Source organism: Cervus elaphus, chromosome 3 (genome assembly GCF_910594005.1).
Source record: "Cervus elaphus chromosome 3, mCerEla1.1, whole genome shotgun sequence".
NCBI classification, from domain to species: domain Eukaryota; kingdom Metazoa; phylum Chordata; class Mammalia; order Artiodactyla; family Cervidae; genus Cervus; species Cervus elaphus.
The window spans coordinates 55,230,086-55,299,344 of NC_057817.1; the positions used below are offsets into that span (position 1 = coordinate 55,230,086).

Sequence of the window (69,259 nt, forward strand, 5' to 3'; positions counted from 1 at the left end):
TTGTTGAAACTCAGCTCCACCTGCCTTTGGTAGAGATGGACACAGGCTGCATGCACAGTGGGAAAATGACTCTTGAAATCTGAAATCTCTTTCTGACCACCTCTACTTACACTTTCCCACCCAGATTATTTTTCCTCTTAGAATCAGTGAATGTGCCCCCATACTCCTTTTGCCCACTCATTTCTCTGTTCTTCTGAAGCCTCTCTTTCAGAGTTCGCTTTAATTAGCAAGCTTCTGGCTGACTGGCTGGGCCAAGCCTTAGGGCCGGAAGCTGCTGAGTTGTTAGGGATTGGGTGAGGACTGAGGCAGGACATGGTGTGAGTGGAGAAGGCTTCTCATACTGGGAAATCTGGCTGGGCTTCAAGAGGGGGCCGTTGGTGGTGTGGCTGGGTTCCAAATGTTGGCTTGGGGCCAGGACTCAGAGAAAAGGGGCCCGGTCTAAATGGCTCACCGTGGGAAGTGATCTCCCAGTCGTCCTTCTTCCCAAAACACAAGGGGTTTCCCTGGGATCCTCAAAGACCAGAGCAGTCAAGGCATTTCCCCACTGACTGCCCTCAATTACATGCATAGCCTCTCTCTCCCAGCCACTCCCATAGTTCGAACTTTGGCTACAAGCGGAATTCAGAGGCCAGCAGAAGGATTCCAGTGCTGCAGAGGTGGGTGGGGTGAGAAAGTCCTCCTGTTGTCTATGCTGTGGAGGAAGAGGCTGACCCCGGGACATATGGTCCAAGGCTCTGTTGCCAGATGAGGTGGAGGGAGATGTTAACCCTGCAGTGTGTGTTCTGGAAGTGTCTGCTGCTCATCTAGAGGGGGCAGCTGGGCAGTGTGTGGTCCGGGGGAGCTGAAAAATAGGGAGCCCAGATGGAGGGGAAGAGGGCTCTTAGAGGGGGGAGGGGCTGGCAGAAAAGGGCAAGAGTCTTTGCTGGGTCTGGACATTTATAAATTTTTAAAAATGTTTTGAAATTATTTTGAAATAGTTGCAGACTCAGAGGAAACTGCAAAAAACAGTACGTGAAATCCTGTGTATCCCTCACCCAGCTCCCATCTGAGGTGACACCTTATGTCACTGTAGCACAATACCCAAACCGAGGCTCGGACGTGGATATTATACAGTTAACTAGGCCATAAGCCTACTCAATTTTCCCCAGTTTTTTTTTAACATGCATTAATTTATAATTCTACGTAATTTTATCCCACAGATGGATTCAATAGCCACCACCAAAATCGAGTTACAGAGCTCTCCTCGCCATGAAGGGACCTCCTGGGCTGCCCTCTTATACTCCCACCTCCACGTCCCCGCCCCTGTCCCCTGGAAGCCACCAGTCTGTTCTTCATCTCCACGGTTTTTCGTTTTGAGAATGTCATGTGAGTGGAATCATACAGCATCAGCATTAGTTTTAATTTAATGAATTCCTGAACTCCGAATTCAAATACAAAGGTTCTCTGGCAGATTATTTATTTGACTATTAAGCTTCTTCTGTTCTCTGGATTCCTCCAGCTTCTTCATTCCCTCCTCCATCTGCAATGCTGCTCTCCATTCCAAATCTGGCCTCATTTCTCCTTTAGGGAAAATCTACACGTCTAAATTTACTAGGCTGGTCTGGGACTCTTGCATGTTCCCCGCCCTCCCTTGCCCCACTATTTATAGCCAGGCTAATTTTGGGTGGCCTCTCTCTTTTTCTTTCCTTCTCCTTCCTCCTGTGGCGGGTGAGGTGACTTCTCAAATATTTGGGCAGAGGAGGTCAGAAGCAGATTCTTGGCATCTGATCTCAACCTCGGATTTAGCAGGGATCAGCGGACTAGAGATGGAGGGAGGCAGGAGCTGCAGGTGGACAGAGGGAGGCATTTGGGGCTCTAAAGGCATTTTAAAAAAACTTCTATTTATTTTTAATCAATTTATTATTTTTTAAATCAATTTATTTTTAATTGAAGGATAAATGCTTTACAGAATTGTGTTGGTTTCTGCCAAACATCAGCCTGAATCAGCCGTAGGTATACCTATGTCCGCTTCCTCTGATCCTCCCTCCCTCCCTCTAGGTTGTTACAGAGCCCTGGTTTGAGTTCCCTCAGTCATACAACAAACTCCCACTGGCTATCTATTTTGCATATGGTAATGTAAGTTTCCCTGTTACTCTCTCTATATCCCACCCTCTCCTTCCCCCCACCCCCGCCCCTCTAAAGGCATTTTAACCCCAGTTGGATGATATTTGGGCTGAGAGTCAGGAGTCTGGGTTCCATCCTGATTTTACTCCTTTGCATTCTCACATCAGCTCTTCTCCAATGTCAGGGCTCTGAGATAGAAAAGGGATGCAGAGGGCATGTCTGGGGGATGATAAAAGTAGGATCTCAGGGCCAGCCTGCTGTGTTACCTGGAGAGCGCCTGTTTAGAGGTGTGCTACTTCCCTGGAGGGGATAGACACAAGTGAAGTGTTGCCAAAATGGAAGCACAAACTTTCAGATGTTTGGTAACTCACCCAGGGCAAGGACTCCTACTGGGCAGCAGAGTGAGAGCTTAGTAAACATTAATTTTTTTAAAGTATAATCCTGGAAAAAGAAGTAAGAGAGAAAATGGACACTTGGGAAGAGGAATTAGGGAGAACATGTGTTGGAGCTTTTAAGACAAAGAGGGAGAAGAGGGAATCTTGAGAATATGACAGTGTTTGAGGGGGCAGAGGAAACATTAGAGACACTGAGAAACAATCTAGTAGGATTCCAATGGACAGAGACAAGAAGGGTAAAGATAGAGTTTCGAATGAGACAAAACCAGAGCGTGAGAGAGGGAGGAGAGAAAGATGGACATATGGATGTACCCAAGACCAGCACCCCGTGAGAGAGACCTAGGGAGGGGAGGTGGGAGTCAGTGACGTTCCAGTTGTGCCAAATTATTTCCTATCTCTCTTCTTGGCCCCACTTCTGGATTGGAGTTATAAATAGCAGAGCTGGAAAATGTCCTCCCCCTTTGCCTTTGTCTCAGCTTGGGGGGAAGGGAGAGACAGAGGCACGGCTTGTGAGTCCTTGTGGACATCCCTGGGAAGCCCCACCTCGATCCTGGGAGGGCCAGTCCAGGACGCTGCCCCTCCAGCCCCTTCCTCTTTGGAGGGTAGGAAATGTACAGTTCTGGGAAGGATATGGAGGGTGGAGACATCGTTCCCATCCCTTTGCCTCTTGGGTCCAATCTCGCTCATCTGGGCCTTCTCTGACAGCCGATCCTTCCCCCCAGCTCACTGTCCTCTTCTTCTGCCACCTCGTTCCCCCCTGTTTTCTCCATGCCTTCCTTGCTGATCAAACTCTTACCCTTCTTTCCGCACTCTGTTTGCTGTTTACCGGCCTCCTTCGCTCCCCTCCCCCAGGCCTGCTGAGTTTTCTTTTCTTCTTGCCCGTCTTTACCTTATTTCCCCGAACGCTGACGATGTATGTGTCTAGCGGAGCCGTTGCCACTGCTGGGCTCGGAGGGATGAGATGATGGGATGTGGTGGGAATGTTGGTTTGATTCAGACAGCAGGAGAGGTGTTCTGTGTCCTTGGGGAAAGAAGGGAGCATTAAGGGACCACACCGGACTCATCTGCATCTCTTTCTCTCTGTGTCTCTCTCTTTCCAGACTGTCTTTTAGCCTCATCCACTTCTACTGTCTGGCTCATCCCCCTCGCCCCTTCTCTTTTCGACCCCTTTCTATCCGTAATTCTCCTACCCCATTCCCAGGCGCCGCCTCCATCACACGCTGGCTAGGGCAGGAGTTAGGGGGGAAGGGGAGAGCCCTGGCGGGGGCGGCGCCGGCGCTCGGGTGAAGCTGGGGGTACGCGGGGAGCAAGGCCTGTTCCTACCCGGAGCCGCCCTCCTGGGCATCCCTCCGCGACTCCCGGCGGCCTCCACCTGCCGCGGGTCGGGGGGGCGGGGCGAGGGCGGGGCCGGGGCGGCGCCCGCGGGAGCGGAGGCGGGACCGGGGGGGACTCGGGGCTGCGGCCGCTGCAGTCGTCCTGGCCGGTGCTGGGGCGGCGGGAGAGGGGTAGAGGGCAGCGAGGTGGAAGACTGGGAGGACCCCCTGAAGGGCCAGCGAGACTCGGAGACCAGAGACCCTCCTCGAGAAATCTGAGATTCGGGGCGCCAGCGTATTTCCTTGCCCTCGCGGGGAGCGCGAGCAGGGGTTGCCCCATGGCGGGAACTCCGGGCCGCGATCCTTGGGGGACCCCTGGGATTTGTTACCTTTTTGGCCCCCTGATCGCCGGACTGCTTTTCCCCGGGGCTGCCGCCTTCAACCTGGACGTGATGGGCGCCCTCCGCAAGGAGGGCGAGCCGGGGAGCCTCTTTGGCTTCTCGGTGGCCCTGCACCGGCAGCTGCAGCCCCGACCCCAGAGCTGGTGAGTCACCGCCCCCGCCCAGAGTCCCAGCGCCCGAGCCACAGATGCCCACCCCGCTCTTCCGCCCCATCTCTTAATCTTCCAACCGTATCAAGACTCAGGCTGCCCCCAGATACCCCACGTCCCAGCCTGAAGCCTTGTCTGCCTTGGATCTGAGACCCAGGCGATCTCGCTTTGGGGATGAGTTGGAGAGCAAGAGTCTTGGCTGGGAGCTATCCCCTGTCGCTTTTCACCCGCAACTTGCATCCTTGTTCCAGTCGCAGGGCCTGTGGCTCACCTCCTTCTTTAGGAGGCTGAACCCCCTCAGGGAGGGAGCAGTTCGCCTCTGCTTAGGACAGGTGAAGGAGAGGGCAGAGAGACTGAGGGTACCACGGGAGGGACGCAAGGTAGGCTCCAGAAATAACTTCCTGCCCGGGCATTGCCATGGGAGGGGATGCAAGCAGCAGGACTCTGGGAAGCCAGGAGAGACCTGAGCTTCTGTGGCTCAAGACTACAGGGAGGCCGGGAGGGCACCTGGGAGGATTTGGCACTCTGCACTAGGTAGTTTGCAGACAGAGGGTGGCAGAAATCAGAGCCCCCAGAGTTGCAGCAGCAGCAGCAGCAGTGAGGGATCTAGCGGGGATGCTGGCCAGGCTGTCCCCCTTCCTCCTCCTCAGGAAAGTTCCAGCTCCAGGAATCTCAGCAGTAGGGACGGACAGGGAGGGGTGAGGGGCAGAGGGCAATCCTGGTTATTTTCTCATCAGTTCAGGACCCGTGGGAGAAAGACAGACTCGTGTGTGGGGACTGTGACTGTCACGGTTCCTGTACTATTGGCCCCGTCTCTGTGTGCGATTTTAAAAAGACACGCAGGAAAGAGAAAGTGGCCCACCCCTTCCCGCCAGGGGACTTTTCTCTCCTCGGCCACTGCCTGAGCCACAGTCAGTGTCCATTACTGGGATCAGTGCCGTCCACTGGGACCATCTCCTCCCCTCTGCTATTGGCCTAGGGGCAGAGGGAAGGGACGAGAGCTCATTTCTCTTCTCTGGCTCAGGGACTAGGGGCTAGCTCTGATCTTCTTTTTCCATTATCTCTGTCATCAGGGAGCAGGGTCAGAGATCCCCCACACTTTGGGAGCAATGGAAAGCTACTGACTTCATCTCGTCTTCAATCTACTATCCTCTTCCTCCATCATTTCTGTCTCCCTTCCTCCCCCCTCCCCCCATCTGCCAGAGTTCCAGAGCTGGAGGCCTTTTTAGGACATGCTGAAGTCTCTGAGCTATTTCCAGGCAAATTCTAGGTTATTTTTAATGGCTTGGTCTCTTGTCATTTCCCCTTGTCTCTGAAGGTGGCCCCTGACTCTGTCTCCCAGAGCCAAGCTGGGGGCATTCCCAGAGGGGCCTGCTCACCCCCCCACCCCCCCTGCTCTTGCTCCAGCAGGGGATGCTCTGCTGTCTGGTGGCACGTGAGGGGTGGGATACCCTGGCTAAGTCCCTGGCTTTGGGGTTGCAGATTATTGTCCCCACCACTCTCTGATCGAAAAACCTCACCAGTTTGGATGTCTTTCAGTCTGGCCCAGGGATGAGACTTTGAAGTTCAGCCTTCTGTGGTTTCAGCCTCATTTGTTTCCATCCACTGTAACACCATCAGCGGTCCTACCGAATGCGTGTGTGTATGCTGAGTTGATCTGTCACATCTGACTCTTTGCGGCCCCATGGACTGTAGCTCACCAGATTCTCTGTCCATGAGATTTCCCGGGCAAGGATACTGGAGTGGGTTGCCATTTCCTCCTCCAGGGGATCTTCCTGACCCAGGCATCGAACCCATGTCTCTTGCATCTCCTGCGTTGGCAGACGGATTCTTTATCATTAACGCCATCAGGGAAGCCACCAGATAGAGTAATTGTGGATACTGAAAGGTGTGTTAACATATGTAAAATTCTGAGCATAGCGCAAGGCCCAGTGCGGGTGGTATGAAAGTGTCGGTACCTTTTTTCTTATATGGTGATCCACAGGGCTGGAGAATAGCTTTGTGCCTTACAGTGAGGCTGGATCCAAAGGCTTGGCCGGAGCACCCCCAGGGCTGAGCCAACCTTCCAGGCCAAGCACCCTCCCCAGAGGGCCACCCAGATTGAGAGAGTCAGAGAGGGCTGGACTTGGGTCAGAGCCTGGAGTGAATGGGAAATTAAGAGGTGCAGAGGTAGTGGGCTACTCCTTTGCCTCAACTTAGCCAGCCTCCCAAACAGTCCCTTGCTCCTAGCTGCCTTTCTCTCTACAGAGGCTGCATCTGTGGCTACTGTTTGTCCAGAGGTCTGGGATGGCTGGGGATCGTGGGATGAAGCCAAGAAAGAGTGTGTGGCTGGGGCGGAGGTGGAGGGAATGGAGAGGCTGTGTGTGGGAAATCTTGTTCCAGGCAGGATGGCCTGGTCTGTTCTCCATCAAGAGAGGGGCTGGGCATAGCTATGCACTCAGCTTCTTTTTTCCGTATGGACCCCTCCTCTTCTTTCAGCTCCCTACTTGTGACCTCCAGGGGAGATGTGAGCTTTGAACATGGACTGTTAGCCTCTCTTGGTACTTAGTTCTGCGCCGACCAACTGAGACTGTGTGTCTCTGTGAGTCTGCATGACATGTGGGTCCAGCAAAGACATCTTGATGCCTCCTATGGGGCAAATGCAAAGATGAATGAAGCAGCCTGGGTCCTCCAAGGGCTCACTGTCTTTGTGTTTACAGGTGGGGGCACCATGGACTTGTCTGGAGGTTAGCCAGGCCACCTAGTTTCTTTTTCTGCTTGGGGTACCCTCCTCTCCCCATCTCCCTCTTCCTTTTCTGAAGGTGGTCAGTCATAGTCATTGGGTGGGAAAGGCATGGATATTGGAATTAAGCACATGTGGGTTTGAATTCCATTGTGCCATCAATGTCTCTGAGTGAGTCTCCTCATCTGAAAGACAAGTGAAGAATCCTTCCATCGGACTGTTGTGAAGATTAAGTGAGATAATGCATGTAACATGCCTAGCCCGGTGCCTGGCACCTAGTAGGGTCATAGAGCTGAGTTCCTCACATCCCTGGCATCTAGCCTAGGACCTGATTCATACTAGGTGGTGAGTAAATATCACTTTCTTGTCTCACCAGTGCCTGACACAGGACTTGGCAGATGATGTGTGTGCTGTGCTAAGTCATTTCGTTTGTGTCCGACTCTTGCGACCCCGTGGACTGTAGCCCGTCACGCTCCTCTGTCCATGGGATTCTCCAGGCAAGAATACTGGAGTGGGTTGCCATGCCCTCCTCTTCAGATGATAGATTCTCAATAAGTAGTTGTTAACATATGCCCGGTGTACGCTGTCTCCCCTTCTACTCGCCACCCCCCTCTCGTGACATTGGCTCTGACGCGGGATGACAGCTGCTCGGAGACGAGGCGGAGTCGTGGGAAGGGAGAGTGGCCCTGTGCCCATCAGAACTGGCACAGTGCCCCACAGATGCCTGTCTGCCACACCGCCCTGTGCCCCAGCGGGGGAGATGGAGGAAACGAGTGGGGGAGAGAGGCCTCGAGATTCGTCTTGCTGACACTTTTGAGTCTCCTTCTGTGCAGAGAGGATCCTTGTAGCCAGCTGGGTGCCCAAAACCTTGCCTCTCCTTCACTCCTGGCCTGAGGGTCTGCCTCCCGGGGGACCCAGGCAGCCTCCATTCCCAGCATAGTCCTCCCTGGGGAAGAAGCCTTGGCTGTGATCATGGAAAATTGTCCTGCCAAGAACTTTGTAGCTGGGAAAGAGTCTGAGGGGGAGGTAGGAGAGAAGGCTGAGCGGGCCGGGGTGGGGAGGAGGGGGCAAAATCGTGGGCATGGGGAGCCGCAGGAAGGATGAAAGGGGATTCAGGATGTAGGGGGCGCACAGGGCTGGGATTGGAGACAAAATGAGAAACTGGCCTCCACCTCTGTGCCAGTTCAAGTGACTGACAGAATCTTGGGCTGCAGGGTTGCTGGGTTGTGGGTTTCTGATGGATCCCCTGTAGGGAGTGAGGGAGCAGGACCCATGTCTGGTCTCTGGCTTGGCCCTGGAAGCTGGTCTCTGGGCTACCTTGTGGTGCTGTTACTTTTGCTCCCAGCATTCTTGGCATTGCTGGGAAGGTTTCAACTGGACTGGGGTTGGGGAGGAGGGCAGAGCCCGGAGGTGGAGCCAGGGAGTGGGGTTGGGGGGTAGGAAGGCTTGGTCAGGAGCAGGTGCTGGGAACAGGCGGTTCTTTCAAAGCGGCACTGTGGGCCAGGCTGCTCAGGTGGCCGTGTGTGTGTATCTGCTATTACGCGGCCCCTCACCCAGAGAGTATGTGCATATGTAATATGATGATTGCGTGGCCAAGTGTATGAATTTGCCCGTGCCAGGACGCGGGAAAGCTGACTTTTGGCCCTTTGCCTTAGTCCTTCAACACTCTGCCTGGCACGGCGGACCCGGGCCTGGGCGGCTCTGGGAGGAGGGGGCGCTGGCCACTAGTTCCTGTCCCTCCTCCATCATGCAGGCTGCTGGTGGGCGCACCCCAGGCTTTGGCCCTGCCAGGGCAGCAGGCAAATCGCACTGGAGGTCTCTTCGCTTGCCCCCTGAGCCTGGAAGAGGCTGACTGCTACAGAGTGGACATCGACCGCGGAGGTGAGGGCTCTGTGCGGCTGGGTGGGGGGACGCGTGAGCAGGGGAGGGGAGGGCTCAGCCTCCTCTTTCCTCCCCTAATTCCCGGTGTCCTGCCACCAGCTGATGTGCAGAAGGAGAGCAAGGAGAACCAGTGGCTGGGAGTCAGTGTTCGGAGTCAGGGGCCTGGGGGCAAGATTGTTGTGAGTACCATATCTTTTTTTTGACTTTTGATATTTACCATTTTTATAGAAAAAGAGCAGGAAATTTTGTTTTTAAAAAGAGGGAAAAACAGTTTGTAACAGTAATATCATGGCGACGGGTACCACTTCTTGTGATGCTTTGCAAGGGTGTTGAGTGTGTGTTTGTGTGTATGTATGGTGTGTGCATACACACAGATGTGCTTACAGAACTCAGGTTGGCAGTATGAAATGATTGTCTGCTTCCGAGGACTTCTGAGAGATGTAAACAGGTGTGAGGCATGGTTCCATCCTTATAAACTTAAAAATATCTAACAGTTCATCCACCCATCCATGTGTTAAACTTACTGAGAACCTTTAAAGTATCAGGCATTGAACTGAGAGGACACGTAAGCATGGGGAAAAGTATGGTCCATGCCTCAGAGAGCCTCCTGCATAGTTGCAGAGGTTCTCATCACTGACACGCACAGACACGATAATACAGGTCCTTTTGGGGCAGAATATGGTTAAGGCTAGGTGAGTGGCGTGGTCCCCAGTCTATACCAGTTCAAGTGAGGAGTGGAGTGAGAAGACTACTGCAGGTGGGGGTGATTTGGGTCTGGATTTCCAGAATAAGCAATAGGTGGAGAGTGGAGAGGGAGGGAATTGTTTGCAGACGAGGTGATGGCTCTCAGGAACAAGACCGAGCTGGGCATGCTGTGGACAGTCCCATCTGGCAGGATCAAGGAGGCATGAGTTCTGTGGCCGGGTCATGCTGTGGGTGCCAGGGGAGAATGTGCAGCAAGGACTTCTTGCTGCCAGGGCGAAGAAGTGAGTGCAGAGAAGACAGGGATGGGGGTTATGTGTTCTATATACCTGGCTAATGCTGGGCTGGGAGGTGGTGCCCAGGTGATGCTGGCATAGGCGTGTGTGTGCGCGTGCATGCATGCGTGTGCATATGCACTCGATGCTGCATCTGCCGGATTCCTGCACGTGGGCAGCGTGGCTCTGGCCCTCATGGTGGAGTGACCCCTTCTGCTGTCCTCCTGCAGACCTGTGCGCACCGATACGAGTCGCGGCAGCGTGTAGACCAGATCCTGGAGACGAGGGATGTGATTGGCCGCTGCTTTGTGCTAAGCCAGGACCTGGCCATCCGAGACGAGCTGGACGGTGGGGAGTGGAAGTTCTGTGAGGGACGCCCCCAGGGCCATGAACAATTCGGCTTCTGCCAGCAGGGCACGGCGGCTGCCTTCTCCCCCGACAGCCACTATCTCCTCTTTGGGGCCCCAGGAACCTATAACTGGAAGGGTGAGTCACTGTCCGGAGAGGGGAGAAGGGAACCAACATGTCCCAGCACCTCAGAGACGGGGTTGGGGGCAGCATGAGGCCAAGCATGCCTGCGTGTTCACCGGCTCGGAGCCCCGGGGCCCCGCCACGCCTCCCACCGCGTCTCGCCGGCACGCACACGACTGGGGCCATCCATCTCCTGTCCTCCGCATGGCCGAGCGTTCTGCAACATGCTGGCATGAGCCCCCACATGCCCAGCCGGGGCCCGCATGCTCCAGCACACCAGCCCACACCTCATCACCCCCATTCCCATCTCCGCACGCTGCCGCTGGCCGGGCTGACACGTGGTGAGTGTGATGCCACATCCCGGGGTAGAGAGAGACCCCAGGCAGCTTGGACTGGGAAGGGGGTGGGGATGGGGCTTGAGAGGAGAGGAGGGGCTTCCCTGGGTGGTCTCCAGACCCCACCCGGGCGCTAACCGGTCTGTCCTTGCAGGCACGGCCAGGGTGGAGCTCTGCGTGCAGGGCTCGGCGGACCTGGCACACCTGGACGACGGGCCTTACGAGGCCGGGGGGGAGAAGGAGCAGGACCCCCGCCTCATCCCGGTCCCTGCCAACAGCTACCTTGGTAGGGAGCCTTCCCCGGCCTGGAGCCGCTCTAACCCTCTGCTCCTCTCTCTCACCCCCCCGCGCCCATCCTTCTGTCTCTGTCTCTGCACTCTGTGGCCTGTGCTCTGGATGTCCCCGCCCTCGTGTCTCCCCGCCCGCCCCCGCAGGGTTGCTCTTTGTGACCAACATTGATAGCTCAGACCCTGACCAGCTGGTGTATAAAACTTTGGACCCTGCTGACCGGCTCCCGGGACTGGCCGGCGACTTGGCCCTGAATAGCTACTTAGGTTTGTAAGCTCCCCTCCACGTCCCCCTGGGCCCTGGGGGCTTGGCCTGGCCTCTCTGCCTCTCCTGCCCTGCCCCCCAACACCTCCCCAGAGAAATACCCGTCGGACCCAAATTGCAGAGAAGAGCTGAGCGTGGGGGCCAGGCCCAAGGTGAAAAGGCCCCAGGGGTAATAGCCTAGAGGGCTGTGAACAGGGGTCTCCCCGGAGGAAGATCCAGGTGGGCTGAGGCTGTAGTGGGAAGGAAGGAGGCTGGACCTCGGAGGGGTGGGTGGTGGGCGTGTGCGGAGAGAGGTCGAGCTGTGCTGGTAAGTCCCTCTTCTTGTCTCATCCGCATTGTTCTGCCTGGGCGATGTTTGGTGACGGCAGCTCTTCCCCATTTCCCCCTCATCTCCTGTCCATGTGGACACTTCCTCTCCCTGCCAGGAGTGGCGTGCGTGGGAGGGATGGGGGCTCCCGGGCGTGCCGAGGGGAGAGCAGTTTCGGGGAATCCTATGGGGGGCACCCTGGCCCGCTCCTGCTGCTGCCCAGCCGCCTGGGCCTCCCGGGCATCGCCTTCCTCCTTCCTCTCCAGTCCCCAAGGCTACCCCATCCCACTTCTCATGCCCAGCTGCAGGCTCCAGATGGGAGGACCCCCGGGTGTCTGGAGGGGCAGAGGAGCGGTCCAGCTGCGACGGTGCTGCCTGGGGGGGCACCTCCACCTTCAGGCTCTAACCTGCGGGGTGGGGCGGCGTGGGGGAACTTATACCCACTCTGGCTGGGAGTCTGGTGGGGGAGAGCTCAGTGGTGAGTCCCCCCCATCCAGGTTTCTCCATCGACTCTGGGAAGGGGCTGCTGCGAGCTGAGGAGCTGAGCTTCGTGGCAGGGGCCCCCCGTGCCAACCACAAGGGTGCAGTGGTCATTCTACGCAAAGACAGCGCCAGCCGCCTGGTGCCGGAAGTGACGCTGTCCGGGGAGCGCCTGACCTCCGGCTTTGGCTACTCGCTGGCCGTGGCTGATCTCAACAATGATGGGTGAGAGGGAGGGAGGCGGGCGCAGCTGGGCAGGCTGGGGCTGTGAGGGGCCTCTGGCCTCTCCTCCCGACCTCCCTCCTGCCTCCCTGTCTCCATAGCTGGACAGACCTGGTCGTGGGTGCCCCCTACTTCTTCGAGCGCCAGGAAGAACTGGGGGGTGCCGTGTATGTGTACATGAATGAGGGGGGTCATTGGGCCGGGGTCGCCCCTCTCCGGCTCTGCGGCTCCCCTGACTCCATGTTCGGGATCAGCCTGGCAGTCCTGGGGGACCTCAATCAAGACGGCTTCCCAGGTGTGACTGGGAATGGGAAAGCCTGGGGGGCGTGGAGAGAGGGGCCAGGGAGGTAGGCGGGGAGAGGCCTCTGAGGTCAAGGGCAAGGTCCTCTGAGGACTCAGGGAGAGGAGTAACCTGGGCTTGTGTCTGAGCTTTACTATTCGCCAGCTTTGTGGCCCTGGGAAAGTACCCTTTCTGAGCTAGTGATACCTGCCGAGAGTAGTTGAGAGATTAATGATGACCCATGCAAGGTGTCCAGGACTTAGTAGCCTCTCAGTAAAACAGAAAACAGGGTTTGGAGCTGACTGACTGCAGGACAGCTGGGGCCTGGACCTCGCGCCTCGCCACCCCTTCCTCAGGCCTGATTGCTTTTTCCCACGTCTGCAGACCTTGCTGTGGGGGCTCCCTTCGATGGGGACGGGAAGGTCTTTATCTACCATGGGAGCAGCCTGGGGGTTGTCCCCAAGCCTTCCCAGGTGAGCGGAGGGGTTGGGGTGAGGGAATGGGGCCGGCGGCAGAGGGTGGGGATGATGGCTGGGGGGCTGACGGTCTGGTCCCGCAGGTGCTGGAAGGCGAGGCCGTGGGCATGAAGAGCTTTGGCTACTCGCTGTCGGGCGGCCTGGACGTGGACGGGAACCACTACCCGGACCTGCTGGTGGGCTCCCTGGACGACACCGCTGTGCTCTTCAGGTGGGTCCCCCCTCCCCGCCGCCCTCGCCCTCCCGAGGCCAGAGCCCCTCTGCAGAGCCAGATCTTCGGCCTTCTGCCTCTCCCAGCCTGGTGTTCTCATGTCTCCTGCGCCCTGCTCTCCCCGTTCTCCAGGGCCAGGCCTGTCCTCCACGTCTCCCACGAGGTCTCCATTCTCCCACGAGCCATCGACCTGGAGCAGCCCAACTGTGCGAGTGGCCGCTTGGTCTGGTGAGGCGGGATCCGAGGGGAGGCGGAGGGGAGCCTCCAGGGCCTAGTCCTCCCTGTCTGCCCAGTCTGGGGCTGGGGCAGGAGTGGGCAGGGTGCGGGAGGGGCCTTGACCTATCAACCTTACCTTTGCCCCCGCAGCATGGACCTGAGGGTCTGTTTCAGCTATATCGCATCGCCCGGCAGCTATAGCCCTACTGTGGGTGAGTGAGGCCCCTCCACGCCCACCGCATTGGGTTTCAGGGTGGGTCACTCCGGGGTGCAGAGAAGGGCCCATTGGAGCCGCCCCCACCCCAGCTCACTGGTTCCTCCTCTCCTGCCTGCCACAGCCCTGGATTACATGTTAGATGGGGACACAGACCGGAGGCTCCGGGGCCAGGTGCCCCGTGTGACCTTCTTGAGCCGTGGCCCCGATGACCCCAAGCACCAGTCCTCAGGCACCGTGTGGCTGAAACACCAGCATGACCGAGTCTGCGGAGACACCACGCTGCAGCTCCAGGTGGACGCTGACCCCTTGGGCTCTGAGGGTCATTGTCATCACATCATCTCTTTTTCTGGATTCCTCTCAACTTCTTCCCTAACGCACTCACACGTCAGTCTAAAGTCTCAACTTTTGGGATGGTTCCCTTCTGAGCTGACCTCTCCCTTACCTGCTGCCTTCTTGCGTCTCCTGTCAAGTTCTCTTCTCCCTGGAGATGGTGATGGCAAGTCCATCTTCTTGCGTGGTCCTCAAAGCCCTGAGTCCTGGCTCTTCTCCCTTCTCTAGCTTAGTTCTCCACCTCTCTCCTTCATCTCCCAGAGCCTCTTTCTAGGCTTCAGGACCTGTCCTAGGTTGGGCTGGGGCTTTGGGCGGAGCTGGGGCCTGGGAGGTGGTTCTTGCATCCACGTCTGTCTTTTCCCTCCCCAGGAGAATGTCAAAGACAAGCTTCGGGCCATTGTTGTGACCCTGTCCTATGGTCTCCAGACCCCTCGGCTCCGACGACAGGCTCCTGGTCAGGGGCTGCCCCCGGTGGCCCCCATCCTCAATGCCCACCAGCCCAGCACCCAGCGGACAGAGGTGAGCATGTGCTCTGGTTGAGCCCGGGAAAAGATGGGAGGAATAGATATCAGGGTCCCTTGCCAGTGACACTCATTCATAACCTGCAGAATTCTTTCCTGTGTTACCCTAGTTGTTCGTCATATCTCAAGACGCTGTGACAGGTGGACCCCAGATGTAAAATGGACTAGATGATCATGTGTTCCCAGTCAGGGGGGTCAGGCAGTCTCTCAGACGCCCATGGTGCTGGGGGTCTGCTGTGTTCAAATGTGGCCTCTGAGGTCCTTAGGTCATCTCTAACCTGGTCTGCTGGAGGAGGACAGGGGAGCTCCGTGCCTGCTTCTTATGGCCAGTCCAAAAGTGATGCTCTTCCCGTCTCTTGATGTTCTGAGTCTGGGACTTGGTTACACACAAGAAAGGCCGAGGAAATGTGGCCTTTCTGTGGACTGGCCTGCTGGCCTCTCCCATGGCCCCGTAATCACTTCCATCATCTTACTGATGAGGACACAGCTCCGAGTGGTTAAGAGACCAGCTCAATATCACACAGCTAGCAAGCAGAGGTTGTTTACTCCTCTGGTCCCCCACCCTGCCACATGCCTTGACGACACATTCATTCCCTGAGAAGGACCCCTCTTCAAATCTTCCCCCAGATCCACTTCCTGAAGCAAGGCTGTGGTGAAGACAAGATCTGCCAGAGCAATCTGCAGCTGGTCCACGCCCGGTTCTGCGCCCGCGTCAGTGACACGGAGTTTCAGCCTCTGCCCATGTGAGGGGGAGAGAGGGAGCAGGTGGGGTGGGAAGGCCAAAGTTCAAAGTATGCAAGGAAGTCCCCGGGGAGGGCTTGGAGGGGCCTGAACCTGCAGAGGGGAGGGTGGAAGGTGGGGAGGGCCCGCAGACAGCTTGGAAGTTTGCAGGTTGAGGGTGGTGACAGGCCCATAGCAGCTCACCTGGCAGGGAAGAACAATCCTTCATCATATTTTTGAAATTACATAGTTCACATACACCTCACTGTTCAGTCTTCACAACCCCATAAGGTAGGAATTACTATCAGTTCCACTTGGAAGCCTAGAGAGGTTTAGTTACCTGCCCAAGGTCAGTAAGCGGTGGACCAGGGACCAGGGACCAGGAGGGTGGTTCCCTGACTCCCAGTCTTTCTTTTTCTTTAATGTATTTAAAATTTTTTATTTTATATACTGAAGTGCTAACCACTCAGCGCTTTTTTTCTTTAAATCGTATTATCTATTTTTGACTGCTCTGGGTTGTCATTGCTGCACACAGACTATTTCTAGTTGGTGAGCTGGGGGCTGCTCTCTAGATGCGGTGCGCAGGCTTCTCATCGTGGAGGCTTCTCTTGTTGCAGATCATGGGCTCTAGGGCATGCAGGTTTCCGTAGCTGAGGCTTCCGGGCTCTAGAGCACAGGCTCAATAGTTGTGGCCCACCTGCTTAGGTGCTTTACAGCATGTGGGATCTTCCCAGATCAGGGATCGAACCCATGTCTCCGGCATTGGTGGGTGGATTCTTTACCACTGAGCCACTAGGGAAGCCCCCTAAATTTTTATTTATTTGGCTGTGCTGGATCTCAGTTGCAGCAAGTGGGATCTGGTTCTCTGACCAGGGATTAAACTCAGGCCCCCTGCATTGGGAGCTTGGAGTCTTAGCTGCTGGACCACGAGGAAAGTCCCTGACTTCAGTCTTGACTCTTCAGTCTGAGGCTGGGACCGGTGTGTGTGGAGATTAGGGAGGCCCAGGTGGAGGGAGAGGTTCCGAGGGTGGAGGCAAATCCCACGCATTGGGGGAGGGGGCGGGACGGAGAGGCTGGGCAGGTGTTCAGGTCTTAGAGCAACTGGGATCTTGTCCTGCAGGGATGCGGACGGGATGACAGCCTTGTTTGCTCTGAGTGGGCAGCCAGTCATCGGCCTGGAGCTGAAGGTCACCAATCTACCCTCGGACCCAGCCCAGCCCCAGGCTGATGGGGATGACGCTCATGAAGCCCAGCTCCTGGTCACCCTCCCTGCCGCTCTGCACTACTCAGGAGTCCGGGGCCTGGACCCTGTGGTGAGCACCGGGGGCAGGGTGGCAGTGATAGCTTACAGTGAACGATGTCAGATTCGTGATCTCTGAAAGAGATTTAGCTTTGGGACCAGGGATCAGGCTTGGTCACTCAGAGCTTTCGTGTGGCAGAAGTCTTATTACAGCGAGAAAGGACAGAGAAAGCTTCTGACACAGACGTTAGAAGGGGGATGGGACGGACTAATCCCATCTAATCAAGGCTTTTACCTGTATGTTTACTTCCCACAACATACATCTTAAATTAATAAGATTAGTCAGAAGGTTCTTGTTAAAGAAGAGAAAAAAGTCCTTGGACAAGGTAAATTGTTGTTATATGATCATTAGTACAGCGCTTAAGGAAAAACAGACCCTGGAGCAAGATGCATTGTTTTGTTGTGTAATCGTTAGCTCTGGGCTTAAAGAAAGTTAGGCTTAAAGATTGTTGTCATAACAACTCAAGAGTTTAAGTCTTCTGTGACTAAGACAAAGTGACCTAGAAAACAAAGTTTGTCTGGTTCACCTCCTTGAGGGCCTGGATACCTCTCTCCTCCTTCAGGGCCCCAAACTCCTTATCAACCTATCCAAGAGTTGACTCTCTCAGAAGTGGGGTCTTGGGGGCTTTGGTAACCCCAGCTGACCTCTCCTTTTCTCTCCACTCCAGGAGAAGCCGCTGTGCCTGTCTGATGAGAATGCCTCCCACGTCGAGTGTGAGCTGGGGAACCCCATGAAGAGAGGCGCCCAGGTTGCCACGGCCGCCCTTACCCCTGTCTAAGCCCTGCCCACCCCCCCAAGCCCCTCCCAGACTCTCATCGTGTTCCACTCTCGGTCCAGGTCGCCTTTTACCTCATCCTCAGCACCTCGGGGATCACCATTGAAACCGCGGAGCTGGAGGTGGAGCTGCTGCTGGCCACGTAAGGCTGGGGGCCCAGGGTGGGCGACAGTGGGGGGCATTGGCTAGAAGTCCACCTTGAAGGGGCTCTGCTGTCTGCCCGTGACCCCTTGGGGTGGTGCCTGGGCTCGCTGCCCACACCTGCCCCCGCCACTCGCCAGCATCAGCGAGCAGGAGCTGCATCCAGTCTTGGCCCGCGCCCGTGTCTTCATCGAGCTGCCGCTGTCCATCACGGGGTAAGCCCCGCCCGGGTGGGCACCTCCGCTGGAGGGGTGGGCACCTCCGCTGGAGGGGTGGGCACTGCCACTCCCAGACCCGGGCCTGGGCTCTGCCTCGCTGGCCGGACCTTCCTGACCCTCCGTCAAGCCCCAGCGCTCCGCAGCCCCTGTTTTGACCCCTCCTCGCCAGGGCGGCCATTCCCCAGCAGCTCTTCTTCTCCGGCGTGGTGCGGGGAGAGAGCGCGATGCGGTCCGAGCGGGACGTGGGCAGCAAGGTCAAGTACGAGGTCACGGTGAGTGTCTCGGTGAGGTCTCTCCCTTCTTGGCACCGAAGGGATGCTGAGACTGTTCCGGGGGCTGTGGCTCTCCTCCCGTCCGGCGCCTGCTGGTCCAGCAAGCCCGAGGCCTCCCCTCGCTCCTGGGCCATGGCTGCGGGCAGGCCTTTGTGTCGCAGCCTGAGGTGACCACTTCCTGCTCACTCCTGACCAAGCGTCTGTCTCACCGTGAGAGCAGAGGGCCATCTTCCGGGGGATGGCGCCGTGGGGGGAGGGCTAGTGCCTCCTCCAAGGACCCGGCCCTGCTAGCCCCGGGCCTGCGCACACCTCCCAGGGACGTCTCCAGGTTTTCCCAGATGTGGGGCGGGCGGGGAGTGGTGCGCGATCCAGGATCCTGAGTCTTTGTGGAAGGCATGCTTCCTGAGCCTTCCCTGCAGCCTTGTCCCTCCATCTCATGGGTTTAGAGCCCACCCTTGGATTCTCTTGATGTCAAAATTACCAGCTCCCAGTGGACCCTCCACCATTCTCTGCTTGTCTGTCCATTAGAATTCAAAGTTCTAAGTATTAGGATTATGTCATTCTGTCCTTTGAACTGTTCCATATATCTGTCTAGAATTTAGTAAAATATTAGATTAGAATAAAAATTTGCATTTACTTACATAAGTACATTCAGAATCTTATGTAATTCTGAAGCAAAACTTCAGAATTATGTTTCGCTTCCGCGTAAGGACAAGGAGATTCTACTACTTTCTAAGGAAATTTTAGGTGCTTAAAATATTTAAAGCAGGAATCCTAAACAATTCTAGATTGAATTTACCATGTCAATGAGTCCACTAAACCATGTATAAAACATTTTGGGTTTGTGGGTATGGAAATATTTAGGGGAAAGTATATAAAAACTGTGTTTCCTTAGTGGCTCAGCTGGTAAAGAATCCTCCTAAAAAAAAAAAAAAAAAAGAATCCTCCTGCAATGAGGGAGACCTGGGTTCGATCCCTGGGTTGGGAAGATCCCCCGGAGAAGGGAAAGGCTACTCACTCCAGTATTCTGGCCTAGAGAATTCCATGGGCTGTATAGTCCATGGAGTCTCAAAGAGTCAGATACCACTGAGCAACTTTCACTTTCACATGAAAACTGTGATCCAGGGTTTTCTAGGAGACTTCATGTTTAAGTACTTCAAGAGCATTTCAAGTCTCTACTGATCTGTGAACTCATGTTATTAAAGAATCACATTATATGAGAGTGTCCTTATTGATTTATTCACGATTTTTTCTATATATTATTTTATAAGGGAGCTATTTTCAAGCATTTTTAGGGTGTTCTACATTTTATATCATTTTCTAGTAAAATGTATATATGTTTAGTTCCTCAGTCATGTCCGACTCTTTGTGACCCCATGGATTATAGCCCTCCAGGCTCCTCTCTCCATTGGGATTCTCCAGGCAAGAATATAGGAGTGGGTTGCCGTGCCCTCCTCCAGGGGATCTTCCCAACCCAGAGACTGAACCCAGGTCTCCTTCATTGCAGGTGGATTCTTTACCATCTGAGCCATCAGGGAAGCCCAAACATGTATATATCTAACATAAATGAAAATTTTATAGAACACTCCTTCCTTACGGCATGTGATAAAACCAGGAGTTATTTTATTTTATTCTATTAATTTTTTTTCAAATGCTGATTGCAACCCATTAAATTGATTCCGCTAAATAATAAACTGCTAGTGGGTTGCAGTTTAGGAATCAGAGATCAAGTAAAGTTACACAATGCTCTGGATGCCCTTGCCCTCCAGGTTACCAACCTGAAATCTTCAGGGAAAGGTTAAATAGTCATGTCTGCGTCACTTCCAGTCTTCACAGTCACACAGAAGTGAAGTCAGTGGAGCAGTAAACAAAGAATATTCTTCCTCACTCGGTAATCCAACTGGCTTATAGTGGGATTTTAGTCTTAGATATTCTTAGAGGTGTGTGAAAATTGTAAGGCCATGTCATTACAAAATCATATAAAATGTATTGCCTTTTCTACAGTATCAAGGGACTTCCCTGTAGCTCAGATGGTAGAGAATCTGCCTGTGATGCAGGAGACCCCAGTTCGATCCCTGGGTCAGGAAGATCCTCTGGAGAAGGAAATGGCAATCCACTCTGGTATCCTTGCCTGGAGAATCCCTTGGACAGAGGAGCCTGGCAGGCTGCAGTCCGTGGGGTCTCAGAGAGTTGGACACGACTGAGCGACAAACACTGCTACTTCACACTCTTGTGCCCACAGGTTTCCAACCAAGGCCAGTCGCTCAACACCCTGGGCTCGGCCTTCCTCAACGTCATGTGGCCGCACGAGGTTGCCAACGGAAAGTGGCTGCTGTACCCCATGCGGGTGGAGCTGGAGGGCGGGCAGGGGCCCGGGCAGAGGGGGCTCTGCTCCCCCAGGCCCAACATCCTCCAACTGGTGAGGCTCAGGCGAGGTGGGGGGGCTGCTGGAGCAGGGTGGGGGCGTGGAGGTGGGGGGCGTGGGGTTCAGACTCTGCGAAGGCTGCCGTGGGGCGGGGGGCCTGTGGAGGAAGCTGCTGGGGAAGAGGTGCCATCTCTTCTTGCTGCGTTTGGAGGGACCCTCACTGGGCGCCCCCCCCCGCCTCAGGATGTGGACAGCAGGGACAGGAGGAGGCGGGAGCTGGGGCCGCCAGAGTCGCAGCAGCCTCGAGAGCAGCCGGAGCCCAGCACGTCCTGGTGGCCGGTGTCCTCCGCCGAGAAGAAGAAGAACTTCACTCTGGTGAGGGCAGGGCCCACGCGGTCCGGCCGGGACAGTGGGCGGGGGAGGTGGCATGACAGATGTGGGGGCAAGGGGAGCGCGTGGAGCTTCAGGGTGCGGGCAGCCTGTGACGAGGGGTGATGGCCAGGCCCCTGGGGCAAGCTGCCTGGACGCGTCACAGCTGGGGGGCAGCTGCCGCCGCCCCAGCTTCCCCAGCACCCACCAGGTGTTCACTCCAGACCAGGGCGCTTAGCTATAGCTAGTTCCCTGTGCCTTCCTATGGAAGGTCACATTTTAGAGGGGCTGGGGTGGTTTTAGCCACCTCTGAGGTCTCTTTGTAGTTCTTTTGAATTCTTTTAGGACAAAAAGTCAGTTTGCATAAGGAAATTTGACATGGTTTTCACCATGTTAAACATACCATGTCAAAAAGGTTTTTAGAAGTTCTAATAATTAACTTGATAGGGTATTTATGTGATTCATAGGTTTTTCCTTTTCAAGCAGTTTGGCCTCCCCTTTTGCTACCTGTTTCATGTGCTTACGTTACCGAATGGACTCACTGAGCAGGTTAGCACAGGCTCTGTGCTGCCTGTTCTAGGATGGCGCTGGCCGTGAGAGTTAGGGGGGCGCGGGGAACAGACCAGGGTGGTGCTTGGCTTGGTGGCAGAGAGGTGACTCCTACACATGGAAGGATGTGCAACAGAGGCAGAAACAGGCAAAGAGGGGAGGGCAGGGGGAGGGCAGCAGTTGGGCAACTCTGGTGGTGTGTCTGGGAGAAAGTTCCCCTGCCACAGTCCATCCTTCCTGGGGGCCCCTAGCTTCCCTGGCCCCCTTGAAAGCATGGCCAGAAGCTTCACAAGGATAGAATGTGTGTGCTCAGTCGTTCAGTCATGTCCGACTGCTTGTGACCACATGGACGATAGCCCGCCAGACTCCTCTGTCCATGGGATTCTTTAGGCAAGAATACTGGAGTGGGTTGCCATTCCCTTCTCCAAGGGATCTTCCAGACCCAGCGATCGACTCAAGTCTCCTGCGTTGCAGTGGCTTCTATTGTCTGAGCCACCAAGGAAGGCCCCAGGGGCAGCGTGAGCTCCTGTGATTGCTGTTCCCTTGTTACGTGGGTGGTCCTGCTTTCTCCAGCTGACTGATTTCTACTGAAAGGCCACCTTTGATCTTTTTTCTGGTTGTGCCCTGTGGCGTGTGAGATGTTAGTTTCCCAACCAGGGATCGAACCCATGTCCCCTGCCTTGGAAGCATGGAGTATTAACCACTGGGCCACCAGGGAAGTCCCAAGGCCACCCTTCTTGATAAGTACTTTGAAATGGGGGCTTCCCTGGCAGTCCAGGTGTTCTTTGCCTTCCAGTGCAGAAGGTGCGGGTTCAGTCAGTGGTCGAGGAGCTAAGATCCCACATGCCTCTTGGCCAAAAAACCAAAATATAAAGCAGAAACAGTATTGTAACAAATTCACTGAAGACTTCAAAAGTGGTCCACATCAAGAAAAAAAAAATCTTAAAAAAACATTTTGAAATGGATTCTTTTACTTAAAGTGACTTTTAGACAAATTGACAAAGGATTCTTGACTTACTCTACAGTGGCAAAATAAGGGATGACGCAGAGAATTCAAACACTCTCGAAGCCATTCTTCTGTACGGGAAGTGTGATGAATAGAACATTAGTTTTTGGGCAGATGGTCCGTTAGGTGAGATTGGACCAAATGGATTTAGGTCAGACCTGGAAGGAGCAGTGGCTCAGTGCCCTGTCCCCTGAGCAGCTCCCGGGGCAGCCACGTCTTCCTTCAGTGAGTTTGGGCCTTGCAGAGGAGTGCAGCTTTGCCCATTCTGGACCTGGGTTCAAGTGTCTGCTCCACCAGCCTTGCTAGCTGTGTGGCCTGAGACTGGCCACTGGATTCTTTAAACTTTAATTTCCTAGTTTGAAAAATGGGGATGATAATAATCTGCACCTTGCAGGACAGTTGTGAGTTTAAATGAGGTAAGTACCTTGCAGATAGTAGGTGCTCAATAAATGAGGTCATCGTTAGGTAGCATGTGCATCTCCTGGGGAAGCTACTCTGCCTGCCCGCTGTTGTCAAGAGATCTCCTCCCTGCTCCCCATGCATTTCAAAGCCAAATAGCCCAGATTTGGGGTAGGCCACTATTCTAGACCACAGGGCTAGTTTGGGAAGACTTCTTGGAGGAGGAGAGTTTAAAGTCAGGAAAGGAAAACAGGAAAGATTCTGAAGAGCTGGGGAAAAGGTGGCTCCTAGAGGAATGGAGGGGAGGCTCTGAGCAGAGGTGTCTGTGTGACCACATTCGTGAGGGTTGCTGGGCCCTGGGCAGCCTGGCGGGGCAGGGCCAAGCAGCTCAGAGCCCTGCCTGTCCCGTCCCCAGGACTGCACCCGGGGCACGGCCAACTGCGTGGTGTTCAGCTGCCCTCTCTACAGCTTTGACCGCGCGGCCGTGCTGCACGTCTGGGGCCGCCTCTGGAACAGCACCTTCCTGGAGGTGAGGACACAGCTGGGCTTCTCTTCCCCAGTAGCCCATCTGGGACCCACGTTTCCTTCTCCTTCCTCCCAGTCCAGAGGCAGCATGCTCTCAACCCGAGACAGGCAGAAACACCCTCTGTGTTGGGCGCCATTCCATTTACAGCTTCAGGAGCTGGGGGGAGGTGGAGGCATGGGGCATTAGGAGGAGGTTCTCCCCCGCTGCTCCCTTAGGAGTACTCCGCTGTGAAGTCTCTGGAAGTGATTGTTCGAGCCAACATCACCGTGAAGTCCTCCATCAAGAACTTGCTGCTCAGAGACGCTTCCACGGTGGTGAGCTGCCTGGCTCAGGCTCCCGGGGAGGTGCGGCCAGGGTAGCTTGTCTCTCCAGTTGCTCCAGCCTTTGCGCCCTTCGCCCCTCGCACCCAGATCCCGGTAATGGTGTACCTGGACCCCGCGGCTGTGCTGGCTGAAGGCGTCCCCTGGTGGGTCATCCTCTTGGCTGTACTAGCCGGGCTGCTGGTGTTGGCGCTGCTGGTGCTGCTCATGTGGAAGGTGAGGCTTGGGGAGGCTGGTGCCGGTGGTGGGGCTCGCCGTCAGGCTGTGGTTCTCACACTCGCTGGCCCATTTATTCAGCAAATCTGTGCTGAGCACTTACCCGCGTGCGCCAACGTCTCTATCAGGCCCTGGGTGTTTCGGGGATAAGTCAGATGTAGGTCTTGTTCTCAGGGCTTTTGTCGTCTAGCCGGGGAGGGGAGCCTTGTCATCCAGGAGTGAACTAGGTCAAGAAAGCGCAGTGGGAATTCAGGGGAGGGAAAGCCTGAGAGCAGGTGGCCCTGGAAGGGCCTTAGAAGGTGGAGTAGGAGGATCCGATGTGGGGAATGGAATGTGGGTCTGGGCCTCTCAGAAGCACCATGGGAGGGGAAAGTCATGGAGGCAGGGAAGTGTGGTCTGATTTAACTAGAGCATGTTGGCTAAGGCTGGGAAGAAAGCCAACCAGGGTGGAGAACTGCCTCCAGGGAACTGTCTCCAGGACTGAACTCCGAGCCGCCACATACCAGGGTCTACGTGGAACCATTCTCACACAGAGAGTGTAGCCAGAATCATGTGTGCATCCAGGGCTCCACATAAGAGTACACACATGTATATGTCAGTACCGAGAATCACGTCCATCATCAGCGGCCATGCCCCGAACCACATGCCACATCTGAGCCATGTGGAACCGCACATGCCCGGGCGGCCCTCCGGAGAGCTGCCCCCCTCCCCAGGACCAATCACAGGCCAGGCACAGACTCTGGCAAATGTGTATCATCAGGCCTCTGGGCATCCAGACTGTTGGGAACCTTGCCATTCTTAAGGGAGATTGAGGCCTTTGAGAAACTGGGTCCAAGGTCTCTGCTGCCCACTCCCACGGAAGTGGGACAGAGCAGAGATAGGGGCCCTCGTCCTTCCTCCGCCTCCCCATCCTCCACCTCCTCTGCCCCCTCCTCCCTACATCCCAGTGTGGCTTCTTCCGTCGGAGCAGCCAGAGCTCATCTTTTCCCACCAACTATCACCGGGCCCGGCTGGCCGTGCAGCCCTCAGCTGTGGAAGCTGGGGGTCCAGGGACTGTGGGGTAATTGTTGCGTGTGAGCATGTGTGTGTCCAGGTTTGTATGTGTTGGGTAGTATGTATGTGAGTGTAAGTTGAGCTCCTAGCATTCAGGAATATGTAAAGCGAAGAAAGGAGATTGCATGAGGGTGGTGTGAGTTCCAGGAACTGGGGTGGGAGGTGACTGTCAGGGTGAGGTTATAAGGGTGAGCATAACCCAGCCCAGGGCATGTGCAAAGGCTGGGTGGGCTCCTGGAGTGTGAGCATGTGGGGAGTGCTGGGAGGTGCCCTGCATGCCTTTTTTGTGGGCATGAGAGTGCAGAGACACAGTGCAAGGAGTTGCCATGCAGTCCAGCATGTCAGAGTCCTGGGAAGTCTTGAGTGTGAGTGTGCAAGGGGCACCCTTCCATCTTGGTATGTAAGGGCCAGCATGCTCATGATTGAGGGAGGGGCCACCCCAAGGGGGATGCTGCCCAGTAGGCAGGTAGTGTGTGTATGAGGCTCGAGAAGAATCATTCTGGAATTTGTAGGGGTCTAGGAAGCCATATTTTCCCTTAGATCTTGTGTTCTCAGGGATGCTGTTGCGTCTCTTAAAAAGCTTAGGGGTGTCAAAATCTTTGGGGCAGCGGTCCTGAAGTTCTCCCTTCAACCCCTCTTTCAGGCGCCAAGGGGGATGTCCTTGGTCCTGCAGCTCAGGCCCCTCCTGCCTTTCTCCTGCTGTGCATGAGAGCGGGGGAACCCAGCGCTGATGGAGGCGCCTGTGCGGGCTGCTTCTGGCACAGGCTGCCGTTGGTTCTTTCTGTCCCAGGGATGGCGGGACAGCACCTGGGCTGTGCTGGGCCTGTGCTCCAGGGACCCCAGCCCCGCAGGCTCCTCATGTCTGGCCTGTTATTCTTCCAGATGGGATTCTTCAAGCGAGCGCGGTACCCCGAAGCCACCGTACCCCAGTACCATGCGGTGAAGATCCCGCGGGAAGACCGGCAGCAGTTCAAGGAGGAGAAGACGGGCACCATCCTGAGGAACAACTGGGGCAGCCCCCGGCGGGAGGGCCCGGACGCCCACCCCATCCTGGCTGGGGATGGGCACCCGGAGCTGGGCTCCGAGGGGCACCCGGTGCCAGGCACAGCCTAGCCTTCTCCACCCTGGCCCGGCCTATGGGCCCCTTGCACCCCTTCCCCAGGGCTCCTGGGGATGACAAGGGTAGACTGGGCTGCTGGTGTCCCATCCAGATTTGGCAGGATCTCTTTCCTCTGGGGCACAGACCTCTGCCTGCCGTGAGGACCAGCTCCCCAGCCAAACTTCCCCTTATGATGCTGTGAGATGAGAGGGGGTAAATCAGGGATGGGTGGTGAGGGAGGGTGAGAAGGGCAGCGGTGTCCTGATTCAAAAGTGGGGAGAAGGGACCCTAGTCCCTCCCTCTCCCACTCAGTCTGTATAATGGGACCCCAAGGACCTGTCTCCCGAAAGTGCCTTAAGCCCAGAGGGTGGGGAGGAGGTTACGTCGCTGACTCAGGGGCTCTTCCCTCCCTAGCTTCCCCTCTTCTCTGACCTTAGTTTGCTGCATCAATGTAGTGGATTTTGTCTATTTATTGAAAAATATCTGAGGACAAAACCTCTGTCTTTTTTACTGAATCCTGCTTCCTCATGCACAGGGTCTCCAGAGAGGCCGGTTCTCTCTGCATCCCCACAGCTCAGGCGGTGGTGGGAGGGGGCGCAGGGGCCTGGCAGGGACTTTGGTGACTTTTGTGGTCACATCCAGGGGGCACTTGGGTGTGGTCTTTGAAGCAGGGAAGGGGGAACATGGGGAAGGGATGGGGAGGTGTCCTGAGGGTGGGTGGGAAAAAATTGGGAGACCCAGTGCATGACTTTGCAGTTGAGGAGACGACAGGGTTTGATTCTCTTCTCCCTGTGGTCAGGATGGGAATAGAGCTTTTTCACTGCAGAAGGGAGGGTTGAAGTTAGATGTTCCCCCGGCAGACATGGGGGGAGGAGGGATGGGGTGGCGGGGGACGGTTTCCGTCTGCCTGGATCCCTCTTAGGAGAAGGGAGACTTGGGTGGGTGGGATCGTCCGACTGACCGACCGGAGGCAGTATTTGGGGAAGGCTTATTTCACCGCCTTTCCCATGATGTGGGGCCCTACAGGTAACCACTTGATGGGAGGAGGGTGTTGTTCCACTTGGAGTTCAGAGAACTGGGCGTCCTCCAGGTCTCTCCAGGTCTCTCTGGTGAGGTGGCAGCCATCCCCAATGTGCCTCCAGGTGGGCTGTAAAACTTGTTGCCACAGGAAGGCCCAGCTTCCACATGGCTCTGCCACGTGCTCCCAGAAAAAGAGCACTCCTCCCTGTAAGAGAAGAGAGCGCGTCACCCACCTGCTCCACTTCCTTCCTCTGACCTCACACCATCCGCTGACCTAGCCCGATCAGAGCCTCCTGGTGGAGTGGGAGGTGCCAGTCTGCAAGTTTAGGGGGCAGAGAGCATCCTGCTCTTGACTTTCTCTGCATCCCCTGACTCCTTCCCATCCACTCAAAGCCAGTGTGAAAAGCCTCCGGTGACCCAGGGGGTTGCTGGTGAGAGATCTTTGAACAATGACCAGAAGGACAGCTTAGCTGTGGGCAGACAGATGGGGAGGTGGAGAACCAGGGGCACAGACCTTATTGCATACAAAGATGCTCCCCCAGAGCCCTCCCAGAGACCCAGATGCCTGCGTTCCGGACATCTCAGCCAGCATCCCAGGGACACCTTGTACTTGGGCTCCTTATTAAGCGAGAGCTCCTCCAACTCTTCCCTCCTCACTGCACCCTCCCTCGGTGATCTCATGCACCCCTATGCTTGGAATTTACCAGCTACAAGCTGGTGACTTCCAAATCTAAATCTCCAGGCTACATCCTTTGCTGACCTACAGATCTAGACATCCAGCTGCCTCTGTGTCTCTTGCCTGGCTGTCTCCATAGCACCTCAGACCTCACAAGTCCAGAACAGGTTTCTCCTTTCTTGCAGACGGCACTTCCGTCTACCCTCCTTCACTCCCTCCACTAGTCGTTTATGCCAGAAACCTGGAAACCATCCTGAACTCCTTTCTCTCCACGTCCAGTTCCCAATCTTATGGATTCTGTGTGTTAGTTGCTCTGTCGTGTCCGACTCTTTGTGGCCTCATGGACTGAAGCCCGCCAGGCTCCTCTGTCTATGGAATTCTCCAGGCAAGAATACCTGGGTGGGTAGCCATTCCCTCCTCCAGGGGGTCTTCCTGACTCAGAGATCGAACTCGGATCTTCTGGCAGTCAGGTAGATTCTTTACCATCTGAGCCACCACTGGAGTCCCATTATGGATTCCACTTCTGACATCTTTACCTAGAACACGCTTTTGTTTCCCACAGTCTCTCCACCGCCTGCCTAACCCCTCAGGTCTCCATTTAAACGCCACGTCCCTGGATGTCCTCCACTCATCTCCCCCCACTTTGTTCAGTGGCTCCGCTGTGTGCTTCCACAGCACCCTGTCCTGCCCAGCTGGGCCCTGGTCACATCTCCTGATCAAAAGCAGCTGGGGATGGGTGACTCATGCCCTAGCACAGGAGATACCCCATCCTGGGTGCCCTGGACACTGGGGCGGTCGATGCTACATTGCGGCTCACGCCCAGATCCTTCCCTTTCTGCTCACCGGCCTCAGAACTCTCCGGACTTCCTGCAGGACCCTCTTTGGACTCTGCACAGAGCACAGCACCAAGGTGCTGACCACCACGTCCATGGAGCCGTCGGCCAGCTGGCTCATGTCCTCTCCGAAAGCCACCACAAACCGTTCATACTCGAGATGCCTGTTCTCGGCCATGCTCCTTGTCAGGAACTTCTCGAAGTGAGGATTGGGGTCCAGGCAGGTGACCTTGCAGCCAGTGGGGTAGAACTGGAAGTTGGCACCGGTGCCACTGCCCAGCTCCAGCAGGGCCACCTTCCCCGAGGCACCTGCCAGCCCCTTGATCTGGCTGAAGAGTTCCCGTTTCTTGCTCTCCATCACTCGGTTGCTCTTGACCGCTAGCACGGCCATCAGGTAGGGGAAATAGGTCTTGCACAGGGGCTCCCACAAACCCAGTAGAGCCATGAGGTGCAGGGGGAGGGTCAGGAGAAACACCAGCAGCTGCAGGAGTCGGACCAGGGCGTCCATGGCAGCCTGGCCCCGAGTGGCGCTTCCGTGGGGAGACTGGCTGGTCTCTGCTCGGCTGCCGCTGACCTGCGCGCGAGTCTCCTTTCACCTTGCAAGAGGACTTTGCTCCCTGTTTCCTAATTGGCAGTTTCCTCTCTGCTGGGGTGCAGTGGATGTTTGAATTCCTCCAGAGAGCCGTAATCCCAAAGTCCCACAGGCTCTTTAACAAATTTTATTACATAGGGGCATAATAAAGTGGGGGAAGAGGGGGCGAAGAAACAGGTGGTGTCGGTGTGTCCTGAGTTCTGGAATGCTCTGCTGGGTTGAAGAGGTTGGTGTGTGTGGTCATCTCAGAGGGATGCGGGGAGGGGGAAGGGAGCTCCATCTCAGATCACAGCTTCGGGGGGACAAATGCCAAGGCAAGCTGACTCATAGGCACGTCCTGGCCTCAGGTTCTGCTCAGTTTATGTAAGCTGGGGATTCTGGTTGAGTGCCCCTGGAACACCCCCAGGGCTTTGTAAACTAACATGCCTCTGCCCCAGATAGAAGCACAGAAACGAAAGTGTCTTAACTTTGGGAGGAGGGGCGTGGCGGGGGTCACAAAACTTCTCTGCTGGGCTCTGGCCCAGGGGCTGTCCCAGCTCCAGCCCTGTGTAAGAGACACTTTCCTGAAATAGTTCAGCCCTGCTGGACTCAGGAGTTGTCCCCAGACCTTTCCCCTGAGCTCCCCTGCTGGACCAGGCAGTGGACTTTGACAGAGCCCCTGCCCCAGCCAGGGACCTTGTTTAAACTCATTCTCCCCCAGAGGCCGTCACTGGCCCTGGAAAAGGCTGTTTGTGAGATTTCAGGTGATTGCAATTTCTCTTGCATAGTGCCCATGCACAGGGGCAAAGGAAGTTTTCGTTTAGAGAAAAGAAAATCAACAACTTTTGATAATCAGCAAAACTGATTTGTGGTATTCTATTTTATGGAAAATAGTTGAGTGGCATTCCATTTTACAGGTTTACCACAAATTATTTATCCACTCAGTTGCTGATGAACATTTGGGTTGTGTCCAGTTTTTGTCTATTATGAACAGAACTGCCGTGAACATTTTTATACATGTGTTTGTGTGGATATATGCTCACATTTCCTGTGTGTAAATACCTGCATGTGGAATGGCTATGTATTCATTTATTTAAAATGTGTAGTTATTCTTGGACATGAACTTGGGCAAACTCTGGGAGCTGGTGAGGGACAGGGAAGCCTGGCGTGCTGTAATCCATGGGGTCGTCAAGAGTTGGGCTGAAGAGTTGGTGACTGAACAACAGCGTAATTTAATTGTTTTTGCTTGTGGTAAAATACACTTTACATAAAACTTACCATCTTCACCATTCTAAGTGTACAGTTCAATGGTGTTAAATCTATTAACACTGTTGTGTAGGCATCACCACATTCATCCCCATAACTCTTTTTTTTGGTGAAACTGAAACTCTGCATCCATTAAACAGTAACTTTCCATTCTCTCCTCGCCCTAGCCCCTGGCAAGCACCACTGCACTTTCTGTCTTTGTGATTCTATGTGACTGCTCTAAGTACCTCACATAAGTGAAGTTATATAGTGTTTATATTCCTGTGACTGGCTTATTTCACTGAGCATGATGTTCTCAAGATTATCCGTGTTGTAGCATATAGAATAACTTTTTTCCTTTTAAGGCTGAATAATCTCTCTCTCTTTTTTATGGCTGCATGCAACATGTGGGATCTTAGTTCTCCGACCAAAGATCGAACTGGTGCCTCCTGCAGTGAAAGTTCAGAGTCTTAACCCCTGGACCACCGGGGAAGTCTCTCATTTGGGCAATGGTTTATAGTTTCATTGTACGCCTTTCACCTCCTTGGTTAATTCTGAAATATTTTGTTTTTTTCTATTGTAAATGGATTTTTTCATATTGTTCATGTTCATGTATAGAGATGCAACTGATTTTTGTGTGTTGACTTTGTAACCTTCCATTTTGCTGAATTTATTTATTAGTTTTAAAAGCTTTGTGTGTGTGTGTGTGTGTGTGTGTGTGTAATCTTTAGGGTTTTCTACATAAAAGATCTTATCATACACAAACAAAGATAATTTTACTTCTTCTCAATTTGGTTGTTTTAAAATTTATTTTTCTTGCCTGATTGCTCTGGCTAGAACTTCAAGTGCTGTGTGGAACAGAAGTGGTGAAAGCAGCTGTCCTGTTGCTGTTCCTCACTTTCAGGGAGATTTCAGTCTTTCATGGCGAGTGTGCTGCGTGCTGCGGCCGCTTCCCTGGGCCTGTGCTGAGAACCGGCGGGTCTTGCTCAAGACTGTGTCCAGTGTTCTCGAGTCACATCTTCTTTGGTCCCCTCAGCAGTATTTCAGATATATTGAATGTTTCTTAAGTTTATTTCTAGTTATTTTACTTTTTGGTCAATATAAGACATCTGTTCTTCATTTCGGAGAAGGCAATGGCACCCCACTCCAGTACTCTTGCCTGGAAAATCCCATGGAGGGAGGGGCCTGGTGGGCTGCCGTCCATGGGGTCGCTAAGAGTCGGACACAACTGAGCGACTTCACTTTCATTTTTCACTTTCATGCATTGGAGAAGGAAATGGCAACCCACTCCAGTGTTCTTGCCTGGAGAATCCCACGGACGGGGGAGCCTGGTGGGCTGCCATCTATGGGGTCGCACAGAGTCGGACATGACTGACGTGACTTAGCAGTAGCAGTTCTTCATTTGTATCTTCTAACTTGTTTCCATTTGCATATATATATATATATAATTTTTTATTTCTGTTTATTTATTTTGTACCTAGTCATCTTACTAAATACTCTCATTGTTTATTGTATTTACTTATTTTTTTAAAGTCTTTATTGAATTTTTTACAATATTGCTTCTATTTTATACTTTGGGTTTTTGGCCACGAGGTATGTGGGATCTTAGCCCTCTCACCAGGGATTAAACCCACACTCCTTGCATTGGAAGGTGACGTTTTAACCACTGGACTGTCAGGGAAATCCCTTTCATTATTTATAACAATTGTTTCTATTTAATTATTTGGACTTTCTGGGTCTAAAATGATCTGTGTAAATGATGATGATTTTACTTCTTCCTTTCCAATTTTTACATCTTTTATTTTTTTCTTTTATTTACTTGCTTTAACTAATGCCTTCAGAATAATGTTAAATAGTAGTATATATACTAAATTCCTGAACTTGTTCTTTTTTTTTTCCTTCTATTTGTAGTTTTTAAAAAAAGATTTAATTGGAGGATAATTGCTTTACAATGTTGTGTTGGTTTCTGCCATACCTTTTTCCTGTTCCTGAAATTAATAGGAATAGTTCTAATACTTTCCCATAGGCTATACGTATTTTTCTCTCAGGCTTTCACCCACCCTTTTATACTTTGCTTTGTATTTCTGGAATTAAAAGTCCACAGGCTACATTTGCCTGGCTCCCTTGCTGTGAGCTCTGCTGACAGTAAGCATTCACGGAGATCAGCCTGTGGGGGAAGAGGGCACCTCCTGTTTCCTGCTGGACGGTGTGGCTGTTGTTGGCCGTGGCAGTTCTGCAGTCACGGTGGGGATGGGCGATTCACGGCTCCGTAAGCCTGAGCCAAAGGCTCTGCTTCTTTCAGCAACTCTAGCTCTGCCATCCTTGGCAAGTGGAGAGCATGTTGTGACATTATTGACAACAGAACACAGCCGGGATCTGTGGGATCCAGCCCAGGGGCGTTTGCAGCTTATGATCTCTGGGTATCATCCTTTCTTCCTTCTCCTTCTTCAACCTTCCCAACATCTCCGTTGAAACCAGTTCTGTACATTACATTGCTTCTGTTTGAAATTGCTAGAGTGAAACTGCCTGACTGGACCTTGACTAATGCATCCATTCAGAATGATGTGAACTTTGAGATTGAGGTAAAAGTACTTCGGAGTGTTAAGTAAGTATTGAGATGAATGTGTCATTCCAAGTCCTCTATCCTCAATCCTATTGTAACTTTTCTTCTATCCTTACTCCCAGTTGATGAATTTACCTCATACTTTATGGGAGAAATGATCAGATGTAAACTTTATTTTCTATCACAAGACCTACAGATTTTCTGCATCTTCTCCCATCCTTCCTCCTTTATTACAATGGAGGCTGTGTTATTCTGCCTGGGGTTAATCTCTCTGTTTAGGTCTCTATTATATCCCAACCTTTTTTTTTTATTACTTACACAACAACTTTATTGAGATAATTCACAATTCACATGCCATAAAATTTGCCCATTTAAATTATGCAATTCAATGGTTTTAGTATGTTTAGAATTGGGCAAACATGACAGCAGTCAATTTTAGAACATTTTCTTCACCCCCTAAAGAAACTCTAGGCTTGGTAGCGCTCACTCTGTTTTTTCCAGCTTTCCCATTACCACCAATCTGCCTTCCATTTCTATGGGTTTACCTGTTTTGGACACTTCATGTAAATGGAATCATTCTATTTGTAGCTTTTTGTGATGGGCTTCTTTCACATTGCATAATGTTTTCAATGTTCACTTATGTTGAAGCAGGTATCAATGTTTCAACCTATTTATGTCCAGACAACATTCCATTGTATGATATACTGTAATTTGTTTACGCATTCATAGGTGATGTTCATTTGGGTTGTTTAGACTTTTTCTGTGTTATGAACACAAGAATGCAATGCTACTATGAATTCTAATCTTAGTTTTATCTCCTCTTTCTCCTAAATCATTTATCTCTATCTCTTCATGGATCTTTCAACATACTGACATGTTCTAATATACACCAGGTTAATAAAAACTCCACTCTCCTGACTCTATACCTCCCTTGAGCTCCCACCTTGTTTTATAGATCGACTTCACAGTCATAATTCTTGAGTCACTGCTAATGTCATCTAAATCTCTTCACCTTTCATTCATTCTTCCACCCCCTCTCACCCATTGCTCCAATAAAAACTGTTCTTATCTTGGCTCTGGATGACCTTCACATTGCAAGATCCAGTGGCTATTCCCTGTTCTTATCTTATTTGACCCCTCACCAGCTTCAGTTGCCCACTACATCCTCCTTGGAATATTATCTTTTGTAGGCTGTACCAACAGTCTTATTCTTCCTTTTTTTTTTTTTTTTGGCTGCATTTATGTTGACCAAATCTTGGCTCTCTGTGCACCAAAGCCAAACAGAAATACAGAGACAGAGTTATGGAGGAGAAGAAAAGAGTGGCTTTATTAGTTGGCCAGGTTAAGGGGGAACACAGTAGGATAGCACCTCAAGAACTGTGCCCCTTGTCCCTGGTGAGTAGGGAAAGGTTATAAGGTCAGGCAGGGGTATGTGATAAGGACGTAACAGTCTTGTATTCTTTCTTCTGCAAAGTGTCAAAAAGGTGGGGTTGCTGACAAGATTAGGGTGTGTGCAGGGTCTTAGGTTACAGATATAGGAGACAGCAAGAGAGGCAGTTCTATCCCTGGGTCAGGAAGATCCTCTGGAGTAGGAAATGGCAACTCACTTCAGTATCCTGGCCTGAAAAATTCCATGGACAGGAGGGCCTGACAGGTTACAGTCCATGGGTTCCCAGAGTTGGACATGACTGAGCACGTATGCACCAGGGTCTCAGGTGGTTCAGTCTCCTAATCTTGATGAACATCTCTGGTGCTTTAATTTTGCCTCAGGTGGTTTCATTGCTGTTCCTCCTATGATTAGTAACTGTTCTGCTGTTGGGAACTGAGAAAAGGTCATGGAGGCTGAAAGAAAGTGAAGTCACTCAGTCGTGTCCGACTCTTTGCTACCCCGTGGAGTGTAGCCCACCAGGCTCCTCTGTCCATGGGATTTTCCAGGCAAGAATACTGGAGTGGGTTGCCATTTCCTTCTCCAGGGGATCTTCCCATCCCAGGGATCGAACCCAGGTCTCCTGCATTGCAGGCAGATGCTTTAACCTCTGAGCCACCAGGGAAGTCCTATGGAGGCTGAAGTCTTGCTTATAAGAAATGGGGGACAAAAAAGCCTCCCTGCCCAGGAGTCCCACAGGGCTCTGCTTGGCATCATTTTGGTCTTCATTTTGGTGCTGTGGTGGTCAGGCTTAGCTGCCTGGTGGCATGTGGAATCTGAATTCCCCGATCAGGGACTGGGGCTTCTCTTGTGACTCAGCTGGTAAGTAACCTGCCTGCAATGCGGGAGACCTGGATTTGATCCCCGGGTTGGGAAGATCCCCTGAAGAAGAGACAGGCTACCCACTCCAGTAGTTTGGCCTGGAGAATTCTATGGACTGTATAGTCCATGGGGTCGCAAGGAGTCGGTTCCGACTGTGCGACTTTCACTTTCATCAGGGATTGAATAGGTGTACCCTGCATTGGAAGATGGATTCTTAACCACTGGTTCACTAGGGAACTCCCCAGTCTTCTTGTTTCTATATCATCCCCCTAGGTATTACTTCTTAAACTCCCCTCACCCCTTTTAAGGTCTTTCTCATTTGCTCAGTCTTCTAAATTTGTTTCTTTGGGTTTGATCTTGGATCTCCCTTTGTCTACATTCTCTCATTAAGTAATACCATTCATTTTCATGACTTTAAATACCGTGTCTATGCTAATAATTCACATATTTATCTCTTTGGGGCAGTTTTTCCCTCTGAGTTTCATTCGACTTGCATATCCAGTTGTTTATATCTTCCTCAGCAAGTTTCTTGGATATGTCAAACTTGATGTGTCCAAAATGGGGCTTATGACACCCCTCAAACCTCTTGTTTAACTCTCTGCCCATTCTCTTCACCAGCTCAATAATGGCACAATCAGTTGCTCAACTGCTCAAGCAAAAACCTAGGACTTAATTTGCTCTCCTTTTTCCTTTCACTCTCCCCCTCCCCATCACTTCTTTCTCCTTCTTGTATCTTATCATTCTCTCTTTTTTAAAACTTTGTATAATGGAAAAATTTGAATTTTAACAAAAATTAATAAAATAGTATAATGCACCCATGTATACATCATCCAGTCCCAACAAATTTCAAACCATGGCCAGTCTTGCTTCATCTACATGCTCATCCGCTTTCCCTTCCCACCTCCACCGAATACTGTTTTGAGGCAAACTTGTCATTGTCAACTTAAAAAAGATGCACAACCTATAGAGTTGCAAGTTTTACTTGGGGCAAAATGAGGACTGCAACCTGGGAGATAGCACCTCAGGTAGGTCTGAGAAACTGTTCCAAAGAGGTAGAGGGGGAAGGTCAATATATATGATTGTGATGAAGGGGGAGTTCAATGCAACCCAGCACTTATCTTACAGAAGGTTTTCTGCTAGTCAAGAGGAGCTGATGTCACCTTGAAGGGATTTTAGTGCTTTTCTAGGTATGAGAGGGCTTCCCTGATAGCTCAGTTGGTAAAGAATCCACTTGCAATGCGGGAAACCCTGGTTCAATTCCTGGATCAGAAAGATTTGCTTGAGAAGGGATAGGCTACCCATTCCAGTATTCTTGGGCTTCCCTTGTGGCTCAGCTGGTAAAGAATCTGCCTGCAAAGCGGGAGACCTGGGTTTGATTCGTGGGTTGGGAAGATTCCCTGGAGAAAGGAAAGGCTACCTGGAGAATTCAGGCCAGAATACTGTCCATGGGGTCCATGGGGTCGCAAAGTCCATGGGGTTGCAAACAGTCGGACATAACTGAGCAACTTTCACTTCACTTAGGTATGAGAAAATGCAAGGACTGGAATCCTGAGATCAGTTCCTGAAAATGACTAGTTATCTGAAGATCTGTTCCACCAGTTTCTTTGGAGCACAGAGTGCCTCATTCTCCACCCTGAACTCCCTTTAGGGTGTGTTGAAGGTCAACAGCTGCAGCAGGATGAGATTCAATCTCTTCAGAGACAGATGGCAAATGCCCTTGGCAAGCACCAATTTGTAGCTGACATCATTTTGAGACAGGAGGGAAGGGGATAGGGCACAACATTTAAAAGAATGACATAGCCATAGGACATGACAAAAACTGGTTAGAACCAACTAGGTCCAAAATGGTGGAAGATTCCACTCCTAGTAGAACTTGAGCCTCATTATGCCTTCATTGTAATACGTCAGCTAAATGACACACCCATCAGTGCTGTGATAGTTCTGAGACCCTCCATCAGTCAGTTCAGCTCAGTTGCTCAATCGAGTCTGACTCTTTGCAACCCCATGGACCACAGCACGCCAGGCCTCCCTGTCCATCACCAACTCCTGGAGTTCACCCAAACTCATGTCCATCGAGTCGGTGATGCCATCCAACCATCTCATCCTCTGTTGTCCTCTTCTTCCACCTTCAATCTTTCCGAACATCAGGATCTTTTCAAATGAGTCAGCTCTTCACTTCAGGTGGCCAAATTACTGGAGTTTCCGCTTCAACATCAGTCCTTCCAATGAATATTCAAGACTGATTTTCTTTAGGATGGACTGGTTGGATCTCCTTGCAGTCCAAGGGACTCTTTAGTTCTTCTTTGCTTTCTGCCATAAGAGTGATGTCATCTGCATATCTGAGGTTATTGATATTTCTCCCAGCAATCTTGATTCCAGCTTGTGCTTCATCCAGTCCAGTGTTTCGCATGATGTACTCTACATAGAAGTTAAATCAGCAGGGTGACAATATACAGCCTTGACATACTTCTTTTCCTATTTGAAAATAGTCTGTTGTTCCATGTCCAGTTCTTCCTGACCTGCATACAGATTTCTCATGAGGCAGGTCAGGTGGTCTGGTATTCCCATCTCTTTCAGAATTTTCCAGTTATTGAGATCCACACAGTCAAAGGCTTTGGCATAGTCAATAAACCAGAAATAGATGTTTTTCTGGAACTCTGTTGCTTTTTTGATGATCCAGCAGATGTTGGCAATTTGATCTCTGGTTCCTCTGCATTTTCTAAAACCATCTTGAACATCTGGAAGTTCACAGTTCACGTACTGTTGAAGCCTGGTTTGGAGAATCTTGAGCATTACTTTACTAAGCGTGTGAGATGAGTGCAATTGTGTGGTAATTTGAGCATTCTTTGACATTGCCTTTCTTTGGGAGTGGAGAAGGAAATGGCAACCCACTCCAATATTCTTGCCTGGAGAATCCCATGGATGGAGGAGCCTGGTGGGCTACAGTCCATGGGGTCGCAAAGAGTTGGACACGACTGAGCGACTTCACTTTCTTTTCTTTGGGAGAGACCCTTCATAAAAGGCCAAAAAGTGGGAGGTGGCCCAATTCCTAGAAATTCACACCCTCCCTCTGAAATAATTTTCAATAATCCTCCCCCTCATTAGTCTATGAAATTACCCAGTCCATAAAAATTAACCACGCCATATTTCAAGGCTGCTTTTGTAACAGGAATGGACTTCCCTGGTGGCTCAGACGGTAAAGCGTCTGCCTACAATGCGGGAGACCTGGGTTCAGTCTCTGGGTTGGGAAGATCTCCTGGAGAAGGAAATAGCAACCCACCCCAGTATTCTTGCCTGGAAAATCCCATGGACGGAGGAACCTGGTAGGCTATAGTCCAAGAGATCACAAAGAGTTGGACACGACTGAGCAACTTCACTTTCTTGTAACAGGAGGGAAGCGGGCAGGGCACAACTTTTGAAAGAATGACATAGCCCAAGGACACAACATAAACTGATTAGAATCAAGTGGGACCAAGGTGGCAGACAAGACAGGAATTTGATCCTCAATCAGCAAGCTGAATGACACATCCATAAGTGCCATGACAGGTCCAAAGCCTTTTGTCAAAGGACCGAAGCGTGGGCGGCGGGCCAGTCACTGAAAATCTCAGCCCCTTTCCCAAAACAGATGGAATAATCCTCCCACTCATTGGGCTGGCTTAAAACTCAACATTCAGCAAACTAAGATCATGGCATCTGGTCCCATCACTTCATGGCAAATAGATGGGGAAACAATGGAAACAGTGAGAGATTTTATTTTCTTGGGCTCCAAAATCACTGCAGGTGGTGACTGCAGCCCTGAAATTAAAAGATGCTTGCTCCTTAGAGGAAAAGCTGTGACCAACTTAGACAGCATATTAAAAAGCAGAGACATTACTTTTTCAACAAAGGTCCATCTAGTCAAGGCTATGGTTTTTCCAGTGGTCATGTATGGATGTGAGAGTTGGACTATAAAGAAAGCTGAGAGCTGAAGAATTGATGCTTTTGAACTGTGGTGTAGGAGAAGACTCTTGAGAGTCCCTTGGAATGCAAGGGGATCCAACCAGTCCATCCAAAAGATCAGTCCTGGGGTGTTCACTGGAAGGACTGATACTGAAGCTGAAGCTCCAGTACTTTGGCCATGTGATGCAAGGAACTGACTCATTAGAAAAGACCCTGATGCTGGAAAAGATTGAAGGCAGGAGGAGAAGGAGACAACAGAGGATGAGATGGTTGGATGGTACCACCGACTTGATGGACATGAATTTGAGCAGGCTCCAGGAATTGGTGATGGAAGGGGAAGCCTGGTGTACTGCAGTCCATGGGGTCACAAAGAGTCAGACACGACTGAGCAACTGAATAGAACTGAACTGAATAAAAACTAACCACACCACATTTCACGGCCGTCAGACTCACCTTCTGTGATGGCCCACACTCAGCCTTTGGTGTTTGCTTCTCTCTGATCTGAGTAAATCCACTTCTTACCTAACACTTTGTCTCTCACTGAATTCTTTCTGTGATAAAACCTCAAGAACCTGAGCTTTGTTAGGTCCTGAAACCAGGTGTTTCTATACCATTTGGGTTCAAGGGCCAAGCAGGGTTTTGGCTGGATTCAAGTCTTGGCCATGTGGGTTTGAGTCCTAAACTGACAAAACATGGTCCACTGGAGAAGGGAATGGCAAACCATTCAGTATTCCTGCCTTGAGAACCCCATGAACAGTATGAAAAGACAAAAAGATAGGACACTGAAAGATGAACTCCCTAGGTTGGTAGATGCCCAATATGCTACTGGAGATCAGTGGAGAACTAACTCCAGAAAGAATGAAAAGACAGAGCTAAAGCAAAACAACACCCAGTTGTGGATGTGACTGGTGATGGAAGCAAGGTCTGATACTGTAAAGAGCAATGTTGCATAGGAACCTGAAATGTTAGGTGCATGAATCAAAGCAAATTGGAAGTGATCAAACAGGAGATGGCAAGAGAGAACATCAACATTTTAGGAATCAGCGATCTAAAATGAATTGGAATGGGTGAATTTAACTCAGATGACCATTATATCTACAACTGTGGGCATGAATCACTTAGAAGAAATAGAGTAGCCATCATGGTCAACTAAAGTGTTCGAGATGCAGTACTTGGATGCAATCTAAAAAATGACAGAATGATGTCTCTTTGTTTCCAAGGCAAACCATTCAATATCACAATAATCCAAGTCTATGCCCTGACCAGTAATGCTGAAGAAGCTGAACGGTTCTATGAAGACCTACAAGACCTTTTAGAATTAACACCCAAAAAAGATGTCCTTTTCATTATAGGGGAATGGAATGCAGAAGTAGGAAGTCAAGAAACACCTGGAGTAACAGGCAAATTTGGCCTTGGAGTACAGAATGAAGCAGGGCAAAGGCTAATAGAGTTCTGCCAAGAGAATGCACTGGTCATAGCAAATACCCTCTTCCAACAATGCAAGAGAAGACTCTACACATGGACATCACCAGATGGTCAACATCAAAATCAGATTGATTATATTCTTTGCAGCCAAAGATGGAGAAGCTCTATACAGTCAGAAAAAACAAGACCAGGAGTTGACTGTGGCTCAGATCATGAACTCCTTATTGCCAAATTCAGACTTAAATTGAAGAAAGTGGGGAAAGCCACTAGACCATTCAGGTATTACCTAAATCAAATCCCTAATGATTGAACAGTAGAAGTGAGAAATAGATTTAAGGAACTAGATCTGATAGACAGAGTGCCTGATGAACTATGGTCAGAGGTTCGTGACTTTGTATAGCAGACAAGGAGCAAGACCATCCCCAAGAAAAAGAAATGCAAAAAAGAAAATTGGCTGTCTGAGGTGGCCTTACAAATAGCTTGAAAAGAAGAGAAGCCAAAAGCAAAGGAGAAAAGGAAAGATATACCTATTTGAATGCAGAGTTCCAAAGTATAGCAAGGAGAGATAAGAAAGCCTTCCTCAGTGATCAATGCAAAGAAATAGAGGAAAACAATAGAATGGGAAAGACTGAGACATTACTTTGTCAACAAAGTTCCATCTAGTCAAGGCTATGGTTTTTCCAGTAGTCATGTATGGATGTGAGAGTTGGAGTATGAAGAAAGCTGAGCCCCTGAGAATTGATGCTTTTGAACTGTGGTGTTGGAGAAGACTCTTGAGAGTCCCTTGGACTGCAAGGAGATCCAACCAGTCCATCCTAAAGGAAATCAGTCCTGAGTATTCATTGGAAGGGCTGATGCTGAAGCTGAAACTCCAATACTTTGGCCACCTGATGCAAAGAACTGACTCATTTGAAAAGACCCTGATGCTGGGAAAGATTGAAGGCAGGAGGAGAAGGGGACAACAGAGGATGAGATGGATGGATGTCATCACTGACTCAAAGGACATGAGTTTGAATAAGCTCTGGGAGTTGGTGATGGAGAGGGAAGCCTGGGGTGCTGCAGTCCATGGGGTCGCAACGAGTCAGAGTGACTGAACTGAACTGAGCTCTGCATATAAGTTAAATAAGCGGGGTGACAATATACAGCCTTGACATATTCCTTTCCCAATTATGAACCAGTCCATTGTTCCATGTCTGGTTCTAACTGTTGCTTCTTGACTTGCATACAGGTTTTGCAGGAGGCAGGTAAGGTGGTCTGATATTCCCATCTCTTTAAGAATTTGCCACAGTTTGTTATGATCCACATAGTCAAAGGCTTTAGCATAGTCAATGAGGCAGAAGTAAAAATTTTTCTGGAATTCCCTTGCTTTTTCTATGATCCATCAGATGTTATCAATTTGATCTCTGGTTCCTCTGCTTTTTCTTTTTTTTTTGTATATGGAACGCTTCACGAATTTGCGTGTCATCCTTGCGCAGGGGCCATGCTAATCTTCTCTGTATCGTTCCAATTTTAGTATATGTGCTGCCGAAGCGAGCACCCTCTGCTTTTTCTAAATCCAACTTGTACATCTGAAAGTTCTCTGTTCACACTGGAAGTTCACTGTTGAAGTCTAGCTTGAAGAATTTTGAGCATTACCTTGCTAGCATGTGAAATAAGCATAATTGTGCTGTAGTTTGAACACTCTTTGGTATTGCTTTTCTTTGGGATTGAAATGAAAACTGACTATTTCCAGTCCTGTGACCATTGCTGAGTTTTCCAAATTTGCTGGCATATTGAGTGCAGCACTTTAACAGCATCATCTTTTAGAATTTGAAATAACTCCGCTGAAATTTTGTCACTTTCACTAGCTTTGTTCACAGTGACGCTTCCTAAGGCCCACTTGGCTTTGCACTCCAGGATGTGTGGCTCTAGGTAAGTGACCACACCATCGTGGTTATCTGGGTCAATAAAACCTCTTCTCTCTAGTTTTCTGTGTATTCTTACCACTATCCAATTAGTCTATGTTAATACATTCCATAAGAACAGGAAGTGTGTCTTTTTTTTCCTCATCACATTTCCAGTACCTAGCACAGTGCCTGGCAAGTAGTAAATACTGAAAACATGTATGCCAAAAAACGACCAATAGGGAATTCCCTGGTGGTCCAGTGGTTAAGAACCTGCCCTCCAATGCAGGGGACATGGATTCAGTCCCGGTCCTGGAAAAATCCCACATGCCGCGGGGCCACTAAGTCCATATGCTACAACCTCTGAGCCCCTGTGCAGCAAGAGAAGTCACCCCACTGACAAGCACAGGCCTCGCAACTAGAGAAAAGTCTGAGGCAGCGACGAAGATCCAGTGCAGCCAAACATAAATAATATAAAAAAAAAATTTATAGCAAAAAAGAATCTGCTGTTTTCTCTGTTGAGATAACTCTACAGAGTCAGAGAGAGTATCTTCCTCTTCATGGCTATGTCCTTGGGCCATTTCCAGTGCCAATCTCAGGGACCACTCAACATATATCTATCATATGGATGAATAAAAGGTCTATATCATTGAGAAAAGGTCCATGCCATTGAAAGCTTTCTCTGCCAACCTAAGGGGTTTGGATCTTATTCTATAGGTCATGGGAATTAGTCATACAATCTCATTGACTTGTTGTTGGAAACATCTCTGATTTAAGGGAAAAAGATTGGAGGCAGGGAGACCAGTTCAGAGAGGATTTGCTATGGTCTAGTGAAGGGATAATATTTGGAACAACAGTGGTGGGGGCAGAGAGAGAGGAGGAGATTTATAAGAAGGTATTTAATCCCCTTTTTCATTTTAAAAGTTTTGGTAAACTAAGTACAACACAAAAGTAACTGTTTAAACCATTTTTCAGTGTGTGGTTCAGTGGCGTTAAATTCATTTCCATTACTGTGCAACTATCACCTAACACTCCAGAACTTTTTGATCTTCCCAACTGAAACTCTGTACCTATTAAACATTAACTCTCCAAGAGCCCTTGGCAGCCACTAAGCATTTATAATTCTTAGCAGATTACTTTGAGGCTTCTGGCTCGGGTCACTGGATTCAATTTATCAGAATAAGGAGATGTTGTCTTTTGAAGATGGTGAATTTGGTTTTAGCATGCTGACTTAAAATATATGAATCTAGAACTTTGAAGAACATTTTAGGCTGGAGATAAATATTTGAAACCCATTAGCCTAGTATGGCTCTCCTGATGAGTCCCTGCCCTGATGTGGTTCTAGGCCTCTTTTTCCTCATACTCTGCACAGATGTTAACACTGTTGCTATACTCATCACACTGCACTGGAGATACCGGTTCACAGATCTGTCCACCTGCAAAGCCTGCTGGTCACAAGGGCGGTCTTCCAATCTCTGTAGCACCAACACGGTTTGCAGAATGGATGAGTGCTGTAAAGGAACGGATGCATCAGTAGGAAACAAAACGCAGTTGCAGGAAACTTTTAAGTGAAAGATAAAGCAGCGCTGCAGGTGATTAGAGCAAAAACAAAATATGCAGTGACACACTCCGGACTCTGTGGACTGTTGGTTTTTGTTGTTGCTGTTGCTATGGTTGTTGTTTGCTTTTAATTTTGCAATACCACCGTAATCAGTATTCTAGAGCCCTGGACTTTCTGGTGGCTCAGTGGTAAAAAGTCTGCCTCCAAGGCAGGAGACCTGGGTTCGATCCCTAGGTCAGGAAGAGCCCTTGGAGAAGGAAATGGCTACCCACTCCAGTGGGTTCTGCTATATATTCTTGCCTGGGAAACCCCAAGGACAGAGGAGTCTGGCGGGTTACAGACCATGGGGTCCGAAAAGAATTGGACACAACTTAGTGACTAAACCTAACCCTGGTCCTCAAAGTGCCCCTCGCTCTGAAAGCCAACATTATTGGTTTCACTGGGGCACTTGTTAGAAATGAAGAGTTTTGGGTTCCGCCCCAGACCTACTGAATCATGCAGAACAAGATCCCCAGGTCATTCACTTATGTATCTGTGTCCGCATGTACATTGAGAAGCTCTGTCTTAAGAAACCACTTTATTGGCTGAAAAGGGAGATGGAGCTTGTGAGTTCAGGGTCCTTGGTCCCCTCGTTTCCTCCAAGAGGCAGTGCTCTCTGGGGAGGCCTGGACATTCCAGAGCTTGATTTCAGGAAGGAGTGGCAGCGAGGCCTCCATTGAAGGGGTGCCTAGATGGGCAGAGGTACAGACTTAGCACCTCACAGCAGGGTCAAACAGGAGCTGCCTGGGGCCTGGGGCTGGGCATGGATAATTAAGCCCAAATGGAGTCCAGCAAGGATCAAACCGAGTCAGTGAGGCAGGAGGTGAACCTGGATGGAACTGGTAGGCGAGACAGACAGAGGCCTGGTCAGTGAGCATGAGTCAAGGCCAGAGGATCAGATGAGATAATTCCTGGTGTTAGGGCAGGGACTGGGGCTGGGCCCTTAGCTTCAGGAGTGAGGCGAGGCTCAGAGTTGGAGTAGGGGTTAGAATGTCTAGTGCAAACATCATTCTTGGCAATTCTGAGCAGTATTTTCACCTTTAGAAGGTGTGGCTCTGCTAGAATGCCCAGCTCTATAGTGCAGTTGGCAGACTTTCACGTAGACGTCCTCTGGTCACAAGGAACTCTCAGGAAGCACGGGGAGAGTGACAAGAAGAGTGTGGGCCCTCCAGCGGCCCCGTGTGCTCTTCTCACCACACATATTTGTTGCCCAACTTCTATGTGCACCCTCTCACGTTCCAGTATGATGCTTCGGTTCAGTTCAGTTCCGTCGCTCAGTCGTGTCCGACTCTTTGTGACCCCATGATCCACAGCGCACCAGGCCTCCCTGTCCATCACCAACTCCCGGAGTCCACCCAAACCCATGTCCATCGGGTCAGTGATGCCATCCAACCATCTCATCCTCTGTCGTCCCCTTCTCCTCCTGCCCTCAATCTTTCCCAGCATCAGGCTCTTTTCAAATGAGTCAGCTCTTTGCATCAGGTGGCCAAAGTATTGGAGTTTCAGCTTTAACATCAGTAGTATTTCACAGCAAAAATACTGGAAGCCATCAGATATGAGTTAGCGTGCCAACTATATTTGTTAAGAAGTACTGAGCTCTCCTTTTTTTCCCCTTTGCTGTTGTCCTCATCTTGAGATAATATCGTTTATTTATTTATTTTAAATTAAATTTAATTTTTCTGGCCACACCTTGTGGCATGCAGGATCTTAGTTTCACAACCAGGGATTGATCCCTCGACCCCCACGTTGGAAGTGCAGTGTCTTAACCCCTGGACCACCAGGGAAGTCCCAAGATAGTAACATATATTCTTATTTTTTACAACTTGCATAAGGAGATGAAGGCACACATCCAAAACAGGTACAACAATATTAAGGAAGTAACACTCTAAAATCAACAACATGTTATACAAAATGCACTGAACTGTGAGGCTGAAATTCTGCATTTAGTTACCATTCTACCATGTGTAGGCCACACAGCCTGTCATTTATCTGAGCCTTAGTTTCTTCGTTTGTTCCATGGGAAAAATATGTCATGCCTACCTCTCAGATGAGGCTCAAATGAAGAAATGCAAGCGAAAGCGCTTTGTAAACCACTTGCATCACCCCGAGGTAAGATATCATTGTGTGGCTGTTGTTATTCTGCCAAGTAAATATCAAGATGTGGAAGATCAGAGTAAAGCTTCAGTCAAAGCCAGACTGTTTGTTTGTTTTCGACCGTGCTGCGAGCATGCAGGATCCTAGTTCTCTGAGGAGGGACTGACTAGCGGCCCTGCACGGTCAGCTCAGGGACCTCACCACTGAACCGCCAGGGAATTTCCAGGAGCTCTTTTTACCGAGCTCCCCTTTTCTTCTCTCAGGGGAGAGTGTTGAGAATGGGAACTTGAAGCTGGCACCTGACCTAGGAGGGCTGTGTGACCCAGCAGAGCTCACTAAGGCTTGGTAAGAAGTCAGCATTTTGCTAGGAATAGAATCCAAATCTGAACCTTTAGGGGGAATATATGCCTTCTTAATATGAAATCAGATTTTATTGACTTGAGAGAAAAATTAATCCTTGTTACAGTGAGGTGTACTTACTTTTTAGGTAACTTGTGAAAAAATTGCCTACAGCATACTCCATTCATCAAATCAGAGAACTCCTCCCCACTGTGGATCTGGTAAAATCTGGTAGAGGAAAACTTTTATTAACATTTGGCTAAAAGGCTAAAATCTGAAGCTTGAACATGGGTGGAGAAAGAGGAAATCTCCACAAGAAACCTTTTTCTTCTCAAGTCTTGGGTTTTAAGGGCTCCTTCGCTTGTGTGATACAAGGAATGAGTTAAGGCAGCACATGGAGTCTTTTTATTCTATAATGCTCTGTGCAGAGTGCCCAGGTCAGACAGAGAAGGAATGGCGTGAATCTCCATCACAGCAATAGGAGTGACTTCTTTCCCCTCGGGAAGCCTGGAGAGGCAGGAGAATGCTGGCAGGGGCTGAGCCATGGCCGTGGATGGGGGAGGATGACCTTCTTCTGACCTCCTTGGATTTGTTTGGAGGAGGCACCACTCTGATCAATGGAGATGCTGCTGCTTTCCTGGTCAGAGAGAACTTGAGGTTGACTTATCTGAATTTTCACTCCCTTCCTCCCGTAGGGAGCAGAGAAATCCACAGTAGGACAGAAAGGAGGGGTCTTATTATCATTCAGGGAACCAGGGAAGTTACATGGCCTGGGCCTTGTATTCATGAAAGACCTCCCGTATAGGACTTTGCTATTATTGCTGAATAAGGTCACATTATCTTGGCATTTATTGATGATATTCAAAATTTAGGTTGGTTAAAAAGAAACATAAAAAATGCACCAATGTTTTAGTAACTCTGTTCTGGCATTTCTTCATTTTCCGATACCCCCACAGTCTGAGAAATGGAAGACTAGTCCCCTCTCACCCTCTGGGTGGCCTTGCCTGGCACTGGTGGGTTGTAGATAGGGTGTGCAGTCAGTTATGACATTTCTACGAAGCTCATTCATGGTTCCGAATGTTTCGAAACTGTGAAAACCACATTTCCCCTTTCAAGAAAGGCACTGAAAGCAATGGGGAATCATGAATGTCAGTCTAATGGGCCATTTACTAATATCACAAAAACCTGTGACCTCACTCCTCACCCAAGCAACTCCAGTCCTGCCAGGCTCCTGAAGTACTCCCCAGAGAGCAGGTCCCCAGAGAGCTGTCATTATTTGACCTTTCTGGAAGATCCCGGAGAAGCCCCGCTCACCAGGCTTGTCTTTATTGTCAGTGAGGAAAGCCCTATCATCAGGGAATTGATCAAATAATCAGAGACAATATTTTAAGATTGTAGCTGCCCAACATGGATGGACCCTGGAGACCATCATACTAAGTGAAGTAAGTCAGAGAAAGGCAAATGTCATGTTATCACTTATACATAGGATCTAAAAAAATGAATATAAACAAATACATCTTCCTTTTTAAAATAACAGCAATAACAAAACAACATAGAGCTCCATATCAACAATTCATTCCTATGTATATACCAAAGAGAAATGGAAACGTATATCTTCTCGAAACGTTGTGCACCAGGGAACTATACTCAGCATTTTACAATAACATAAAAGGGAAAAGAATCTGAAAAAAATAGGTATATGTGTACGTATAACTGAACCACTTTGTTGTACACCTGAACTTAACCATGTCAATCAGCTATAACTAAGCAAAGCTTTTTATATGTGAGAGTTTGTAGCAAAGTTATTCATAGTAGCCCCAAAGTGTAAAGAATCCAAGTACTTACTTAAACTGGTGCATGGATAAATAAAATATGACATATCCATACAATGGAATATTATTTGGCCACAAAAAGATATCAGTGTTGATTCATGCTACAATGTGGATGAACCTTGAAAACATGCTAAGTGAAAGGGGCCAGACACAAGACACCGCTTGCTCCAAGGTTCTACTTACATGAAATAGCTAAAAGAGGCAAATCTGTCCAAGAGATACTGGGAGGAGGGAAGAAAGGGAAGCGATGGCTAAGGGGTGCACAGTAACTTTTTGAAGTGATGTGTGTGGTGGTTAAACAATGCTGTGAACATACTAAAACCCATTGGATTGTGTACTTTATTTTTTTAAACTACATATTTAAAATTATTTATTTATTTATTTTATTTGGCTGGGCTGCTTGTCATTCGGGCTCTTACTTCCCTGACCAGGGATCAAACTTGGGCCCTCTGAATTGGGCAGGCCCCCAGCATTGGGAAGTTCCCCCATCAGGGAAGTCCCAGAACTTTGTATTTTAAATGAGTGGACTTTATGGTCCATAAATTAGACCTCAATAAAACTGTAAAAAATAATAAAAATAAAAGCAGTTTCCTCTTGATGTCCCTTATATACGGCATCTAAAAAGATATGATACACATGAACTTACAAAACAGAAACGGACTGACTCACAGACTTAGAATGAAGTTATGGTTGCTGGGGGGGAGGAAGAGGGGAAGGAAGGGATGGTTAGGGAGTTTGTGATGGATATGTACACACTGCTATATTTAAAATGGATAACCAACAAAGACCTACTGTATAGCACAGGGAACTCTGCTCAATGTCATGTGGCAGCCAGGATGGGAGGGGAGTTTGGGGGAGAATGGATACGTGTATATGTATGGCTGAGTCCCTTGGTTGTTCACCTGAAACTGTCATAACATTGTTAATCGGCTATACTCCAACACAAAATAAAAAGTTTTAAAAGAGAGAGATATATATATATGTATATATGTATGTATATACTTGGCATATATATTACAAGAATAATGTGATTAAATCAACTTAAGCATCTCATAAGTTTGGTTTACACCCAATGTAAAAATATTTAATTCAAAAATTAAAAAGCCCAAAGATTATCTAGGTAAGAAATTACCTCCAATGGAAAAAAAAATAAAAACAGGGGAAGAAAAAACCAGGTTCCTCTTTGCTCCCCCACATTAAAAGGAAAATAGAAGGGACTTCTCTGGTGGCCCAGTGGTTAAGAATCTGCCTTGCAATGCAGGGGTCCACAGGTTCAATCCCTGGTTGGGGAACTAAGATCCCATATGCTGTGGAATGATTAAACCCATGCCACAACTAGAGTCCAAGTGCCACAGTGGAAGATCCTGTGTGTTGCAACTAAGACACAGAAAAATAAACAAATTAAAAAGAAAGAAAGAAAGAAAGAAAGAAAGAAAACAGACGCAGTGATTTCTACCCATGGATCAGTGGTTCTCAGCTGGGGCCAGTCGATATTTGCCTACCTCTGGAGACACTGTTTGTCACAGCTGGGGGGAGGGTGCTACTGGTATCTAGCGGACGGAGGCCAAGGATGCTGCCAACCATCCTATACGGCAGTGACAGCCATTCACAGCAAAGACTGGCCTGGCCCCAAATGTCAGGCACGTCAAGATTGAGCTCCACGAGGACAGAGCAGGGTGCGTGGTGCACCCAGGCCCTCCTACCGTGGCCAGCGTCCTTTGGAGCCACGGTATTCCCTGCATGGAGCTGTTAGAAGCCACACCAACAAACTCACTTTTAAAGCAACTGTAGGGACATGAGCCACAGTCGTCTCTCTGGGGGTATCCGGAGAAACTTCTGTCTTGTCTTAGCTCCAGGAATAGTTGTGGTGCCCCAAGCAGTCTGTCTCTGTTTTATCTCATGGACATTGTAGACTCTGGAACTAACCAGACTTTCCTTTTTGGGTTGACTGCTGAACAGTTTTGAGCCAAACTTGTGACCCACCCTTAGGAAGGGCATGAGTCTTATAGCCTGCATTTTTTAGTTTCATTCCTGACTCTATTTTATATCCCTACCTCTCTTTTTCTGTTTTAAAATTTTATTTTTTTTCTCTTTATTTACATTGCTCCTACTTTTAATTTTAGCTCTTTTTTTGGGGGGGGGTTGTTTGATATGTCTCGGTAAGCTATTTATGCTGTGCAACAAGAAATAAAATACTGAATTAATAAATGTAAACAGCAAGTCTCCCCTTAGCTCTGGAAGTTCTTAGGCAGAGTGGCAGATGAAGTTATAGAAGCATAATAAGGACTGTGGGCAGGGACTAATGCCCCCTTCCAAGGGTGCCTGTGTTCTTGTCCCAGATGCCAGCTGGGTGGTGAGGGGGCAGGATGTGAGAAGATAGGGGGATTCTTAGAGGAACTCAGCTATTCCTTGACTGCTGTGTAGGACACTGTGGCCTCTTCATGTTGGAAGGAGCTGGACTTTCAGAGGACAACTCACAGATGTGGGGACAGAGCTGGTGGGGGGGTGGTCTCTGAGATAGGCATGACTGGGTGGTATATTAGGATGTCCTGGACTGGGAACCTGGGGTATAACTCCTAGGTTTCAAGTCTCAGCTCCACCCTTGTTGCCCAAGTGACTTTGCAGTCACTTGGCTCCAGAGTTTTCCTGTCATTAAAACACAGCAGTAATACCTGCGAGGCCTATCTCTAGTTTTGAGGTGAGGACCAAATGAGATCATGAAATTGCTGAAGTGCTCTGTTCATTTCTAGGCTGCAAACTATTAATTTTCTTTTTACTTATTTATTTTAAAAATTGAAGTATAGTTGATTTACAATATCATGTTAGCTTCAGGTGCACAACACAGTGATGCAATTATATATATAGGTGCTCAGTCACGTCTGACTCTTTGTGACCCCGTGGACTGTAGCCCTCAGGCTCCTCTGTGCACAGAATTCTCCAGGCAAGAATACTGGAGTGGGTAGCCATTCCTTTCTCCAGAGGATCTCCCCTACCAGGGTTTGAACCCAGGTCTCCTGCATTGTAGGTGGATTCTTTACACCTGAGCCACCAGGGAAGCCCAAATATATATATACACACACACATATATCTTTTCCAGATTCTCTTCCCTTAAAGGGTATTACAAAATACTGGGTATAGTTCCCTGTATTCTTTCTTTTTTCAATGTTGAGGGACAAAAACAATTGTGGCATTATTGCGGGTATGATTACCATTGTTCTTGTGGAGAAGTTCTCATTTTCTCATTTAAGGTCATTATTGTTGCTGAGGCTCTGGGGGTTGCGGGACTGAGGACTCAGCCTGAGGGAGCTTTGGCTGACCCTGGGGAACTAGTTAAAACTTACACAGCAACCCAGAGGAGAAAGTACCTATTAATCATTAAGCTGCATGTGGATGTGTGCAAGACACTGCTTAGACTTGTGGAGCTGAAGAGGATCTCAGGGGGTTGAAGAGCCATCTCCTGCCCCAAGCTCTCTCTCAGGAGCTCTTAGTTCTGTGAGATCTTCCCTTCCTCATTTTTCCCACAAAGTCAAAGTTCAGCCCCAGAAATTCAGGAAGGTCTGGGCTTCAGGGTACATGGATTTCCTAGACTTAGGTGTTTTTTCATGATCTCTAGGGTGGAGGCCACTATAGTTCTAGTTTCCTGGGTCTAGACCAGTGTGTTAAGTTGCTCAGTCATGTCTGACTTTTTGCGACCCCATGGACTGTAGCCTACCAGGCTTCTCTATCCATGGGATTCTCCAGGCAAGAATCCTGGAGTGGGTTGTCATTCCCTTCTCCAGGGGATCTTCTCTACCCAGGGATTGAACTGGGGTCTCCTGCATTGCAGGCAGCTTCTTTACCTTCTGACACAGCAGGGAAGCCTCTTCCTGGGTCTAACCTAATGGTTTCAGCTGCAACGTGAGACCAGTTTCATCTTCTGATCTTTGTGGTGTTGACTGACAGTCATGGATCCCATTTCTCTTTTTCATATTATTCTTCAGTTCTTTTTCTCTCTCCTTGACTTGCCTCATGTCCTTCCATCCACACACATTCCAGACACTTCAACCAACCTGTTTCCGTTTTCACCTGAATAAAAAAATGCTGTTTTGAGAAAGGTGATGAAGAAAGCCTGCTTCCTGCCTTCCAGGCTGGAGCAGAGGACCTTCCACACCTCTCTACTCAAAGTGGTAACTTCCAAGGCACTTTTCCTTCAGTCCCATCTTTCTTCCATCTCGGTATCTTTTGGGCAGCTTTTTTTGTTTTGATTTTATTGTCTTTCCAGAGTAGGGTGGAAATGGAGGTGGTGAACTCACTCACTTTCTCTATCTCTCCTGATTCATGTGGCCAAATGCTGATTTGTATTCTACACCAGACACTGTGTATTGTTATTTAATTCTCATGACAATCCTGTGAGGTAGGGACTGTCTTTGTTTTACAGATGAGAAAACCTAGTCTCTGGGAGGTCAGAGTCACACAACTTGAGAGTGCTGAAGCCAAGAGTCTGACTCGGAGAGTGGTCAGGGCAGGCAGCTAAGGTAGAAAAGACATTGCACTTGGGGTCAGAGGCCTGGGTTTGGATCCTGGCTCCATCACTGACTAATGGGACCTTGGCAAGTCATACCTACTGCTGTGTCTCAGCCTCAGCCTTCTCAAGTGCAAAGAATTAATCATGGTGCCTGGTTCACTAGGCAGATGACGGGATTTGAGCAAAGTGATTCCTTAACCCAGGGCTGGACTCCGCATTGCTCCGGCAATGTCCGCTGTAGCAGCGCAGCATGTGAAAGGCTGCCCTGCAGCTCGCTCCCAGCCACCCCGCCTCCGGGCGCCCAGGCCCTGCGTCTGCATTTCCCCTCCTCTTGAGTAAATGGACGCATCAGGCCCTTGCTACATGGGGCTCACAACAGGGCAGATGAGTGAGGGGGGAGCGTGTCAGCAAGATCACTGTCACAGTCTTTCTTTTCTTTTTTTTAATTTATTTTTATTAGTTGGAGGCTAATTACTTTACAATATTGTAGTGGTTTTTGCCATACATTGACATGAATCAGCCATGGATTTACATGTATTCCCCATCCCGATCCCCCCTCCCACCTCCCTGTCACAGTCTTTCTGTAACCTTGACGTGTTAGAGCTAAAATTAAGGGCTCAACTTCTAACTGATTGTGCACGGCAAAAGTAATCGGCTGCCACTTTCGAGATTAGATTACAAACAGCCTCTGACTTCCATCTGTTCACTCTCTCACCCTCTCCATCACTGCCTGACTCAGTCCCTCAGAGGGGAGGTAGCTCCCGTGGAGTGAGCTGGCATCGATGGTGAGGAGCTGGTGTCCCAGCCAGCGGGCGCCTGACACTTGCCAGCAGCCCAGGCGTGAGCTGGGAGCAGCCCCTCTCCCGGGGCAGCCCTGGGACGAGGGGAGCCTGGGTGCCACCTTGACTGCAGTTTTGTGAGAGCCACAGACACCGAGCTAAGTCGCACTCGGGTTTCTGACTCAGAAACCATGAGTTATAAAACGCTTCTTGTTTCAAGTTCCCAAGTTCTGAGATGACACAGCACGGAAGGCTGTTGAGGGGTGTAGTTTTTCTGGGAGAAGCAGCAGAGACTTCTCAGAGGTGTGTCTGTGCTTGGTTTGGAAGGGCGGACTGGACATACACTGGAGAAATGGAGAAATGTTCTCAGACGGGGGAACAGCAGGCAGGCGTATTCCGGAAGTGGGAATCTGCTTTGGCAGAAATCACCTGACCTCCCCGTGGGCCTAGATGGAAACGCCCACCGGAGGCGTCGGGTGTGCTCAGCTCTGCGCTCAACTGAGCGATCTTGGGTGAACTAAACGAGCTTTTCTAGACTGTTTCCTCCTCTGGGGACTGCAGTTTGAACAAGATCTTCAAGGCACCTTCCTTCTACCATCTCGTCACCCAATACAGCTCAGAGAGGGGACCATGTATAATGTGGCTATTTGGAGATTGACCACACGGGGGCGATGTGATCTCATTTGAACAGCTTCCATATTTAAACTGCTACTCAAGAGAAAAATCTGCCTTTTGGGGTCCATTGATGGGTCTCTATAACATCTCCTTTCTGTTTTTTATTGGTAACTTTTTAAAATTGGAAATTGCAGACATGCTCACTATCATAAATCTGAAAACAACCTAAGTGTTCTATTCACAGCCTTTCTATGACCCATGTTTGAAAAATGTGCACTGACAATCAGAAACTCTCATTTGTTGACTAAAAAACTAAACTATTGATAAAAAGAAACATTTCCAAAGGCATAAGTAGGCATAAATGCTTGAAAATAAATCAGATACTTAATAATACCAAAATATGTTAAAACAAATTCCATCTTTTTCTTCTAATGTTTCATATATGGTTTTTATTATTGTGTCATCAGTGGGTCAAAAACACACTTAAAAAAAATCACAAGCAAAAGTTATGTAAGTTATGCACTCCAAGTGCATTTCATCCAAAGCGTATTATTCTAATATTTTGGTGTATGTCTACCTTAACTATCTCTCTCTCTATTTATTTACCTGAATATGTATTTTATATGGACAATTTGCTGTTTTTTACTTTGCTTTTTATCAGGTAATAATACATTGTGAATATTTTTCCATGTCAATAAATCAACTTTTGAAAACAAAAATTTTCTTTTAGAATAGTTTTAGGTTGACAGAAAAATACAAAGATAATTGACAGAAAAATTGCAAAGTTTTAGATTGACAGAAAAATTGCAATCTCATACACCCCACTTCTGGTTTCCAGTATTAGTAACATCTTAAATTAGTATGATACATTTGTCACATAGTTGATAAACTAACTATGATACATTATTATTACCTAAGATCCATGTTTTATTTAGATGTCTTTAGTTTTTGCCTAATGTCCTTTTGTCTCTTCCAGGATACCACAGTGCACTTAGCTGTTATGTCCCCTTTGTTTCTCAGAGGCCCCTTGTTTTGGATGACCTCAGAGGTTTTGGATGACCTTGACAGCTTTGAGGAGCACTGGTGAGATATTTTGTAGCCTGTTCCTGTATTGAAATTTTCTGATGAGGAGACTGGAATTATCGGTTTTAGGAGGAAAGCCAAGAGGTGACGCGCCTTTCACATCACATCAGATCAAAGGTGCACACTATCACCTGATTTCCACTACTGATGTTGACCTTTATCATGAAGTGGTGTTTTTCAGGCTACTCGGTAAAGTTACTGTTTTTACTGCTTCTTTCCAGAAAGCTCTATGTACAGCCCACACTTAAAGATATGCTTCCCTTCCTTGAGGGTGGACTATCTATTAAGTTGTTTGAATTTTAAAAAAAAAATATATTTTGGTCTCACTGCATGGCACTGGGACCTTAGTTCCCCTACCAGAGATTGAGTTTTCAGCATTGCAAGGCAGACTCTTAGCCCTGGGACCACCAAGGAAGTCTTGAGCTTTTTTTAAAAAATAAATTATTATTATTATTTTTTTTTACAAAAATTATTTTTAATTTTTTTTTTTTGGCTGTCCTGGGTCTTTGTTGGTTTGCTCAGCTTTCTCTAGTTGCGGTGACAGGGGCTACTCTTTTTGGTGTGAGGGCTTCTCTTTGCAGTGGCTTCTCTTGTTGAGGAGCACAGGCTCTCGGCACATGGACTTCAGGAGCTGGAATACACTCAGGCTCAGTATTTGTGGGGCACAGGCTTAGTTGCTCCACAGCATGTGGGATCTTCCCAGACCAGGGATTGAACCTATGTCCCCTGCATTGGCAGGCCATTCTTATCTTCTATGGCACTAGGGAAACCCCGAATTCTTAATAAATAAACGTATTGCAACCTAAAATAGAAAAAAAAAAAAAAAACCAAATAAGACTGCCTTGGATTAGGAGGATTTCATAGAACTCTGCTGTGCTGTGCTGAGTCTCTCAGTCTTGTCCGATTCTTTGTGACCCCATGGACTGCAGCCCACCAGGCTCCTGTGTCCATGGGGATTCTCCGGGCAAGAAGACTAGAGTGGGTTGCCATTTCCTTTTCCAGGGGATCTTCCTGACCTAGGAATCGAACTGGGGTCTCCTGCATTGCAGGGGGATTCTTTACCAGCTGAGCTACCACTGAGAGAATCAATTCTTAGGTAGGTTGATGAGAAGTCCGGGGTCCCGGAGGAGGAGAAAGGGGTCTGGGGCTCTTGAGGAGGAGGAAAGGATGAAAAATTTTTTCTGCATTCCTTAGTCTTAGTCACATAAAATGTTTTTTTTTTTTTCTTCTTCTTTAAGCCTAGAGTTAAAGATTACACAACAAAACAACTCAGTTTAAACTCTGTACTAAGGATTATATAACAGCAATGTATCCTGCTTGAGGACATGTTTCTCCTTGAGAACCTTCTGACCAATCCTGTTACCTTAAAATGTATATTGTGGGAGTGGGTCTGGTAAGACCTTTATAAACTTGAGACATTCTTCTGATTTACTGTAATAACCAATTGAAAAACTATATAGCTCCCTTGCTAAGACTAGCAAGAGGGGTGCTCTCCATCCCCCTTCTGATGTCTGTCAGAAGCTTTCTCTGTCCCTTTTTATACTTTAATAAAACTCTGCTACACAAAAGCTCTTGAGTGATCAAGTCTGGTCCCTGGTCCCGAAGCTAAATCTTCTTCGGAGATCACCAGTCCAACATTGTTCATTGTAAGCTATCACCATGGAGTAGGAGATCACAACCCAGTCCAGTATTCTTGCCTGGAAAATACCCTGGACAGAGAAGGCTGGAAGTCCATAGTCCATGGAGATATAAAAGTCAGTCATGACTGAATAACTGAGTGCGCGTGTGTGTGTGTGTGCGCGCGCGCACACACACACACACACACACAACTCTAAACAGGAGATGAACCAGTGGCAAAGAAAGCTTCTTTCTTGGTTGTGTGATACATGTCTTTCCAAGGACTGGAATTTCTCTCTGGTCCTTATTCTTTGAGCCGTTAGAGTTTGAGGCATCCTCTCTGGTCACTGTGTTACCTCCCTCCCCCACTGTTGGTGACATAATTTATTCCAGCTGAGATCTGTTTCCTCTTTCTAACATCTTCCTCAGTAGCTGGGGAGCAAGTTGATGCCTGGGGTGGGTTGGGAAGTTCCTCCAGAAGTCAGACCTGTTTCTATTTTAGCAGTTTCCTTTCTTTGAGGATTAGCACAGTCTTACAAAAGGATTTTGAGAAAGTGCTGTCCCGGTTTCTAGGCACTGGAAAGAAGAAGCTTAGGGACTCACTGTGGGAGTGGGCAGAGGGCAGCCCCTGGGGCAGTGAGCTGGGCAGTTCAGCAGACAGACCCTGGTGGGGAGCTGGAACACGAGATTTCTGAACCCGGCTTCGTTCAGGCCTGGCTGAGGAGCCCTGGACACAACCCAGACTCTGGCCTTGTGGCATCAGGCCTGGCTGAGGGGCCCTGGACACAACCTAGACCCTTTGGCCTTGTGGCATCTGTTTTGTCCTTGGGGTGTGGACTCCAGCCCCCAGGCCCGACTGCAGGGAATTAGAGAGGCTGAGCCGCTGCTTCCTTGCTCCCCATCATCAGACAGAACCCTCTCCCTCTCTTCAGCTTCCGCTGATAGTTTCCCTCCCCACCTCTCCTCTGGGAATCAGGCTCTGGGGGACTGAACTTCCCTCCTGGGCGTCAGGGAGGGCCGACCTGGGGCCATGGGGACTCGGGAGCAGGTAAAAGCCCCACCTGCCTTCTCTGTGAAGCCTTGCTCCTGCGTCTTCTCTTTTTCTCTCCAGCTCTTGCTTTCACTCCAGTCCTGCCTCCTGCTGGATCCATTTTTCTCCCAGTCTCCTTCTGCCAGCTTCATTCATTCTGCACTGTGCACCCTGCTTTCTGCCCGTATCCTCCAGAACTTGGTGAGAGGGGCCAGTCCTCTGTGTCTCTCCAGTTCCAGCCTCAAGGAGGGACCGCCTCAGCTCCCCTAGTTTCTGTCCTTCTGAGGGGCGATGCCAGCACCCAGGTGCTGATAGATCCACTCCTGCCCCCTGAGAGGGTCTTGTGGACCTACCCGCATGCCTTCCCTGCTGCGGCTCGAGCCTCTGTCCTTGCCAGGCTGCCCCCTCCGCTCCCCCCTCCAGTCTGGCCTTGGGGCCATGAGAGGGGGCAATGGCACAGCAGTGACTGAGTTTGTTTTGCTGGGGTTCTCAGGCTACCGTTCCCTCCGGGGCCCTCTGTTCTGGGGGGTGCTTCTGGTCTACCTGGTCACTCTGCTGGGCAACTTGCTGATCATCCTCCTCACCCTGGCGGACGCTGCCCTGCACTCACCCATGTACTTCTTCCTGCGCCACTTCTCCGGGCTGGAGATGCTCTATACCACGACCGTGGTCCCCAGGATGCTGGCCGACCTCCTCTCCTCCTGCCCCACCATCCCGCGAGCCAGCTGCTTTACCCAGATGTCTTTCTTCTCCCTGTTTGGCATCGCGGAATGTGGCCTGCTCACTGCCATGGCCTATGACCGCTATGCTGCCATCTGCCGGCCGCTGCATTATAGCACCCTGATGAGCCCGGGAGCCTGTGTGTGCCTGCTGGGCGCCAGCTACCTCATGGGCATCATCACCAGCACCACTTACTGCACCCTCATCTGCACGTTGCCCTTCCACGGTGCCAACACCATCCACCACTTCCTGTGTGACATCCTTCCCGTGCTGAGCCTGGCCAGCGCCAGCACCTTTTGGGGTGAAGTGGCCAATCTTGCCGTCACCATAGCCTTTATCCTAACACCCTTCTCACTGATCATGGTGTCCTATGCCTGTATTCTTGTCACCATCCTTGGCGTCGCGACATCCCAGGGACGTCGAAAAGTCTTCTCTACCTGTTCCTCCCACCTACTTGTGGTCATGCTCTTTTTTGGGACGGGGATCATTGCCTACATGAGGCTGGGGACAGGCTCCTCCCAGGCCAGAGACCAGATCCTTGCCCTCTTCTATGCGGTTGTCACTCCAATGTTCAACCCTTTCGTCTACACTCTGAGGAACGAGGAGGTCACAGGGGCAATGAGGCGGCTTGTGAAGAAATACCTCTGGAGGCCTTGACCCCCTCTCGTTGTTGGAGGGCCTGATTCTTGGAGACTTTCAAGTGAGAAAGAAGCCCTGGCTCTGAGTGGTGTGTTGAGATCCCTAGCCTGCCCAGCTCGAGGGCGCTGTTGCTCAGAGCTTGGCCTCTGCAGCCTGCTCTTTTGGCCCTAATCTGCCTTGTTTTAGGTACGAAGCTGGAGAGACACGCCCTGGGTGGAGGCTGAGGAGTGAAGGTGACTGCCCGTCTCGTCCATGTTTGAGCACTTCTGGTCTTTGCTGAGGCTTAGGGCCCTTCCTGGGGCTACGATTCCTGGAGACAGTGCTTTTCTTCCTACCAGACTCCTCACTGCAAACCTTTTTCTTTCTTGTCAGTCGCCTCTGCTTCCACATGAACGCCTTTACTCCAGGTGGGAGGTCTGACTTGGGTGGAAACAGGGCAGAGAATAGTTTTAATTTTTTTGTTATAACAAAGAAAGCTGATCGCCGAAGAATTGATACTTTTGAACTGTGGTGTTGGAGAGGACTCTTGAGAGTCCCTTGGACTGCAAGGAGATCCAACCAGTCCATCCTAAAGGAGACCAGCCCTGAATATTCACTGGAAGGACTGATGTTGAAGCTGAAACTCCAATACTTTGGCCACGTGATGTGAAGACCTGACTCATTGGAAAAGACTCTGATGCTGGGAAAAATTGAAGGCGAGAGGAGGAGGGGATGACAGAGGATGAGATGGTTGGATGGCATCATTGACTCAATGGACATGAGTTTGAGTAAACTCCGGGAGTTAGTGATGGACGGGGAGGCCTGGCGTGCTGCAGTCCATGGGGTGGCTAAGAGCTGGACACGACTGAGCGACTGAACTGAAGTGAACTGAACTGATTGCTGAATAGGTGTCATTATACTTGTGTATTTTTATGTTCTTCTGATCATAAACTTCTAGAAATAGAATTGTTGAGTCAAAATATAGGCACATTTTTTTTTGAGTTTTCAAAGCTTTTTGCCAAATAAGAGAGTTTCTGTTGTTTTATGGTCCAGTTGAGAGCAGTCGAATTTCCAGGGCAAGGAAGTGGACTAAGAGTCATGATGCAGCTAAATAATACACATGATTCTCATATACTCCAAATCTGGTTACCTGTATTTTTAACATCTTAAATTAGTATGATGCATTTGTCAGAATTAGTGAACAAATACTGATACTTTATTATTACCTAAGATTGACACCTTATTCAGATTTCTTTAGTTTTTACCTAATGTACTTTTATCTCTTCCAAGATACCACAGTACGTTTAGCTGTTTTGTCTAAGTCTCTGAGAGGTTCCTTGTCTTGGATGAAGTCACATCCAATCTATCCTGAGCACGCAGTTCAAGAGTCACTCGTTGTCCAGTGGTCAGGTGTTCAGTATTCACTTTTGTGTATAAGGAGCTTGAAAACTATTTTGCAATAAGATAATTATTTGCTCCAAAGGGCAAGCCTTGGTTCTCAAAACCTGGGTTTGGTTCTCAAATGTGGGTTTGCCTCTTGGACTTACCACAGTTTCCAGTGCCACTGCCATGGAGCTTCTTAGGGTCTGCTGAGTAGTTCAGAAGGTCCAATGGCAGAACTGTGGCCTGAACCAGCTAGAGAGCCTCTTCATGCTCTGACTGTAGGATATCTGCTAAATAGTTTGAAGCAGCACATCCATCTGAACTATGTGTTGTTTCCCCAGCCCAAGATCCTCAGGAGGTCTTTTTCTTACTGTAAAGAGAAAACGGCAAGGCAGATTGTCCTTAGTGTTTGAGGAGATGTCTTGACGTTTCCATAGTGGCTTCCCTGGCGGCTCAGACAGTACAGAATCTGCCTGCGATGTCAAAGACCCGGGTGCAGTCCCTGGGTTGGGAAGATCCCCTGGAGGAAGAAATGGCAACCCATCCCAGTATTCTTGCCTGGAGAAGCCCCATGGACAGAGGAGACTGGTGGGCTATGCTCCATGGAGTCACAAAGAATCGGACATGGCCAAGCGACTAACACTTGACGTCCCCAGACAGTCTTCACTGAGAGACACGTCCCTGCATTTGATGGGACTTATCTCCTGCTCTCTGATGTGAATGTATATCTACCATGCCTACCATATGCTTCTTTCCAGGTGCTGTCAGCATAGTCTCATGAAGATGATGGGGCATGTGATGTCCTACAGGATGGTGGGATGATCAAGATGCCTGGGGATTAAGTGATGGCACACCACTAGAGTTGGTGTAACTCTGAGGCAAGGCAAGAAAGGTGAATTTCTATCCCTGCCCAAGGAAAACATACTGAATCTGGATTGAACCAGTGCCAGGGCAGTGATCCTAACCACTGTACTGCCAGACATCTCCCCACCTTGTCTGTTCCCATCTTCCTACTTTCTCTAAACTCACATTATCAGAGGGAGAATTAATTCTGTACAGAGTGAAAATATGGGCTCTAGTGTTGAAAGCTCAAGTGTGTTATTCTCTAGCTGTGTTACCTAGGGAAAGTTGTTCAACATCTCTGAGTTTGGTTTCCTCATCTTGTGCAATTGGTATAACAACAGTGTCTACTTAGAGGAAGACACATTGTGAAGCTTAAACTTGGAGTTAGATTTACTGTGATGCTTAACAGTCACTTGCATGGACTCCTTAAAAGGGCCAGAAAATTCTAGCAATTGTGTTCCTCTGGTCATATATTTTTACAGAAATTGCATAGTGATATATTTTAACTGCAAACTGTTGTAACTTCTTCTTCTTCTTTTTAAAAATATTTATTTATTTGGCTGTGCCCAGTCTTAGCTGCAGCATGTGGGATCTAGTTCCCTGACCAGAGATTGAACCTGGGTCCCCTGTGGTGGAAGCACAGAGTCTTAGCCATTGGATCATCAGGAAAGTTCCGTAACTTCTTTTTTTTTTTAATTTTATTTTATTTAATCTGTTGTGACTTCTGTCTCTCTCCTGTATGAGAGAGACACAGCCCAGTCTCTTCCTCAGCCCAGTTTCCCCTTGTGATACGTACTGTTGAAATGTCAATGGATAATTTTTGATCTAAGGCAAAGCTGAGTTGGGGATAGATTGAGTTTGGTAGGATGAAAGTGTTTGGGTTTATGTTGTTCACAGTTGCTTTTGAGTATACTTAAGTTATTGGTAGTTGTCCTGATGCAGGAATGGCTTCCAGGAATGTGCCTTCTATCCATAGTGTCATATCACTCAGCATTTCAACCCAGAGTGAAGTACCAGATGTTGTGTTATGATAAAAATGTGTCTGAATGTGCCTGGCACTGAAAATATACAGGAAATGGAGGAGAAAAAAGGTTAGACATATATGGATAAAGGAGTTAGAACATGGCAAAAAACGCTCAAGTCATCACAAGTATAATGTTATAAGCAGGATTTTATTTCCATCCTCTAAGTGAAAAAAGTTCTCCTCTATCAGAAATGTATTTGATAATGCAGGAACATATATGGTTATAAACCCAACATTTATTAAAAAAGTAGGAATGGGAGATTTGATTCTATTCAAATATTTCATTTTAATTGAAATTTGAAGACATGTTTTGAGTGTTTAATGAAAAAGTAAGAAATGAAACACTCTTCACTGACGTGAATGCACATGTTTGTAAAGGACGTGGGAGAAAACCTAGATGAAAACAACAGTAACAAAATGTTTGTGTTTATGGATACGAACAAAAATGAAGGGTGGAGTTATTCTTATATGAGAAGCAAATTATAATAGAAATTTCAGATTGTACTAAAATAAAAACAGTCATTCATTATAAGGAACAGATTTGGCATGAAATATAGGCTCTTGGGGGCTTCCCTTGTGGCTCAGCTGGTAAAGAATCTGCCTGCAATGTGGGAGACCTGGGTTCCATCCCTGGGATGGGAAGATCCCCTGGAGAAGGGAACGGCTACCTACTCCAGTATTTGGCCTGGAGAATTCCATGGACTGTATAGTTCACGGGGTCGCAAAGAGTTGGACATGACTGAGTGACTTTCGCTTTCACTTTCATAGGCTCTTGGGGGCTTCCCAGGTGGCCCTAGTGGTAAAGAACCCGCCTGCAAATGCAGGAGACGTAAGAGACACGGGTTAAATCCCTGGGTCAGGATGATCCCTGGAGGAGGGCATGGCAACCGGCTCCGGTATTCATGGGCTTCCCTGGAGGCTCAGAAGGTAAAGAATCTGCCTGCAGTGATGGAGACCTGGGTGTGATCTCTGGGTCGGAAACATCCCCTGGAGGAGGGCATGGTAACCCACTCCGGTGTTCTTGCCTGAAGAATCCCATTCACAGAGAAGCCTGCCAGGCTACAGTCCATGGTGTCGCAAAAAGTCAGACATGACTCAGCACGCACACATAGGCTCTCAGATTACTTGATAATCTGTCTCTAACAGATAAGATTTCCCAAACATTGCAGCAGCAATCTCTCCCATTCCACATGCACTTTTGCTTTTTTAAAAAAATTTTCTGTCACGCTGTGTGGCATATTGGGATCCTAGTTCCCTGACCAGGTATGGAATCTATGTCCCCTGCAGTAGAAGTGGGGAGTCTTAACCACTGAACTACCAAATAAATCCCCATATGCACTTTAAAGTTTATTTACTTGATTTATTTGGCTGGGCTGGGCCTCTGTTGCAGCACATGGGATCTCCGATCTTCCTTGTTAGGATGTGGGATCTTTAGTTGTGACATGCAGACTCTTAGTTGCCACTTGAGTCATGTGGGATCTATTTCCCAGATCAGGGATTGAACCCAGGCCCCCTTCATTGAGAGCTTGGAGTCTTAGCCACTGGAAGTACCGGAGAAGAAGCCCCTCCCTGCTCCATGCAGGGCAATGTGGCCTTGTAACTCTCCTGTATCAGAAGGTGGGCTCTACCTCCTACTCTTGAATATGGGCTTGCCTTAGTGACCTTCTTGTAACCGGCGGTGGAAATGATGCTGTGTGACTTGCAGGGTTAGGACATCAGAAGCCTCACAGCTGTTGTCTTGGCTTTCGGTTTGGGATGTTTTCTCTTAGAATGCTCCTTCTTGGAAACCAGCAGCTATGCTGTGAGAAACCCAAGGCTCATAGAGAGGTCACGTGTAGGTGAATAAACCCAGTCATTGCTGAAACATGACAAGTGAACGAAGAACTGTTAGACGGCGGTTCTCAACTGCTCAAGTCCCTTCTAGCTACTGAAGCTCTTCTGGCTGATGACAGAGACATTGAGCAGCAGAGGAGAGACATCCTTGGTGTACTCTTTCTAAACTCCTAGACTACAGAGATTATGAGCAGAATAAACTGCCTATTGCTTTACGCCACTAGATTTAGGGTGGTTTGTTAGGTGGCAATAGATAACTTCAATGCCACCCAGTTAGTGAAGAGGAGTAAGTCACAGAAACACATTGGGAAAAGATTTAGATTTCTTGCTTGATTAGACATAAAATACTGACATCAAAAAAGAAAATGTTCAGTGTGCATGAAAGTATGATTGGATATGAAATTCTTTTTCATTATTAATGAGGATTTTCAAGATTACCCTTGTAAATAAAAGAAAAGAAAGAGCTAGTAAATATAAATATATATTTAGGTATAATTTCAACTATTGCAAAATTTTGAATGACTTTGAAAAGGGTTTTACATTTTTTTATCATTCACTTCTGTGAGCAGTTTTCATTTATGATGAACATAGTTATTTTAAGAAATTAATACTCTAAAGGCTTGATCAAGAAATCAACTATAGTTCAATTAAAAATAAATAAAAAATTTTGATCAGGAGGTGTTTAGTCATTTTTCAAGCAAAAACCTAATATAAAAATTATGTTCACAGAAGCAAGCTCCTTATAAACATTTAAATATTTTATTTGGAAGCCTTATGTAAAACCTGTATTAAAAACTTCCATATTATTATATATTTTATTTTCCCAATAATTATATAGTAAAAAGAAGGTGCATTGAATTTTTTTCCATCAGGTCCTTTCTGTGTGTGTGCTAAATTGCTTCAGTCCTGTCCGACTCTGTGCGACCCTAACTGCAGCCCACAGCCGGGCTCCTCTGTCCATGGATTCTCCAGGCAAGAATATGGGAGTGGGTTGCCATGCCCTCCTCCAAGGGCAAGTCCTTTCTAGATGCCTCCAAATCCCCTTCAGTTTGCCCTGAAATATGAGCACTTTCTATGTGTGCCATGATGTGAAGAAGGTTGGAAACACTACACCAAGTCACTTATTCCAGAAAGCCTTCCAGAAACACCTCCAAAGAGTAAATCAATCTTTCAGGTCAGTTCAGTTCAGTTCAGTCGCTCAGTCATGTCCGACTCTTTGCAACCCCATGAATCGCAGCACACCAGGCCTCCCTGTCCATCACCAACTCCTGGAGTTTACTCAAACTCATGTCCATCGAGTCGGTGATGCCATCCAGCCATCTCATCCTCTGTCATCCCCCTCTCCTCCTGCCCCCAATCCCTCCCAGCATCAGGGTCTTTTCCAATGAGTCAACTCTTTGCATGAGGTGGCCAAAGTACTGGAGTTTCAGGTTCAGCATCAGTCCCTCAACCAGGAGTAACTCCCAAACATGAGCTGGTCCGCCGAGGAAACCATTGATGTTGTCGAGGGACCAGATGCCACTTCTACAGCAGGAACTTGCTTCTTCAGCTGCAGACTTCTTTGCTGTTGTCAGAGAGAGGGGCTGCTCTCTGCCTTTTGCAGGCACTGGAGCCTCGGTCAAAGTTAGGCAATGGTGCCTCCAGCTGGTGGAAATGGGTCATGTGCCTGGGTGAGGGGTTAAGAACTATTCTCAGCTCTCAGAAGGAGATAGGTTTTCTCCCCACCAGACTTCTGAAGTGAAAGATTCTTCTAACAATGAAGGAGGGTCCAATGCCGGATGTGACTGTTAAGTGTCCACTTTCCAATTCCTATCCAGCGTGGCCTCAGGGTTTCATATGGCCTGCGTTGCCGGAGAAGGAGGTCTGGGATCAAGCTGATGGCACAGGTTGGGAGACGAACAGGGGACACTGGAGAGATGCTCTTGACAGTTGGACATGTTATCACCAGTTAAGGATGATGTCAGAAATCAAGGATGGGGAAAAGCAGGGAGGAACATTCATGTGGAATATTTCGAGGGGATAAGAGTTCCCTCTCTTCTAAAAGGCATCCAAGGCATAAGATTGCAGTGTGTTTCTGGGAGAAAGGAGATGAAGGCAAGGTAAACTCCGTGGCCTCTAGGTGGGTCACTTAGTTGGATGTCACCTTCATAGACATGTGCCTTCATGACTGACATGGACCTCTGATGACTGGTATAGCCATGACAATCACCTTGCTCAGGGATCCAGAACAACCTAGAAGATGTTCAGTATTCTTCCCCATAGTCAGCATTCCTTCCCATTCTGCCTTGCTCTAATAACTCATTCTTTGAGAGTGAGTCTGGGGTGTGGGAGAGGAGGTAAGTTTGAGATTTCTCTGTTTTAATATCAACCCTTTCTGCCAGGAAGCCTAATCCCTTTGAGATGCTGCATGGGGCTTTTCAGGTGGTGCAGTGGTATAGAACCTATCTGCCAATTCAGGAGACACAAGAGACGTGAATTTATTCCCTGGGTTGGGAAGATCTCCTGGAGGAGGAAATGGCAACCCACTATAGTATTCTTGACTGGAAAATTCCACGAACAGATGAGCCTGGCAGGCTACAGTCCATGGGGTTGCAAAGAGTTGGACATGACTGATTGAGTGTGATTGCACACACGCACACACACACACACACACACTCACGGTTTCTGGTCGGCTGGGTTTTAAACTAGCATCTGGGGGCTGGGAGGAGCAGCAGTGAGTGAGTGAGCAGACAACCCCTGAGTCTTTTCAGGATGAGGGGACCTGCCTCTTCACCACATGCCACAGGGCTTTTGTCACCTCCTTGTTCCGAAGGGTGTAGATGATGGGATTCAGCATGGGTGTGATGACCGTGTAGAACAGGCTGAGGATGCGGTCCATGGTGACAGAGGAGCCTGCCCGGGGCCGGATGTAGGTGATGCTGGCCGTTCCAAAGAAGAGGAAGACCATGAGCAGGTGGGAAGAACAAGTGGAGAAGACCTTTCGGCGGCTCAGGGTGGAGGCCATTGCCAGGATGGCACTCAGGATGCGGGCATAAGAGGTGACAATCAGAGAGAAGGGGACCATGATGAAGACCACGGTGGCCATCATCACAGAGACCTCACTCCTGTGCTTCCCAGCACTTGCCAATCTCAGTACTGGCAGAATGTCGCAGAGGAAGTGTGGGATGACTGGGTGGCTGGGGAAAGGCAGGGTGAAGATGAGGGAGGAATGGGTGGTGGCTGTGATGATGCCCATGAGCCAGGAGATGCCCACCATGGCCATGCAGGCCCGCCAGTTCATGAGGGTGGAGTAGTGCAGGGGCTGGCAGATGGCAGCGTAGCGGTCATAGGCCATGGCTGTGAGCAGGCAGCACTCTGAGATGCCCAGGACAATGAAGACATACATCTGGGCTGCACAGCCCCAGAAGGAGATGGCACGGGGGTGTGGGAAGGCCAGGTCAGCCAGTGTCCTGGGCACGACGTCGGTGGTGTAGAGTAGCTCCACCAGGGAGAGGTGGTGCAGGAAGAAGTACATGGGAGAGTGCAGGGTGGGGCTGGCCCGTGTGAGGAGGATGATCAGACAGTTACCCAGCAAGGACACCAGGTAGGCCAGCAACACCCCCCAGAACAGGGGGCCTTGCAGGGTCCTGAGGTCGGAGAATCCCAGGAGGAGGAATTCAGGCAGAGTCTGATTTTCTTTAGCCATAAGTTCAGGCTGGAGCCTATGGTACAGCCAAGAAAGAGATGTTAATACAGAAACAATTGGCCTTTATGTAATTTAGTAAAGCACTTTTCATTCAGTCCCTCTTGAATCAACTGGGAGAGTTAGGGTCTGCACTTTACGGATGATCCGTTGGCCATTACAGGAAGCATAAGAGACTCGGGTTCAGTCCCTGGCTTGGGAAGATTCCCTGGAGGAGGGCATGGCAACCCAGCTCAGCATTCTTGTCTGGAGAATCCCAAGGACAGAGGAGTCTGGCAAGCTATGGTCCATAGGGTCACAAAGAGTCAGACATGATTGAAGAGATTTAGCATGCACATGGGCCTCAGATGGGTCAAATAATTTGTCAGAGGCTATATGGAGGGAGTGGCCGGCTTGGACTTGAATCTAGGTCTCCTGACCCCAGATTCAGCAGTGGGCTCAGTCAGGGACTGCCCCAAGCCTATGTCTAGTGATCACCATGGTGGGCTGTGGATTTAGAGTGTCAGGCAACGATGTGACTGTGTGTGTGATGATATTGCCCCATTGGATCCTACTTTGGGATTCTGTAGGCTTCCCTGGTGCCTCAGCAGTAGAGTCAATTTGCAGTGCAGGAGACGTAGGTTCAATCCCTGGGGTGGGAAGATCTGTTGGAGAAGGAAATGGCAACCCACTCCAGTAGTTTTGTTTGAGAAACCCCCATGGACAGAGGAGCCTGGTGGGCTACAATCCATAGGGTCACAAGAGTCACACACTGCTTAGCAGCTAAACCGCCCCCCCCCCCCCCACCACCTTGGGTTACTGTAGAATCTTTTTCATAGATTGCCAGCTTCTGGCACTTGCTTTGTGAGGGGAGGGGGGCAGCCACAGGCCATGTTGCATGTTGTAATTTACTCTCCTTTTAGCTGGGCCCTATGATCTTCCATCCCAGCTGTCTGTACTCTGTTCTCCTGGCCTCCATGCATTTCTATAGACAGTACCCCCTGCAGGAAATGTTTCTAAGCATTCTATTAAAATCCCACTGATCCTTCAAGCTCAGCTCAAGTTCTCCCTGCCTATGGCAGCTTCTCTGCTCCTCCTGATCAGAAATAATTACCCATGGAATTTCAGGATTAAAAGTGACCTTAATACATGCATATGTATGGCTGAGTCCCTTTGTTGTTCTCTTGAAACTATCACAATGTTGTCAATTGACTGTACTCCAATATAAAATAAAAAGTTAAAAAAAGGTGACCTTAAGGGTCATATTAGGGCTTCCTTCTTAGCTCAGTTGGTAAAGAATCCACCTGCAATGCCAGAGACCCTGGTTTGATTCCTGGGTCAGGCAGATCCACAGGAGAAGGGATAGGCTACTCACTCCAATATTTTTGGGCTT

At 49.4% G+C, this 69,259-nt stretch overlaps 4 protein-coding genes and 1 non-coding gene across 11 annotated transcripts; 2 read left to right on the top strand and 3 right to left on the bottom strand.

Annotated features, from left to right (window-relative positions):
* Positions 1 to 1,255: 1,255 nt before the first annotated feature.
* Positions 1,256 to 26,383, top strand: ITGA7 (integrin subunit alpha 7). Of its 7 annotated transcripts, XM_043890728.1 has the most exons (27): positions 4,002 to 4,355; positions 8,837 to 8,964; positions 9,064 to 9,143; positions 10,172 to 10,427; positions 10,902 to 11,033; positions 11,182 to 11,301; positions 12,104 to 12,311; positions 12,410 to 12,603; positions 12,973 to 13,061; positions 13,148 to 13,275; positions 13,408 to 13,503; positions 13,642 to 13,703; positions 13,830 to 13,999; positions 14,408 to 14,557; positions 15,187 to 15,302; positions 16,400 to 16,592; positions 17,248 to 17,328; positions 17,418 to 17,497; positions 17,637 to 17,711; positions 17,884 to 17,986; positions 20,229 to 20,405; positions 20,595 to 20,726; positions 23,090 to 23,203; positions 23,416 to 23,514; positions 23,611 to 23,736; positions 24,684 to 24,796; positions 25,672 to 26,383. In XM_043890728.1, the coding sequence occupies exons 1-27, from the start codon at positions 4,150 to 4,152 to the stop codon at positions 25,730 to 25,732; spliced, it is 3,489 nt and encodes a 1,162-aa protein (XP_043746663.1). In that variant the 5' UTR covers positions 4,002 to 4,149; the 3' UTR covers positions 25,733 to 26,383. The 7 variants fall into 7 exon arrangements, with proteins under 7 accessions (XP_043746699.1, XP_043746684.1, XP_043746692.1 ...); XM_043890764.1 differs by lacking the exons at positions 4,002 to 4,355; positions 24,684 to 24,796 and adding an exon at positions 1,256 to 1,365; XM_043890749.1 differs by lacking the exon at positions 24,684 to 24,796 and having other exon boundaries at positions 3,929 to 4,355.
* Positions 26,341 to 28,959, bottom strand: METTL7B (methyltransferase like 7B). Its single transcript, XM_043890817.1, has 2 exons — positions 28,428 to 28,959; positions 26,341 to 27,113 (listed from the first exon to the last, which is right to left on the bottom strand). Exons 1-2 carry the CDS (start codon positions 28,923 to 28,925, stop codon positions 26,877 to 26,879), a joined length of 735 nt encoding a protein of 244 aa, XP_043746752.1. The 5' UTR covers positions 28,926 to 28,959; the 3' UTR covers positions 26,341 to 26,876.
* A 12,879-nt stretch (positions 28,960 to 41,838) lies between these two features.
* Positions 41,839 to 41,945, bottom strand: LOC122686570. Its single transcript, XR_006338833.1, has one exon. It is a non-coding gene; the product is annotated as a U6 spliceosomal RNA (small nuclear RNA).
* A 16,277-nt stretch (positions 41,946 to 58,222) lies between these two features.
* LOC122678247 (olfactory receptor 9-like) lies at positions 58,223 to 59,161 on the top strand. Its single transcript, XM_043878870.1, has one exon. The coding sequence runs from the start codon at positions 58,223 to 58,225 to the stop codon at positions 59,159 to 59,161; it is 939 nt and encodes a 312-aa protein (XP_043734805.1).
* Positions 59,162 to 66,933: 7,772 nt separating this feature from the next.
* On the bottom strand, positions 66,934 to 67,916 carry LOC122678253 (olfactory receptor 10P1). The gene has a single exon (XM_043878880.1). The coding sequence runs from the start codon at positions 67,888 to 67,890 to the stop codon at positions 66,952 to 66,954; it is 939 nt and encodes a 312-aa protein (XP_043734815.1). The 5' UTR covers positions 67,891 to 67,916; the 3' UTR covers positions 66,934 to 66,951.
* Positions 67,917 to 69,259: the final 1,343 nt, after the last annotated feature.

Bases quoted from the DNA above. Each gene is read 5' to 3' on its own strand.
- METTL7B (XM_043890817.1), bottom strand. From the start codon at position 28,925: ATGGACGCCCTGGTCCGACTCCTGCAGCTGCTGGTGTTTCTCCTGACC. The intron at 27,114-28,427 runs GTGAGCAGAAAG...CTTCTCTTACAG, and splicing joins TCCGGAGAGTTCTGAGGCCG to GGAGGAGTGCTCTTTTTCTG.
- LOC122678247 (XM_043878870.1), top strand. From the start codon at position 58,223: ATGAGAGGGGGCAATGGCACAGCAGTGACTGAGTTTGTTTTGCTGGGG.
- LOC122678253 (XM_043878880.1), bottom strand. From the start codon at position 67,890: ATGGCTAAAGAAAATCAGACTCTGCCTGAATTCCTCCTCCTGGGATTC.
- ITGA7 (XM_043890749.1), top strand. From the start codon at position 4,150: ATGGCGGGAACTCCGGGCCGCGATCCTTGGGGGACCCCTGGGATTTGT. The intron at 14,558-15,186 runs GTGAGCATGTGC...ATCTTCCCCCAG, and splicing joins CCAGCACCCAGCGGACAGAG to ATCCACTTCCTGAAGCAAGG. The intron at 23,737-25,671 runs GTGAGGCTTGGG...TTATTCTTCCAG, and splicing joins TGGTGCTGCTCATGTGGAAG to ATGGGATTCTTCAAGCGAGC.